Below are 56,697 nucleotides of genomic sequence, written 5' to 3'. Positions count from 1 at the left end.
TCATGTTAACACAAATTGTTATTTTTCAAGGAATTAACTAAATATTTTAAAATTATTTTAATTTGTAGTTGTAGAATTCAGAACACATTAAAATAGATAGAATTCACAAAATGGAAAGTACTGTTTAAATGTTTTCCATTTCTTTTGCTGTCCTGAGAACTGAACCCAGGACCTAGTGCATGCTAGAAACACACTCTACCACTGAACTACCACCTTAGCCCTTCAATTTTTCAAGATTGTGAAGGAGTCTACATCCTCTCCCGCCCTGTCTACAGCATCCTGTACTGAGGCTTCTGCAGCCAGCAGGACCCACCTGCACAGTCCTTGCTGCATGCCACTTACAGAGTCCCCACATGAACTTACACATACCTCCTGTGCACTCAAATAAGAGTGTGAAAACTTTTCCCCAGCACCAACAGATTACTAGGAAAATCATCTCTCCTGCAAACCTTTGGTGTCACATGTCTGAAAGAATATGGTTTAGTTCTGGGATCTGCACACCACCATTCCTGAATGAAGCTATTTTAAATTGAAATTACAATGAAGGCTTGGTCAAAACCACTGATTTCATAATCATCTGCACAAACTGAAGGGGCCCAAGACAGCTCCTGAGGTGGAACTTCTGAATTCTAGTTCATAGGATGGTCATCTCAAGATAAATCTTCAAGGCAGCAACTATAACTTTGGCAAATTAGTGGAATTTGGAATCAGCCATGCTGCCTAAAACCAACACTACTGCCCAAAGCCAGTGGACTTTAGTTGTTGAGAAGGGGACAAATTCACAACCCAGTCCAGACCACGAAAGAAAGCTTTTATTATTACAGAGGAAACCAGGGAATCCTGGAGACCCTGCACAGCAGCCAGGAGCTGTGTGATCAGGGAGGGGCAGCAGACTCCAGGGACCCCAGGGAGGCTGTCAATTACATCCAGGCAGTCTCCCAGACCACAGGTCTGCTAGGCTAGTGGGTTTGTGTGGCTCAGGGAAGTCAGCCTTGCCAAGCAGACTTCCTCCTGGACAAAGGACAGTCAGAACCAGGGACAACAGCTGCACAGACACCACCTTAAAATGAAATCAAATGAGGCTCATTGCATTAGAAGTACCTTCCACTCTGACCATGAAACCAGAGTGAAAAGGCGGCTCTAGGCTCTACTGGTAGCCTTTTGGACTAGCTTAGATTAAGATGCTTTTGAAAATTAAATATTGGCAGGGCCTTGCCCCTTGCGAACAGCAAGCAGCACACAATTTCCAAGTCAGGTTTTAAAGCTATTGTTATCTTTGTTATCTGTTATTATTTGGATTCTGAACAAAATTGATGGAGTAGGAGCCAGTAGAGGAATCTTGTTTGATCTGGAAATTTTCTGTGGAGAGCCCAAAAGGTCGGAGAACCAAGTTCCCAAGATCTTTTAGTTTACCTGAAATGGAAAAGCAAAAACTCAAATAAATACAGGAGCCAAGAGAAGTGGGACAATACCAATAGATCTTGCCTTCCTGACTGATTGTAAAATACATAGTACCTCTGTGCAGTTAAAGAAATGCCTGCTTTTAAATAAACTTCTAGGCCAGTTCTACTCTGAAGGCTGTGGCGCCCATCTGAGTGAGGCAGTCTTGCTGGTTTCCTCCTGGGAAATCAGCTGCTGCTCCCAGTGCAGTGGGGTGAAGGCACCCCAAGCCTTGCCTGCTTGGTGGTGAGCCCAGAGGTCCCTCCACATGTGGCCTCTCCAAGCAGAAGCAGACAATAAATTTAATGTAACTCAACAGATTTCTACTGAGCTTGCATTTGAACTCAAAACCCCCATTTTTCGAAGTACATCTTTAGCCTCTGCACAAGTACGGCATTTCTTGGGAAATGAGACCTTGTTCATCTGCCCAGTGCTCCAGGGTCTTCTTCCCACCTGGGTGATCTTGTGTCATGAAACCAAAACCGAGACACGCGATTCAACTAAGGATTCTTATGCTGTCTTATGATATAAAAAAAGGACCATGAGAAAAAGAAGAAAGGGGGCTATGTAGTTTGTATATCAGGACATTCCTAGAGATGGATAGGGATCTGTGGGGCAGTGGGAGGATTATTTAAAATTAGGAGTGTTCTTATAAAGTCCTGGTTGGGATGGTGAATAAAAAGTTGCAATTCTTCCTAAACTGTTGTAAATTTTTTTGCAGATCTGTTTTCAAAGGAGGTTAGAATGGGGGTAGATGAGGAGAGATGCCTCTAACCTTTAGAGGCACAGGCTCCTTGCAACTCTTTGGTTAGTAGCTTTCGTCACTCTTTGCGTACACCTCCCCACCCTTAGAGTAAAACCCAGGGAAATAATTTAAAGACGCAGGACCTTTATTTTTATTCTCACTCCCCGGCCCCTGCACTGGGGGGCTGAACCTCATGTGCATACTAGGCAACACTCTACCACTGAGCTAAATCTCATTTCTGGTCTTTAAATCTGAAAGGTCTTCCTAGTAACTCATCACAGAAGCGAACTGAGTTCAGAGAAAGATCAGTCATTATTGTAGAAAACTTCTGGAGCCTAGGAAGGCCATTTTCTAGCAGGCAGGCTTCCCAAACTTAATCATGTGGCACACATGGGCTGCTGGTTTAAGAGAATCCTCAGCAAAAGCCTGGGGTGGCCTATAGATAGGAGCAGCACAGAGGCCAGGAGCACAGCCTCAGGTAACGGGCAATGGATCACAACAAGCAAAGACAAGCCTGGCATCCTGAGGGAAACCTGTTAGCAATGCAATCCCAGAATTTGCCAGTTTGGCTGAGCCTGGTGGTGCACATCGGTAATCCCAGTGGTTCAGGAGGCTGAGGCAGGAGGACTGCAAGTTCAAAGCCAGCCTCAGCAACTTAGTGAGGTTCTAAGCAACTTAGCAAGAGGCTGGGGATGTGGCTCTATGGTTAAGCACCACTGGGTTCAATGGCACACACTTTATTTCCAGCTACTCAGTAGGCAAAGGCAGGAGGATCAAAAATTTAAGGCCAGGTTGGGCAATGTGGTGAGACTCTGTCTGAAAATGCTTGGGTACAGCACTTGCCTAACATGTGTGAGGCCCTGGGTTCAATCCCTAGTGCCAAAAAACCCAACAACAGTAAAATATCCCCACTGCAACAGCAACCACCCTTGGCTGTGACATGGAGCAAATGACGTGAGAGTGTCAAGAGTTACATCAGACTTCCCAGGAGGGGAAGCTCCATCTTGGAGAAACCTGTTCAAAGTCCACCTTGGACTGTCTGGACATGGGCCATTCCCTCGATGGAGGGACCACTGCAAGCTCATCTCCCATTCCAGAAAAACAATTTACATTATAAGCTGTGTATCTTTTTTGGCGTCTACTGTGTAAGGCACAAGTGTCTGAAGAATAAAAGTAATTCCTGGCTTCTGAGATGCCCAAAGTCTAGTGGGGAGAGAAACGAAAAACTGAGGGGTGCCCAAAGGAGACACTCACACAACCTGCTGCAAAGTGAGGAAGCCCTGCCAGGAGAGGCCACGAGCCACCGGGCTCTGAAGGCTGGCGACCAAGTCCAGGATAAAGGCTTGCTGCTATGTCCACAGTGCAGTGTCCCCTGGAAACAGTGGCTTGGCTCAGTTGGTCTACACTAAAGAAGTGTTCCCTTTGAGTACACTAGCTAAGAGTCCACGTGTTCAAACAGCAGGTGGAGGGCAAATCTTCTTTCCTAGTTCCTCACTTTGCCCACTAGCTGAAGGGCCTGTCTGCACGAGGAACCTTTCAACTTTCAGTATGGTTGATTCTATAGCCATGAAAACATGCTTCTCCAAATGCAGGGGTCACAGCGGCTACCCTAAAATCCATCAGCACCTCATGCTAAGGTTGTCCTCCCACAGGCTGCCCAGGCCTGGTAGGGACCAGGGACTCCTACGGACACAACGCTGGCTCCCTGATGGCCTTGCTGAAAGTGCCCTTCCCTCTCCAAGGGGTCTGGGGGCTCTCTCAGCCTCCTCCCACCGCAGCCCCATCTCCCTCACAGGTGTGTCACCAACAAAGCTCCTGTACTTCTGATTTTATCTTGACTTCTGTTTTTCGGAGGAGCCAGCCTAACACACAGCATCAGTCTTTCCCTTCTAGTCCAGTATTGCTGCTTCTTCACATCCCACAATTAGTCTCACCTACTCTCACTCCCAGAACAGAACGTGAAATGGGACATTTTGCTTGCTAAATGACACAAGGTATGCAAAGTACGTGGCAGACAGAGACACCTAAGAGACACAGGGTGACACAGTCTCCACAGAAGAGAAGACCTGAGTTCACTGGACTTGAATTAATCCATCCAGTGACACCACGTGTGCGCGTGGCTCTGTGCTGCGTGTTGTGGGGAGGTAAAGATGCCTGAGATGGCCTGCGCAGCCCAGCTTGATGGGGAGAAGACACAGACATACATGTAATGCAAGTTCGTCCATGGTTCGGCTATTAAGTGCTAGGAGACTTGAGAAGAGGAAGATGCCTTCCAGCTTAGGCAGGGAAAGAGGGAGACAATGGAAGTCTTGTCCCATCTTTGTGTGAGAGTTTGATGGTAACCAGGCGCCAAAGGGCAGGCGAGATGCAACCATCTGAGAGGGAGGGACTGATGGGCAGGCAGGAGGGAGGACCATCCTGCCAGGCTCTCCTGAGCCAGGCCTGGTGGCCTAGAGTTCTCACACCCCACGAGGCCAATGACAGCTTGAAAATGGAGTTTTCAAAGTTAATAATCCTATGGTGAAATGAAGAACAGGCCAGAAAGGGAGGGCCTGGGGTGGTTCTAGCCGTCACAAAGTTAGGGCAGCGTCACGGAAAAGAAGGCATTTATTTACAGATAAACATTTCTACCATGCTGGATGGAAAGATTCTGAAACCAGAGTGTGGCCAGTGGAACAAATGGACAGAGCAAAACTGTACAGCAGAATCAACAAAGTGCTGATGTCTGAAAAACTCACGGATGCCTTGATGAAAGAAGGGAAGCAGCAGCCGTGGAAGCAACGCTCACACCATCATGCACAAAATTTCCTGCCTGCTGTTCAGAAACAGGCTAACTGCTCAGAGACAAGAGCAGTTGCCATGTACCCCCAATAGGATAATTTATGACAGCAGCCTGTCTGCATAATTCTCACTGGCTATCAAATTCTGTGCCTCCCCTCTGGACAGCAATGAGTTAGGTGTCTTTGTTACGACTTGTAGCAATTCTGACACCTTTACTCAGCCACAGTGTGTCAGCATGTGCCTATGGGCAAAGTGAAGAGTCCATAACTGTTTGTGCTCACAAGATTGTTTAGGACCAGAGACCACTGCTTGCCACTGGTTCTGATCAGTACGAAATTTCTCTCCCTCCAAACACCATTATATGAAAACTGATTCATTATGTGTCATCTCTTTTTGGAGACACTGTGCAAGAGGCAGTTTACCCTGAGGGTATGCCATTTATTTTCATCTCCTTAAGACTACTGGGTTTGGGTATAATGGAATAGTTCCTGTGCAACTTTCTCCTTTTAAAAAGAACATACCTGCATACAAATGAATGCTCACACTGCACTTCCTTTGATAAGGCAGGAAACTGTGCCATGCAGCTAACTCCTGCTTTCCTCGAGCCAAAGGCAAATCAGGAGAACACAGCACAAAGATAGAACTCCCACCCAATTCAAATTCTTTTATTAGCTTGGCTCTAGGGTATAAGTGGAGGCTGACACCAGCCTTACCAAGAACCGTCAAGGAAGCAGGAGCTTCTCTCTTGAGAAGAGAAACCCACAGCAACTAGGAAATGGAAAAAAAAACAAAAAAAAAACCCAAAAAAAACCCCAGGGCACTGAAAATCGACTGATTATTTCCTACTGGGGAACAAAGACAGCAACTACAAGAAACTGGGAGAGATTCATGTGGCCACAGTGCAAAATACTTACAGTAGATATAGAGTCCGTAACGAAGAACACTAAGCAGAGTACCCTGAGGAGAAACAGGAAAGGGGAAAAAAAGCCCAGCCTTCCATCCCACACCTACGGCTCTAGCAGCTTCAAGATAGACTAACAATTCAGTTTGCTTTGTGATCCTTAGGGAGCTGATTCTAGGACCTTTTACTACTTGAGGAGAGACATGTAAAGCACTAGGATACCCAGAAAAAGGTCTTGTATCCATGCAATGATAATGAACAATTATTTCAATCTCTATATGTAGTTCTCAAGTGTGGCACTCATACAAGATGGTATTTTTCCCAGTGCTGGGGACTGAATTCAGGGACTCGCACATGCCGGGCAAGACATGGATACTCATAAAGGCTCTGCCTGTCGTCCCAAGCCCTCTCCCTTCAAATCCTTTTGTTTTTCAAATTCACCTAATTGTAAATGCTACACAGGATCCCCCCTTATCTGCAGGGGATACTTTTAAGACCCTCAGTGGATGCCTGAAATCTCAGATTCCTACATGAATTTCTTGTACATATATACCTGCGATAAAGTTTAATTTACAAATTATACATAATAAGAAATTAACAAAAAAATGACAAAATCATAGAATTTGGAGGGAAATGGATGGCATTAGAGCAGATTATGCTAAGTGAAGCTAGCCAATCCCTAAAAAACAAATGCCAAATGTCTTCTTTGATATAAGGAGAGTAACTAAGAACAGAGTAGGGACGAAGAGCATGAGAAGAAGATTAACATTAAACAGGGATGAGAGGTGGGAGGGAAAGGGAGAGAGAAGGGAAATTGCATGGAAATGGAAGGAGACCCTCAGGGTTATACAAAATTACATACAAGAGGAAGTGTGGGGTAAGGGAAAAATAATACAAGGGGGGAAATGAATTACAGTAGAGGGGGTAGAGAGAGAAGAGGGGAGGGGAGGGGAGGGGAGGGGGGATAGTAGAGGATAGGAAAGGCAGCAGAATACAACAGACACTAGTATGGCAATATGTAAATCAATGGAAGTGTAACTGATGTGATTCTGCAATCTGTATACGGGGTAAAAATGGGAGTTCATAACCCACTCGAATCAAAGTGTGAAATATGATATATCAAGAACTATGTAATGTTTTGAACAACCAACAATAAAAATAAAAAAAGAAATTAACAGCATAAAACAATCCTAATAATACACTGTAATAAATGTTATATGAAAGTACTCTCTATTTCTGAAATTATCAATTAATATTTTTAGACCAGGGAAACAAAAACTGAGGAAAGCAAAACCTTGGATAAGACAGGACTACTGCACATTTGGATCTAAACATTCATGCAAATAAAATGCCATCTTTCTACATTGTACTTTCACATAAGCTTTTCTTTCTCTCCCTTTTTTTACTTTTATTTTTTGGTGCTGTGACTGAACCCAGGGGCATTTAACAACTGAGCCATTTCCCCAGGTCTTGCTAAATTGCCCAGCACAACTTTGAACTGGGGATCTTCCTGCCTTATCCTCCTTAGCAGCTGAGATTACATGTGTGCACCTATGGGCCCGGCCTTGCTCAGAATGTCTCAGAATGTCTAAGCAAGTGATATTAATTTGTGCTCAGACAGTCTAACCTCCAGGAATTTCACAGCACATGAATCAGTCATCTCTTTTATCACAAGAAGAAAGAACACCAAAAAGATTCTGTGGGTTGAAATTCCATAATAAAATAATTTCTCTCTTCCAGGTTATCTTTGGTGGGTTAACAAAGTGGAAGCAACCCTTTATCTACAATCCTTACATTTACTAACAAGGGAGTCTAGTCATTCAAACTACTGATGTGTAACAACACATTATTTATCAACCAAGTTATGCTGCTTAAGTCTTCATTAGAGAAGAAACGAGTACAGAATTAAATTTGAGCACCTGTTTTATTTGCAGAACTGGGGATTGAACCCAGGGCTACACATGCTAGGCAAGCAGTTTATCACTGAAGAACACTCCTAACCCAATTAGAGTACTTCACAGAGGTAATGATACAAGAAAAAGCCAAAGTCATGAGGATAGGAAACTTTTGCTAATTAGAATTTACAGTGACAATGGCAGATGGGAGTTTTGATTCCATCTGGGACTAACAATGGGCAGTAAGATTCAGTTTGTATAGTCCCTTTATGGTTTTGGATTGGCTCAGAAAAATGGACCTAAGGCATTTCTGTTTTGCTTAACAGAAATGTCTATTTCAAGTCCACTACTGCCATTTAAAAAGTCATCTTTCAGCCCAAGATTCAGTTCGGCTAAACACATTTTTTTCTGATTAAAATAGAGCATCATTGTTAAGTAGACTAGGCGAGAAAATATTCTTTTCCTCCTTTGAAAAAAGTACCTCTAAAATAATTTTTTATGCTCAAAGATGGTGTCAAGTTTAATAAAATATGTAAATTAGGTAAACAGCCTTTTTTGGAAAACCTGGGGATGGCTCCAGAAATACCCTGAATCTGAAGGAGCTTTCCTTGGGAGTCTTGAATCTACCTGGCAGGGGCCAGAAAGCTCTGGATGGACTAGGTTAAAAGCTTCCTCTAAATCAATTCTGCTGTTAGAGTGGTCCTTTGGGAAATCTGTGCTCATTCTCTGGATATTGATGCCAAGTCATAAATGGCCAGGCTCAGTGTATTTTAAATTATTTTTCCTCTAGGCCCATGTGACTGCAATATATTATATATCTTCATGAAAGAGATTTAGAACATATTTATATAAGAACATACAGCAGGTCTTGCACAGGGAAATATTAGATAGGTTTAACAAATGTAAGGTCTTGGTTTAGGAAGCCCCAATCCTCTTAGTCAAGCCGGAGAGGTTCTCTGATTCCAACTGTAAATGCTTTGACAAATAAGGGAAGTAACTAAATAACAGGTCAAATGTGTCCATTCATCCGACTCTCAACACCACTCTTTTTTCCTTTACTATTTACGCACAATTCCTGCCCTCTCATGTCTTCTCAAACATTAAAGCTGTCTTTTTTTTTTTTTTTTGCACTGCTGGGGATTGAACTCACGGCCTCACACATGCTAAGCAAGCCACTTCCCCAGCCCCTTCACTGCTGTTTTTGAAACAAAAATGCCCTTGATTCTGACATTATTGACTATTCCAATGAAGGGGTGATTACTCAATGAAGAAACTTAATTGTTTTTATGAAATTGATATGGGAAACAGAGGCTGGTGGTGTTCCATGTTGGGAACTAGATTATGTTTGCATTCTTGAGGGAAGAAAATTTTTCAAGAAAAACAAAATGGAAATTTGGTTTCTGAAAATGCTGGTATCCTTTCTAAACCATGATGCTCTTTTTTGGAGTAAAAAATGGCTAAGAAGTCAAGAGAGAGTAAGAGTAAGAAAGCAAACTCACCTAACATCTCTTCTTTTAGTCTTTCATTACGTTCTTCAATTTGCTTAGGTAATCTCTGAGGAAAAAAAAGAAACAAGGGTTGGTGAAAATCCTTTGGCTTTATTTTGAATTTGGAAACACTTAAAATCCTAATATGAAAATGAGATCAGGTTAAATACATATATATGATTCTATTAAGTAAAGGAAAATAAAACAAAACCTAAATGTTTGTTTGTGGGTGAGCTATACACAGTTTTACCTGTTTCACTGTTATATTCCTTAACAGAGTGCCTAGACCAAACAAGGACCGCAATTACAATTTGGTGATTAAATATATATAGCAAATAACTTACTGGAACACATTCGATGTCTATGGTGGTATAGTCAGTGATTGGATTATGGGTGATAGCTATATCCCCTTACCCAGTATTGGGGACTGCTTGATCATTCACTAATCCCTTTTTATTTTGAGACAGAGTCTTGCTAAGTTGCCCAGCACAGCTTGAAACCTGTGATCCTCTTGCCTTAATCTCCCAAATAGCTAGGATTATAGGTGTGTACTACACTTGGTTTGTAACTTTCAAATTTTATTTTTTTTTCTGATTTGTATCTTCTAATTTGAAGTTCCTTTTTTATACAATCACAATCTAATTTCTTAAAAAAAGGATTAAATCAATCTTAAATATCCTTAAATATCACTTAGCTCAGGGTTTCTCAATCCTGGCACTATTAATATTTTAAACTGAACAATTCTTCATTATGGAGGAACATTCTGATAATTGTGGGATGTTTAACATCATCTGGGCCTCTTCCCACTAGATGCCTCCAAGTCATGAAATCAGAATGTCTCCAGAATAGACAAACATCCCCTGAAACCAAAAACTGCCCTAGCTGAGGCCCACTGATCTAGATTAGAATTTTTTTTTTTTTTTTGTGGGGGTACTGGGGCTGAACCCAGGGTACTTTACCACGAAGCCACATCCTTATCCCTTTATGTTTTTTATTTTGAGACAGAGTCTCCCTCCCTAAGTTGTTTAGGGCATTGCTAAGTTGCTGAAGTTGGCCTTGAATTTGAAATCCTCCTGCCACCCTGATCAGCTAGATTAGAATCTTTCATTGCCAATTTAGTCCTGTAATTGGTCCCAAGTATTTTTCGGGCTATAACTCATTTACAAAAAATTCAGAATAAATTCTTTCCCCATATAAATCTACCATAAGACTTAAAACTAACTTGACAAATAAAAAGGCTACCAAGAAGTTAGCTAAGATTTTAAGAACTTTTTCCCTTTTCATTTCACATTTAAAATAATCCTATCGTCATTCAGAGATTTATTAACAAGTCTGACAAAGTTAGATTAAAATTAGTTCCAAACTGCTTATGTATCCAAACCAGTCCATCTCCTGACAGCCACCTTTACACAAATATTTGTTATTATAGAAATAATTCACCTCAAATTTTAAAAAACGAAAAATTACCTAACAGATCAATGCAGGGTTATTAGTGAACATTTCTCAGGTTTGCTCTGTGGAAGAAAGTGGGAAATACTGTGCAGCAAGGGTTCAAATGCCCTTAAGGGAGAGGGGCAGAGAGAAAATGTAAATGAAAAGACAGGCAGTTCACAGCAAGAGGGCAGTGGGAGGCCAGCAGGGGAACCAAAAAGCTCCAGCGGAGAGTCAATGTGTAGGAGTTCAGGAGTACAGATATCCACATCTTCTAATTTTTAAGGAGTCAGACCTAGATTTTTATATAGTAAAATCTGTCCAAGTTTACATGTTGGCAAGTGGCTTCAATTGAAAAAGTTTTGTGGGTTGTTTTAAATAAAACACACCTTTGGGGCTGGGATTGTAGCTCAGTGATAGAGAGCTTGCCTAGCATGTGTGAGGCACTGGGTTTGATACTCAGCACCACATAAAAATAAATAAATAAAATAAAGATACTGCATCCATCTACAACTAAAAAAAATTAAACAAACAAACAAACAAAACACCCCCCCTCCCCTGTCCACTATCTTCAATTTCTACTGCACAGTGTCGACTCAGGATTCATCCAAATGGTTCTCTGAAAAGCCTGGCACTGATGATACTGTTTAATTTCTTAAAGTCAGTGTTTCTCAATCTTATTTGAACATCCATTATTTCTTGAGTAATGACACAAACATCTAATTCTGTGGCACATACTCTGAAATTTAAGGATTAGAAGCAGAAGGATGGTCAGTGCCAAGGACAGAAATAACAGCCATTTCAAGAAAGATTAGGAGGTTTGTTTAGAATATATTCACCTGGAAACGTCCTGGGCGTATGATGACAGAACAGAAACTTGGTGACTGAATTAAGAAAAGTATGGGTAGGAAACCAGAAGTGTATCACCTCCAATACTAAGAATCACTTTGGCCTACTCTGTATAAATACAGTGGACAAGAAGAGTTCCCTAATGCAACAATGAAATGCATTTCTTGTCAACCCTAGAGATTAAAGGTTTACATGTGCCACTGTTATAATGGAGATTAAATGGCATAGGGTCACAGTGGGTAAATGGCCATCACTTCACAGATCTATGTCTCAGATATTTTAATAAGCACAGAAATGGAATTTAGTCATGTCAGAAAGGATTAAGACTCGCTGAGCGCCAAACAAAAGGACTAGAAGAAAAAGCATATTTAAAAATTTAGGTTTTACCATACAAGCTTCTCTTGCTTGATGTATTGATGGATCTTTTTCCAATATAGATTTATAGTCTTCCAGGGCTTCATCTAGCTTGTCTGTCTTCTCATACAACTCCGCTCTCCTCAAAATTGCCCTGATGTAGCTGGGGTTCAGCTTAATTGCTATAAAACAAGACAAAACAAAAAACTTAATTGTTAGCACAAAGAAAAAGGGGCCTGGATATATTTGGCTGCATGAAATTCATTTACCAGGCATCCTCCAAGGAATTAAAGTCATTTGTTAAAGTCCATACATACCTAAGGTTTGTAAATTTGTTCTATAAAGGACAAAATCGTAAAAATCTTAGGTTTTGTGGACCAGACAATTGTAGTTTTAACTACTTAACTACTTACAAAAGTACAGGCAATATGTAAACAGATAAAGGTGGCTGTGTTCCAATAAAACTTTACTTACAGACACTGAAATCTGAGTTTCACATATGAAATAATATTTTTTTTATTTAATTAGCAATTATTTTAAAATGTAGAAATCTTTCTTAACTTGTGCGCTGTACAGGCTGGACTGGCTTATGGCTTTAGTTTGCCAAACCTAGGTCTATAATCCAAGTCCTATTATGTGCCTACGTCTTCCACACAGCCCAGAAGAGGCCAGAACACAGAACTTAAGTACACAGTGGATGAGTACAAGAGATCCAAAGGGGAGCTGAAGGAAAGCAGTCTGGTGGCAGACTATCCTTTTATTTTTTCTAGGCCTTGACTATTAAATCCTCACTGTTCTTTCATACTACTTCTCCAGTACCTTTGGGTCATGAGTGCACAATCTTGTCCTCTATGCACGAACAAATGCCCCAATAACCCTTTGCTGTTTTGGTTCAAGCACACTGCATTTCTCCTATTCCCTTCTGAGTTGTTTCTTCTTTCAGAAAGCAATGTCTTATCTCTAAAACTTTTCCTCTTCATAAAATGTGGACTTCATTTTCATTCATTTGTGCTTTTAGCAAATATTTATACAGTACCTAAATCTTTTGTGTCTAATTTAGTAAAACTTGGGCTACCACAGTAAACAAGACAAAGGCCTTGTTCTTATGAAGCTTTATGCTATTCTTGTACAGCAAGAGCAGGCCGTCACACACAGGAATGACTTCATGCAGTCATAGTGCTATAATGAAGGAAAAACAAGGTAACAGAGACACAAGTGAGGAGGTAACTTCAGAGAATGGTCAGAATGCGAAGAGGGACTTTCTGAGGAGGGCCAACTATTTGAAAAAAGAGGAGGAATGTACCATAGAGGGAGTAACATGAATGAAATTCCTTAAACAAGAATAATACTGGCATGTCAGTGAACAGTGTGGAGGCTGGAGGAGAGATAAGGGTGAACACACCTTGGAGGGCCTCTGGGCCAGGGAAGAGTTTGGACTTTTTTCTCTAGGTGTGATAAGAAGTCATTAGAAGGGTTTCTAATAAGTGTAAGCCATAATCTAATTTTATATATATATATATATACATATATATATATATATATAATATATATATATATATATATTTTTTTTTTAATTTTATTTCATTTTTTGGTGACACAGGGAATTGAACCCAGGGAGCACTGTACCAATGAGCCACGCTTCCAGCCCTTTTAAATTAATTTATTTTTGAGACAGTGTCTCAGTAAATTGCCTGGCCTGGTGTCAAACTTGTGATCCCATTGCCTCAGCCTCCTGAGTGGCCTGAATTTCAGGTGTGCACCCCCATACTTAGGCTGATATACATTTTTTTCAAGGACTGCTTCAGCTGTAGACTGGGGGACAAGGGTGAAAGCAGTGTAACTAGATGGGAGGCTACTATAGTGACCCAGATGAGACACGTTGTTGGCTTGGTCTAAGGCGGAACAGTGGAGCTTGAAAGAGATGGCCAGGTTAAGTATATGGTTTGAATTTCAGCCCACAGGACTCATGGAATGGAATCAAAGAGAACATACAGGGATGACTCCACAAAAGTTTCAGCTTAAGTAAATAAATGTATGACAATGTCATTTATTAGAATAGAAAACAACTAACTGAAAATCTTGAAGAGTAAGAGTGAATGGGCATCTTCAATCTGAAATGCCTACCAGACATCCAGGAAGAAACAGTAGCTTTGCAATGGGACACAGGTCTCCAGATCACAGAGAAAAGTCAGAGCTAAAGGTATAAACTTTAGCATACAGAGAGTAGGTATTCATTAGTTTCATAGTTTTAATTTATTAATTCTGCTTTATTCTTTATTAAGACATTCCTTTGGTTCCCTTAATTCTACTTTTTTGCTCTAATTTCTTGAGTTGGATAATTTATATATTTTAACCATTTTAATTTTATTTTTAAGTTGACAAAATTACATACATTTAGGTGTGCATGATGTTTTGAAGTACGTATACATTATGGAATGGAATCATTGAGTTAATTTACACAGACCATTTAAAGCTTCAGAATTAGATAAGTTCAAATAGGGAAAAATATATATGCAGAAAAAGCTAAATAAGGCTTCCAAAATGTTGAGGTAACAGAGAAAGCAGCATGCAGAGAAGAGTAAGAATGAAGAACCAAAGAAGCAGGAGAAAAAAAAAAAAAAAAAAAGGACAGAGAATGAATACAGTGTGTGTGGTATCACTGGATTTAGGGGGAAATTTCCTTAAAAAAGACAGGAAGGTATGAAAAATAGTACTAAATGCTTCTGGGATGGAGTAATACTGGAGAGGATAGAGAAGTGATCACTGGAGTGAGCGAGATGCAACTGTTGCTGACCTTCACAGGAGACATGCCTTCAGGGGCATGGACAAAGAAGAAGCCCTGTGGAAGTGAGAGGAGGGGAGAACAAACAGGAGGAGACATGTGGAGCCAGGGAGTACAGATGGTTCTTTTAATGAGGAAGATCAGAGAAATATACAGAAGCTAGAGAGGGAGATGGGATCGGCAAAAGGTTTTCAGGAAGAACCCAATCTCTTAACATTTCAGCTCTACAGGCTGTCCTGCCAGCTTCCTCTTAGGCCAGTACACTATACCCTTTTATAACATTCCTAGTCACGATTATCACACTATGCACAGGAAAAACACTCCAATGGTCCTCTACTCCACCTTTCATAGAATGGAATTCTTCAATTTACACATTAGGTCAGATACCTCAAGCTATGCAACTGGTAGACCGCTTCCGATTATGTATACGTGCAATGAAGAGAAGGAATTTTTCCCATTGCCACTGTATATCTCTAAAACTAGTATCAGTATAATGTGATTTTCCTTGTTAATCTATACAGAGAATAACCTTAAACCTCATTTATGCTAACATTGAAAAACCTTAGGGTGACTAGCACTATAAACTGTTCCTTATGTAGTACAGAGCTCTAAAATGACCTCAGAAATAAGCTGTTAATGGGCTGGGGATGTGGCTCAAGTGGTAGCGTGGTCACCTGGCATGCGCAGGGCACTGGGTTCGATCCTCAGCACTACATACAAATAAAATAAAGATGTTGTGTCTACTGAAACTACAAAATAAATATTAAAAAAAAGAAATAAACTGTTAAATTCTTACCAAGGTGTATGAATGAGAGCAAGGGTGTATATGTGTTGGAGGTGTGGAAGGGACTTGAACTCAGCTACCATTAACCCACTTTGCCTATGAATGCATTCATAATGGCTGTCTAGGCACACGAATAAGAATGTACATAGATCTGAAAGGAAATCTGGAAAACACTTTCCTCCCTTTTCCAAAATGTTGAGGTTAACAGAGAAGGGGGCCTACACAGAGGAATATAGCTGGAAATTAACTGTCTTCTATGGTATACCTGCTGGTCAAGCTTACAAAGGCTTTTTTTTTTTTTTGGACTACCTGGTTTCAGAGAAAGGAACTCTGAAGATCAACAGCTTGTTCCTGAACTTTCCAAATTCAAACACCTCATACAGAGGAAACAGATTAAATACCCTTTTTCCCAACAAAATAGTACATTCAGAGTTAGTTCCAGTTCAAGACAGTAACAGATCAGAAGTAGCTTGCTAGATTTTACTGTAGTAATAATTTCATTTAGATAATACAAAACAATTGAAAAGCTAAGAAGTGAATAGAGATTGCTTAATTAAAAACAAACAAACAAAAACCAGACAAGGGAATTCATGCTCTGTGTGGAAGGGGAACCAGATAACATAAAAGCTTCTTTCCAATTGTAATTCTCTCAGAAAATATTTTTTTAAAAATTAGTAGAAAAGCTGAAAAATATACTATTTGGAAAAATAAAAAAACCAACCAACCAAACCCCATATACACAAACAAAACTCCCCCCAAAACAGCAGTGATCCTATATCTAAAGGTTTCTTTATAAAAGTTGGTGGGAAGTAAAGACCTTAATGGAACTCAGATATACAGCAAAGGCTTGATTCATTTTAGACTCTAAAAGAACAACTGCCAAGTTCTCCTAATCTGTGATCCCTGTGGGGTTTTTAAGGACCCCACACATACTAGATAGGTGCTCTAAGATTGAGTTCCATCCACAGCCCTGGAGAAGTCAGTTTGGAAGGATGATTATATCAAAAGTCACTGCCTGCTACAATCATGGGGGTGCATATCTGTAATCCCAGTGGCCCCGGAGGTTGAGACAGATTTCAAGTTCAAGGCTAGCTTCAACAACTTACTGAGGTTCTAAGCAACTTAGTGAGACCCATCTCAGTTCTCAAACTAAAAAATAAAAAGGACTGGGGCTGGGGGCTGGGGTTGTGGCTCAGAGGTAGAGTGCTTGCCTAGCAGTGCAAGGCCCTGGGTTCGATCCTCAGCACCACATAAAAATAAATAAAATAAAGGTATTGTGTCCAACAACTTAAAAAAAAAAAAAAAAAAAGGACTGGGGATGTAGCTCAATGGATAATCCTTGGTATTAGGGTTGAAGGGGGTAGTGGGAAGAAAGCACCCTCACCGTGCTTTGCGTTCCCTCCACAAACACACAGATCCAAATGCCCTAATAACAGCTAAGACCTCCAGTTTGAACTTCTAAGGAAAACAATTCAGAGATCACACAAAGTAAATTGTTTCACAAATGAGTTCCATTGCCAAGGTAGCTTTTAATTTTTCATCATATAGTTTCTAACACAGAAGAAATGGACTAAATTATCTACTTGAAAGTGTGCTTACTCTCTGATGACTACTATTATATAGCACCTCTGAAAATGTAAACTATAAAGCTGCTTCTTTAAAAGCCCCAGCAGCAAAGTACATAGGTACAAGTGTACAACTGCCCCAAAGCCCCTGTACTTGTGGGTCTAGCTGAGGTAACACTCTTGTGTACTAGTAGGTAGTAAGACAAAAGATGTACCTTTGCTGCAGTCATCGATGGCCATGTCCTTCTTGTCCTAAAAGGAAATACAACATTAATATGCATTACTCTAGTTTTATCTTAAGGGTTCAAAGTCCTTTGCTATGATCTGATCATAATAACTGCTATGGAGAAACAGAATGTTTTTCAAAGCAATCACGTGAAAACAGCTATGCTACGTTCACTGGGATTACAGGGGTCTGCCACTGTGCCCAGGTTCCAGCTGTGTTTAAAAACTGTTAGATGTAGGTTTTGACACATGGTATATGTTAATGAACACTGTTTTAAACTTTAAATAATTTTTTTGGCTGGGGATGTAGTTCTGTAGTAGAGCACTTCCCTAATATTTGTGAGGCTCTGGTTTAATCCCCAATACTGCACCCCCCCCCAAAGTCTTATTTTTTGTTTTCTTAATACAAATTGTTGGTTTGTATATTCTGTAAAATGTCTTCTCCCATGCCACATAAGCCACATGAAACACTTCAAAAGTACTTCACCTTGGAGATGGAATTCATCTATAATCATGTGCAGGCTTAAAAAACAAACAACTTTCTGCAGGTCTAAGCATTTAAGTGTACTCTCTTCCCTACCCCAAGGCCTTTCAAAACAAAATACCAAAAAACCTGGTTAATCAAATTGACTTTGGTGGAGACACTAGAAAATTTCAGGCCATATCAAAGAGAAAGTGACAGTAAATACCTGATCTAAAGGAAGAAACAAACAAAAAGCCACTTTACCCAATCCTGAGCCAGCTTTATGAGTTGTATAAAGTATGTTAAATAGCGTATCCAATCCGCTGTGGATATAAGTAGCCACAGTTAAACAAGCAGAATTTAAAAAAAATTCTCACCATTTTCAACCTAGCCATACTAAATATGCTGACTAAATAGGAAAACTAGACAAAATCATCAATAAATCTCATTATTTGTACCAACACAATATAAAACAAATATATTTTCACTCTCATTTATTCCACACTCACCCTATTATACCAGGTTCTCAATTCTTTTGAAATAAAAAAACTTTATGAAACTTTCTGACACATACTTTGAATTTTTTAAAAATATTTTTTAGTTATAGATGGACACAATATCTTTATTTTGTTTATTTATTTTTATGTGGTGCTGAGGATCGAACTCAGTGCCTCACATGTACAAGACAGGCGCTCTGCCACTGAGCCACAACTCCAGCTCCATACTTTGGATTTAAGGATAACTTTCATCCCAACTGTTGGACACTTCTCCCAGTGTCCATTATTTGAATAGAAAAATCAGTCTCAGGAATAAGCATCTTTATATCTAGAGGTTTAACCAGTGTTCCCCTGTGCCTTTAAATCTTTATCTAGAATTCCAGAGGCCTAAAATAAGTAGCTGTAGCTATTCTGGGAAATGCACTACTTGGCTCCTTGCTTCATTAACCTGCCCTAGTTTAGTGGAAACTTTGTCAGCCTTTCTTCCATGAAAGTATTCACTCAGCTACTTTAATATGGAATGTTAATGGTAGTGTGACGCAAGTTCTCCCAAAATATTTTTCTATCTTCTCTGTGCCCTTTACATAAGGGAAATACATGGGCAGGAAAAGAGAAATAGCAACTTTAAGCCCTTATGTTTTTTTTGTTTTTTTTTTTTAGATAAACTGCCTTTCAAAATACTGTAAGACCATGTGCTTCTTAAAAAGAAAAGGTCAAAGATCCATACCTGCTTCATCCTTGCAGCAGCTCTATTTGAAAATAGAATTGATCTGTCTTTCTGGAAGCAGGATGGGCACATCTGAAGGGCTCGACTATAAGAACTTTCAGCTTCTATATAATCTGAGAATTAAAGAGAGGTCATTATGATTTTATTCATGATACTATTGCATTCTGTAGGACCTCAAAATGCATAGCTTTCCATTTATAAGACAAAGGTTTTAAATAAAAAGATAGTCTCAGTCTATTAAGTTTTGGGCAGTAAATTTCATTCCCCCCTTTCTTCTCTCTGTAAAGAAATAGTGCTTCTTTGTGCCAATCTCACAAGGCATGAGCTTGGTGAACTGACAGCTGAACATGCTGTCAGTAAAGAGCACTCAATGCTCAAGAGTAGTAGCATACCTTAGATGTTCACTTTCATTTGGTTCAGCAATTTAGAAAGGAATGTTCAAAGGCGGTTAAGGAACTGGACAGATCAAAGAGATTAAAGTCTGGGATCCATGATTTGGGATGAAAAAGTTTTACAGCTAGGGTACAGCTCAGTGGTAGAATGCTTGTCTGGCATGTGCAAGGGCCTGAGTTTCATTCCCAGCCCAGCACCACACCCCTACCCCTCCACAACCAAAAGTATAAAATTTTTTCAAGAAAGCTATTGTGCTTTTATGAAGATAATTTGGCTAAAACTAAATGCATGAAATGTTGGGTTTTTTTGTTTGTTTGTTTTGATACTGGGGATTGAACCTGGAGTGCTTAATCACTGAGTCACTTCCCCGGACTTTTTTTTTTTTTTTTAATTTTGAGACACAGTCTCTCTAAGTTGCTTAGGGCCTTGCTAAGTTGCTGAGGCTGGCTTTAAACTTGCTATCCTCCTGCCATAGCCTCCTGAGTTTCTGCTCTATCACACTCTGCTGCATAAAATGTTTGGATATTTTTTTTTTTTTTTTTTTTGCAGTGCTGGGGACCCAACTCAGCCTTGCACATGCGAGATAAGCACTCTCTGAGCTACATCTTCAGCCTGTGAAGAGACATTTTATAAAGACCTAAAACTATAAAAAAACATTATTTAACTTTAAAAGAGAAAATTTAATTAAATGTATATGTTCATTGTTACATGCAGAATTATGGTAAAGATACTAAGAATAAGTTGTCTATTCATTCCTGTCCCAGGTTTGAAATATTTAATACTAACATACAACCCAGGAGTGATGGTACACGCCTGTAATTGCAGCTACTTGGCAAGGTGAGGCAGGAGGATCACGGATTTGAGGCCAGTCTCTATAAGGTAGCAAGATCCTGTCTCAAAATAAAATAAAAAGGGCTGGAGATATAGCTCAGTGGTAGAGAACTTGTCTGGTATGCACTAGGGCCTCTTTTCAAGCCCCAGGACTGCTCCCCCGCCAAAAGAAACCACACAAAAAGCTATGTTTTCAAAATTAGAACCATTACTTCTATTAGAAAAAAAAGGTCATGACTGCTAAAACCAAGATATAAGAAAATAATTAAACCTAAAAATAACTAGGGGAAAATTATGTTAACACTACTAGACTTCTAAAGTATATATACTTTGACATGGCACAGAAAGTTATTATAAGATTGAATTCACCAAATTATCAGAATGAACCCTAACTTTATTCCTAAGCAAATGGAGAAAATGCATAAGGACATGAAGAACCTCTCTCTACTTAAGGCATCTATTAAGGTTTGAATATAGTTTGTTCTTTAACAGTTTCATGTGTTGGGAGCTCAGTTTTCAATGTGGTGAAGTTGGGGACCTTTAAGAGGCAGGGTTTACTGCAAGGTCCTCAGATCACTGGAGGCACTGCCCTGGGAGGGGAATACTGGTCATCTGGATAGTATGCTCAAGAGAGCCAATTGTTATAACAGTTTGAGATTTTCCCCAGTCTCTCTCTGGCTTCCTTTTGAGATGTAATCCTTTCCTCTTGCATGTGTTCCTACCATTTGCAATAGGGCCTTTAACTAAGCAGGCAATACATTTGTTGGGCTTTGTGGTGAGAGAGAATTGGGGACTCTGATTTTACAGCAATGCATTAAGGTAGTGAGGTAATGTTCTCTAAAGCAGTAGCGGAGCTTCACCCTTGACTTTAGAATTAATACATTATATTAGACTACAGAAAAGAAAAACTGCTCATGCCAAAAGATACACAGTAACTGATCACTGCCAAATGAGAATGACTTGGAGCTCGTTAAAACAAAACAAAACAAAACAAAACAAAACTAGGTGCTGGGAAGTAACACCACATCCTGAGCAACTAAAACATGCTAGTTGTTTCTAAATGTTCTTTGGTTTATCTTCATGAACTCTGAAACAGGATGAGTCAAGATGGCCAGACATCAGTGTTAGAACAGTTATCTTACCTCCTTTCTTAAACTGCTCATTTCCCTCCTCCTTTAGTCTAGTGCTCTCCTCTCTCCTTTTCTGGAAAAGATCATAGAATTACACAATTTCTTACAATATTATAATGAATAAAAAGGGTTTCTATATATACAAGTATATTTAATGGGTAGCAAGTTGACTTTTGAGAACTGGGTCAGTTTTACCCAAATCCCAAACAGTGACAAGAGAAAAACACATGACTAATCATCAACTGCAATTTAATGTTTGAAATAAAAGGTAGGTATTGTTGGCCTGTCCTTTGCTTTCTATGCTTCTGTCTTTTGCAAGGAATGGCAGTTCAAGTATCAGCTAATTTTTATTCACTCAAAAATGAAACTAAACAACCTGCACCCTGATTTGCATACTAGTATAAATTCAAATTCTGGCTCTATACTTAAGTTGCACAACCAGTTTCAGAATCTTTCTGAGCTTTAGTTTCTTCATTTAAAACAATAAAACTTTAATAGTGGGGGCTGGGGATGTGGCTCAAGCGGTAGCGTGCTCGCCTGGCATGCGTGCGGCCCAGGTTCGATCCTCAGCACCACATACCAACAAAGATGTTGTGTCCGCCGAGAACTAAAAAATAAATATTAAAAAAAAATACCTGCTGTGCTCACTTTAAAAAAAAAAACAAAAACAAAAAAAACTTTAATAGTGTTGACTTAATGTTTAGTGGGTTTAAGTGATTATGTATGGAAAGCTGCCAACACAGTGGCAATAAGTATAAATTACTATTTTTCTGTAAAATAAGCAATTTATTACTCATTTAGCAAGAATTGTGGGCTATGTCATGAAGGAAACAGAGTATCCTGAAAGAGTACATTACAGAGGACAAGTCATACCCACAGGGTTGGGCTTTATGCTGTTAGCAGCTGATATAGGAAAATTTAAAGAAACCTAGATAAGTAACTCTCTCTTTTCTTAGCTTGTTTTAACAACTCAGAAACTCATACAGATGGCCAACCACACATCAAACATAAAGCAGAGCCAATGTCACCCTGTGGAACAAAGTAACACATCTGAGCTGGTATGTACTTCTTCCAGGATCACCTTAATGTGGCTGGCACAAGCCAAACTGGCAGAAGCACCTGTAGGCCTGCTGCCCACCTTGGACAATGCTTTTTCTTTTTCTATATATATATATAAGTTGTAGGTGAACACAATACCTTTATTTTATTTTTATGCAGTGCCGAGAACCAAACCTAGTGCCTCATGCATGCTAGGCAAGCATTCTACCACTGAGCCACAACCCCAGCCCCTTTTCTTTGATTTTAAAGAGAAAGTCCCCTAAAATCTCTTCCTTCATTCCTAAAGCTTCTGGTTAAATAAAAACTCCAAAGGGAAGAAATATAGTTAGCAGGCTACTTAACACCCAGAAGCCTAAAACCTAAATAATGGTACTCAAGATTAGAAACCAAATGAAAAATATTTCTTCTCTGGAGACCTTGTTAATGATTTTTTTTGTGTGTTTTGGAATTGGAGATTAAGCCCAGGGGCACATTACCACTGAGCTACATTGCTCATCCTGTTTTATGTTGAGACAGGGTATTGCTAAGTTGCTGAGACTGGCCTTGACTTTGTGATTCTCCTGCCTCTGTCTCCCGAGTCACAGGAACATAGACCTGTGTCACCATGCCTGGTTTGTTAATAGGTTATTGATGAGACCAGGGTGCTTCTCAAATTTCTTATTATAACCTGGGTAAAACAGAAGACTTCATGAATCTAGTAAAGAAACTAAAAAGTAGGTATAACTGAATCTACTTCTTTTGGTATCTACCATATGTCTCACACAGCAAATATAATAATCTATTTTAAGATATATCTAAAGGGCTATTCTAAGGGGATATAGAAAAAATAAAATGGGTGGTAGTAGTGATAAAAAATACAACAGTATAGCCATATTTACCTAGTACTATCCATAAGAGAGGTACCTGGACTAAAATGTTCTCTATTGCATTGGTTAGGGGTTTTGCATGCACGTAAAAGATAATTTTAAACAAAAAAATTAAGAGGCAATTTTACTGAAAAGTTATCTGGGGCTCACAGAACCAATGGGAAGCTTAAAGAATAGGCTTAAGAAGGCAGGGAGAACTCAAGGAAGCTCTGCTCAGACAAGAAAAAGAAAGCATGTCCTTTTGTGAGTCTGGACAGGTCAGTGCTGTCATAGTAGCAAATAAATTATGACTATTCCCTTTACTTTGCCTTATTTGATCCAGATTCAAGATTTCAGTCAGAAGCATACAATAAACCTCACTCAGGTCACCTGGCTTGGCTGTCAGAAGATGGAGCAACTGCCCTGGGCTACTGCCACCCGACAAGATTACACAGAAGTATTTCTCCAAATTGGAAGTAGGGGGTTGAATGCTGAAGAACCAAGAAAACCCCATAAGAAATGAATTAAAAGTTATTTTAAAGCAGAAATTCTTTAGAGAAGGGCAATTCACCAAGTTACTATAGCTTAATGTACATTGTTAAAAACTTTCAATTTCCTATGCTTTAATTCTAATCTCAAACTCTTCTCTGTTCTATTATGTTCTTCAAAGCTCATCAAGATCCTGTCTCTCAATAAAAAAGGGCTAGGGAAGTAGCTCAGTGGTAGAGTAGTTGCCTAGCATATGTGAGCCCCTGGGTTTATCCCCAGCACCACACAAACACAGAGAGACAGACCAATCATTTGGTAAATTTATAACATTAGGTTTCCAACTGACAAAGATGAAATGAAGGTACACCCAGAAAGGGCCAGCCTGAGCAAAGCTCACATTTCCTTATAATTTTAGGAGAACTGAAAGTTGGAAGACCAAAGAGAAGTGTTTTAGAACATAATTTTGAGGTCAATTATTCTAAGGAAGGCATCTTATTGTTTTGGCTGATAAATCACAACCCAAAGGCCTAGTAAGCAGTACACAAAGGAAAAGAGTTTCTGCTTCCCCCTCCACAGACTGTGTAAACTGAGGATTAATGCAATTATCAATAACATGCTGAGTATCTCCTTGGAAACAGCTAAAAATAGCACTTTGGAGGAGAAGGAACTATCTCCCAGCTGTGCCAAGAGACTGACTTGATCCCAATACAAAGACTGAGGTTTACTCTGCTGCCTGAACACACATTCTCCAACGGATAGCACATACATTGTGTAATGTTACTGAAATCCAATGACAGATTTTATAGTGTACACAGGTTTTAGCAGGCTAAGTGCCAGAATCTTCACTCACACGTTAGCTGGTAGTGCTGATATTCTGCAGCGCTAGGAGGTACAAATCTTTCTAGATTCTGTTCAATGAACAGAAGCTTCTAATGTGGTTAGGAGCCCTCTCACACGCCTCCATAATGCCTTTTAACGTGCTTCAAAGAGGCCTCATGGGAAACATCTGCTCTTGAATTATATTTCCATAGAAATGGGAACCAAAGAAAATGTACAAGGCTCTTTACTCAGTATTCCTCCCCTTCCCTGAAAACTTGGTGGGAAACAGTAACATTATTCTATATTGTAATATCATCACAAGAACTGCAAGGAAAACTAGACACATACAGTGTGTTCAATGAAGGAAGTTTATTTCAACAGTTCAAACTACAAACTTTCCACCTTGGTAGTAGAAATTCAGCACAATCTACACCACTAGATACTTAACCACTTATAATCTGCCGTCACATACTTTAGCTCATTTGCTTTTTCAAGACAATTCTGAGAGGTAAACACTGAGATCCTTTTATAATGAGAAAAATAAAGATTCAAAAATCTCTTGTTCTTCATACATCAAACTTCTATTTTCTCCTTCCACATCTCCAAACCAAATTTTACTAGTTTTCAAAGTCTAGCACAAATCACATCTGCTCCTCAGGGTTACTATCCCCACATGATCTTTCTTTAAATGAAGAATGCACATATGATCTCTGAATCTGGAATTTAATTCTGCTTAATAGGTTATTTAAAATGCTTTCCCCCAAAAAAGTCTCAAATGTTAACTTGAATGCATAAATTATTTCATAAAGTATAGGATGTTGTACAGGACTTTGATGGGGGTGAAGGAGGCTTTTGTGATGGCCCTCTTTCTGCCCCACCCATTTCATATGGGCCCTTTTAGATAACACTCCAAGTACTCAAACCCCCATGGTTTCCTGTCCAAGCTTCTCCCAATCCACTTCTAGGCCCTCCATGGGCCTTTTACCTGGTCTGTCCCACTAAAAATGAATTTTGCTGCAGGTGGATGTACTATTCCAGGTGTCATGTTCTCTTACGACACCTGCCTTAGAGTAGGAATTGGTCATCACTCCAAGGAATCCTGGATTCTTTTAGTGTGAAACGATATTTAGAAACTGGGACGTGGGTACAAGGGTGCTGTTAATAGCACTTACTGTTACTACTTTTAGGCCTTAACAGTAAAGAAACCTGGCAGGGTGTGTGTGTGTGGGGGGGGGGGAGTAATAGAGCTACACACACGCACACATACACACACACACAAATTTTACTAGTACAACATCCTATACTTTATGAAAATACACACACACACATTTTAATTTTTTTAAGTTGTAGATGGACATAATACCTTTATTTTATTTATTTTTTTATTTGGTGCTAAGGATTAAACCCAGTGCCTCACACATGCTAGGCAAGCACTCTACCACTGAGCCACTTCCCCAGTCCTGGAAACACATCTTAAAAAAAGAAAAAGAAGAAGAAAAAAACAAAAACAAAAACCATGACTCCAAAGAATATATATATAAAAGTGAAATCCAATAATAAAGGATTTTTCTTCATCTTCCCCAACAGCGAAAATTCTGTTCTCCAGACTAACAATACACATGCTCTCCAACTTATAAAGAGGTTGTGTTTGGATAAATCCACTGTAAACTGAAAATACCCTAATTGAAAATGCATTTAATACACCTAACCTACCAGATATAATAGCCTAGCAGCACAGTGTTCTGTACTGTTGGTTTACTCCTGTAATGGTGGTGCTCACTGGGAGCTGCAGTTGGCTGCCACTGTCCAGCATCAAACTGCACATTTCTAGCCCAGGAAAAGGTCAAAATTCAAAATTTGAACTACTATATGGTTTCTACTGAATGTATATCACTTTTCCATCATTGTAAGCTACAAAAACAGTAGTTGGAACATAAGTAGGAGACTGTACATTTACTCATCTGCTCTGTCCTAAATTTCTATACAAATACCAGTACCAACAATAAACCTACAATGAAGAGTGCAATATTTCTCTACATTTTTCTACTACTAAGGGCGCATGGTCAAAAGGGTATACTATGTCCCCTTACTGAGTTTGTTACCGTTGTGCTAATTTGTTTTGACTGATTTTCTATGTGTGTGGGGGTACTAGGGTTTGAATTCAGGGACTTGCACATGCCAGGTAAGTGCTCTACCAGCTAAGCTACAATCTCAGCCCTGGAATTGATCTTTTTTTTTTTTTTTTAATATTTATTTTTTTTTTAGTTGTAGTTGGACACAATATCTTTAATTAATTAACTTATTTTTATGTGGTGCTGAGGATCAAACTCAGGCCCTTGCCCATGCTAGGCGAGTGCTCTACTGCTAAGCCACAACCCCAGCCCCCTGGAATTGATCTTAAGTCTTCATTTTTTTCTCATCCTTTCTAATTTTTTGAATATGTAAAATATTTACAAATTTCAAAATTCAATGTGAGGGGAACTTCAGATGTGCTAAACTGAGGAGTTTGCCAAATCCTCTTCCCTAAAAGTAACTAAAAAGGTGGCCAAAAAAAAAAAAAAAAAATCAACCATTTCAGTCCCCCAGATATTGACATAAGGCTTATAGCAAAGTAATAGTTATGCATGAAAAACTAGTAATTTCCAGGAAAGAACCGTGGAAATTTGTGGTATACTTGCCTCATCATTCAATATGGTATCTCTAACAGAGTAAGGTTGGCTATAAATAACTATCAATTTCCCTGCTGGAGGAAGATGACTTGATCCAGAGCAGGAGAAATAATCCATTTCCGATGGTGATGTCTGTCTTAAAGAGCAACCTGAGTGGCAAGTAAATGGGGAGCTTTACAGCTTTTATTAGTGTGAGGTTGCAGTCCTGGCTGAAGCAAGCAATGGATCCCCAGGCCCTAGCTAGCAATTTAAGAGGGAGATACAGAAGAGATATTCAAGAGACACTTGACAGGTTCTCTAAATACACCTGATTGACTGGAGATGGAGTGTGTAGTTGGGAAGACTAGAGAGTGTCAATGCTACTCACATATTCTTAGGAGCCTGTATATGTACAATAATCCAGCTAGGACAGCCAAGCAGAAGCTAGGGCACACTTGAAGACTTTCTGAACCTTGAGTGAGCCTCTGATTCCATACACAGATTTGCTAACAGTGGGTGGAAGCCTTATTGATTTAGGGCATTGAACATGATCTCTGGCCAGAAATTGGCTGACCACTGGAACAACCCCAAGAAAGTCAGACGTAAAATCAAACTAACAAAAACAAAAACAAAATCCAACTGAGCAAAGTCTTCAGTGGGGCCACATAACACAGGGGAAATTATTAAACAAATAAACAAAATAGCAATAAAAATAACTGGGGGCCAGAGAAGAAAGTCAATCCAGACTTGCTGTAATATTACCTAAAATGTTTTGTTGCAACAAAGAATTATAAAAGATGCCAAGAGACAGGAAAGCTTACACCCAAATTAGAAAAAAAAAAAAAGTCATTAAAAACTGTCCCATTATGGGGATATAGTTCAGTGGTAGAGAGTTTGCCTAGTGTGTGTGTGTGTGTGTGTGTGCGCGCGCGTGTGTATGACCGTGGGTTTGATTCCCACTACTGAGGGGAGGAAAAAAAGCCAAACCAACCTATTCCTCAGGGGCAGCCAGAGTAGCTCCGTCTGTGGCCAGAGTGCGTGCTTACCATGCACAATGTCCCAGGTTTCACTCTCAGTACTAACCAACACAAAAAAGGACTTAGTACCCTCAGATGTTAGATATAGCAAAGACTTGAAGATAGCTGTAAATGAAAATATTTAAAGGATTAAAGAAAACTGTCTAAAGACTTACAGTCCTAAAGACTTAGTTAATATAATAATGATTAATAAAGAAATAAATTATTATCTTTAATTTTAATTTTTATGGTGCTAGGGATCAAACCCAAGGCCTCGCACATGCTAAGCATGCACTCTACTACTGAGCTTTGGCTCCAGGGTGGCAATTATTTAAAAAGAAAAAGAAAACAAAAAGTTAAAAAAAATTCAATAACTGAAATGGAAAATTCACAGAGGGACTCAGTAGAGATCTGGACTTGTAAATGGAAGAATAAGTAAATCTGAATTTAGATCAATAGAAATTTTATAAGCTGAAGAACAGAAAAAAAAGATTGAGGAAAAATGAACAGAGTCCTCACAATATGAGGTGGAAGTCCTGAAGGACAGAAACTCTGAAATACTTAAAGAAATAAACTTCGAAATTCTAATGAAACACTCTAAAGATCCAAGAAGCTTAGCAAACCCCAAGGAGGATAAAGAGCCAAATCTAGAAACACCAGAGCCGAACTACTGAAAGGTAAAAGACAAAACGTGAAAGCAGCAAGAAAAAAATGGTATAAGGAAACAATGAAATTGCTAATTTCTAATTTACCATCCGAAACAACAGTGGCTAAGGCAGTGCAACAACATATTTAAAATGGTAAAAGAAAAAACTTACCAAATCCAAATTGTATTTTAGCAAAATTATATCTCAAAATGAAGGCAAAAATAAATGTATTCACATGTAAATCAATTTTGAAACAATTACTGCTACCAAGCCTGCCTCCCAAGGCATATTAAATGATGTCCTTCAGGATGAATGGAAATGACACCACATGGTAACTCAAAAACCACAGGAAGAGTACCAGAAATAGTTAAGGTTTTTCTTTTCTCTTAATTGTTTAAAAGACAAAAGATATATGCAAATAGTAATTGAGTTCATAACATACATTACTATAATGCATATAACAATGGTAGTATAAGGCAGGGAGAAGGAAATGAAGCTATAATAAAGCAAAGTTTCTATATTTTACTATAATCAGGTAGCATTAAACTAAATTACACTGTAAAAAGATACACAAAAGACTGAAAAGAGGGTGCTATACCACTGAGTTACATCCCCAGCCCCTTTTATTTTTTGACACAGAGTCTCACTAAGTTGCTGAGATTGGCCTTGAACTTGTGATCCTCCTGCCTCAGCCTCCAGAGTTGCTGGCTTTACAGGTCTGCAACACTTTGTTCTGCTGTAAGATACACATCATAATTACTACTGTAAGATACATATTATAATTGCTAGCCTTGCAAAAATAGCTAAGAAGTAAACAAAGTTAGGGCTGGGGTTTGTAGCTATATGGTGAAGCACTTGCCTCCCATGTGAAAGAACTTAGGTTCAATCCATGGCACAAAAACAAAAACAGATCAAGGCCCTAAGCCTAAGATCTGTAAGAAATACACTTTAATATAGGCTTTTGGCACCTTTGTTAGGATTAGATGACTGTATCTGTATAGGTTGGTCTCTATCTTCTATTCCATTAGTCTTCATGTCTGCTTTTATGCCAATATCATGCATTTTTGTTACTATAGCTCTGTAGTAAAATTTGAGATTTGGTATTGAAATTTCATCTCACCTAAGAGTAGCAAGTAAGAGAAATGTAAGTAACAATAAATGCCAGAAAGGTATGGGAGAAAGAAATACTTAAATGTTGTTGGTGAGACTACAATGCAAATTACACAACCACTATGGAAATTGGCATGGAGATTCTGTAAAGACTAGAAATGGAACCATCCTACGATCCAGCTATTTCACTTACATGTATAAATAAAGCACAGTGAATCCCACTTTTATGTATAATGTACCAATTAAAAAACAGAAAGGAGACCAGCAGAGTAAAAAAAGGTGGTTTGGGGAAGGAAGGCGGAAAGAAAGGGGAAGTACTGGGGAATTAAATAGAGTTATTTATGTGCATGTGTGAATGTCACAATGAACCCCAACCTTATGTACAATTTCAATATACTATTAAAAAACAAAAATAAATACACTTCAGACTCAAAAATAAATATATTTAAAGCAAAAGGATGGAAAAAATATATTCCTTAAAAGTAGAGACAAAAAGAAAAAAAAAAGACATTTCATAAAGGTAAAAAGTCAAATCAGGAAAATATGAGTTAAAAATGTAAGCCAGGCATGGTAATGCATGCCTACAATCGCAGTGGCTTATTAGGCTGAGGCAGGAGAATCACAAGTTCAAAGCTAGCCTTAGCAACTCAGCAAGGCCCTAAGCAACTTAGTGAGACACTATCTCAAAATAAAATATATATTAAAAAAAAAAAATTAAAAAGGGCTGTGCATCTGGCTCAGTGGTCAAGCGCCCCTCAGTTCAATTCCTGATATTAAAAAAAAGTCATAAATGTATACATAGAGTCATAAAATATATAAAGGAAAAACTAACGATTTAAAGAAGAAACAGACAATTCAACATTAATTGCTGGAGATTTCATACCCTATGCATAGCATAACATATTGTTTGAAAATGTACAACCACATAAATAATATTCAGATTAAATGAGAAAGAGAACAGTGCCAGGATATCAGAAGCTTCCCTCATGCCCCTTTCACATCATCCTGTCCCAGCAGCCCTGTCAATCACAGAATTTTTTCTCATAAATTAACTTGAAGGATAGTGACTGAGGTTGTCACACTTCTAAAAAAACTGCAGAATTCACATACACTTGCAACCTTGAGGGAAACATGCATTTAATGATGACTTTTAAGATTTTAGAAGTCCCAAATCCTACTGTATTTTATGGCCCATGCTCACATTTAATTTTGATTTAGTACCGATAGTTAACATTTTTGTGTGTAGTCACTTTATACTTACAACTTTTTAGACAGGACCTATTATCATCCTGCTTAACACCAAGTTAAATGGTGGAGCTAGGACAGACCTAACATTTTAAAGTTCATGTTCTTAAGCATAAGACCATAACAGTCTTTCACAGGTGTGGAAATATAGAATTATTTGCAGGAAGTAGAAACTGAAAAACTGCTTGCAGAAATTGACATGGAACTTACATGTTTCATAGTCCTAAAGAAAAAGTCACTTCTAATCTTTCTATGAAGAATTAGGTTACTTCTCTCTTCTACTAAATAAGTAAAATGGATTCCCTTTTTACATTTTGCAGATGGACCAATTCATTTTGAAAGTGTTTAAAATCTATTCTTTGCCTCACAAATTTAGGGATGTTCAATATTTATTTAATGCTATATTCCAGGGAATGATTTTCTTAGGTCAGCCAAAGGGTAAGAGGATTTTATGTTATGTAGGAAGCCATACTTTCCTCCTTCCCACCCTCACTGGAGAAAGAACCAGAGTTGGGGCTGGGTTCTATCACTGAGCTACATCCTCAGTCCTTTTGATTTTGAGACAGGGTCTGGCTAAGTTGCCTAAACTGGCCTCAAACTTACAACTCTCCTGCCTCAGGCCCCCAAATAGCTGGGATTACAGGTGTATAAGCCACCCAGCCTGTTGCAAATAACATTTTTTTTTCCTTTTGGTATTCAGGGTTAAATCCAGAGGTACTTTCCTACTGAGCCACATCCCTACCCCTTTTTATTTTTTATTTCGAGACAGAATCTCACTGAGTTACTGAAGGCCTTGCTAGATTGCTGAGGCTGGCCTCGAGTCTGCAATCTTCCTGTCAGCCTCCCAAGATGTAGAGATTACAGATGTGTGCCACTACCCAACTGCAAAAAACATTTTTAAAAATTTTTTATTTGTTTAAAAAACATCTTAACAGCATGTTTCTACACTTTTAAACTAAGCAAATTCTTCGATTATTTAAAAAGTCTATTACCACTCAAATCTCTGAATGGTGACATAATCTAAATGAAGTTCTTTGTTTTGATAAATGATGTCATTTTAAACTAAATTCTAAATGAAAGTCTAACAAACATTAGAAGGTAAACATTTGGAAAAGGATACAAATTTCATCTTAGCTGCTATTAAAATTTACCTACATCACTGAGGCAAAGATAGACTTTTAAAAATGGTGCTAAAACAATGGTAGCCATTTGGAAAAAGATAAAATGAGACCAACGGGCCATAGCACATATAAGAATAAACTCCAAATGGATTGGAGATATAAATGTAAAAAGTGAAGCCATAAAAGAAGAAATGGATGATCCCTCTTTAACTTCAGCATGACGGCTTTCTAACAAAGTTCAAAGGCAACACAAGAAAAGATTAATAAATCTGATTACAGAAAAACTAAAACAATGTATTTGACTAACAAAGCAAAACGAGGCAATACATTCACTATAATTAAAGCCCAAGACAAATGACACTAAACAAGTATTTGTATATCAATACTTATGGCACAATGGACAAAAGGCAGAAGCAACTCAGAGTCCATGGATAAAAAAATGGAATATTATTCAACCTTAAAAAGTAATGAAACTTATACTGCTGTAACACAAACAAACCTTGAAAACATCACACTTAGTACAACAGGAGAGACACAAAAGGTCAGTGGATGATTCCACTTAAATGAGGGACTTAGAGCAGTCAAAGTCATAGAAATAATATAGGAAAGTGGTTACAGGAAGGGTGTACAGAAAGGGTGTAATTGGGAGTTACTGTTTAATTGACATGGGGTTTTGCTTCAGAAAAATGAAACAGTTCTGGAGCTGGAGATTGGTGATGGTTATGATGATGATGAGAATGTACTTAACGCCACTGAACCCTACACTTAAAAAAATGCTTTACCTCACTATAATTAAAAAACACAAATTAATACTAATATAATTTCTTTATCAGAATGGCAAAAATTAAAGGTGTGACAAGGACTGGGGCTGTAGCTCAGTGGTAGAGCAGTTGTCTAGCAAGTGTAAGGTACTGGGTTCGATCCTCAGCACCACATAAAAATAAATAAATAAAATAAACGTAATGTGTCCATCTACAACTAAAAATTAAAAAAAAAAAAGGTATGACTACACATACCATTGGAGAGGCTGTGAAGCTGCGGGGGAAGCAGGTTGCCTCACACACTACTAGTAGGGATATAAACTGGCACAACCCTTCTGGATGGGGATGTGACACTTCCTAAAAAAAAAAAAAAAAAAATCACACATGCATTTATCTTTTGACCCCGCAATCTCATTTCTTTAGGAATCTGCCCTGATGCTATATCTCCAACAATATGAAACTATATATGCAAGGTTATTTGCTGCAGTAATCTTTACAATTGTAAAATACTAGAAATAATCTAAATTCTCATGCACAGGAGTGGTGGAATTCCTGATGCTATGGCCATAGAATGAAATATTATTCAGCTGGAAAAAAAATGCAGATTTCTATGAACTGATATGATCATTTCTAGAATATATTCCTAAGTAAAAAAATGTGAAATACAATATCTAAAATATGCTAACCTTTAAATATAAAAGGAAATATAAGAAAATATACATGTATTTGCCCATTTGCAAAGAAGAATTAAAGGAATGATAGATCAAAAATTAACAAGACTGCTACCTAAAGGAAGTGAATGAAAAGGGGTGGGGAATAGGCATAAGCCAGCAGTGATGAAGGACAGAAACTTCTTTGAGGATATTTTTTTGTAAATTCTGATTAGAAGAATCACAGTTGTTTCATATACTCAAAAATTAATAGTTAAATCAGTAAGGGTACTAAAATAGAACACAAACAGTAACAAATGAATCTAACTATATTATACTGATGTGAGTGTGGACTGCAGACGTGCGCTACCCTGCCCAGCAATGTTAGATTTGCACATCATTACCTTATATAATAGCCAGCATGCACAGAGTACTTGCTATATGTCACACATTGTGTTAAAAGCTCTATATGGATTAATTCATTAAAACATTAGAAGCAACATGAAGTTTAGTTAATAGGAAACACACACACACAGAGAGAGAGAGAGAGAGAGAGAGAGAAAGAGAGAGAGAAAACCAAGGTAGAGAACTTCAACTTCAACTGATTTTAAATTCTTGGTGTAACCTGGCAAAAATCTGAGATAGTTTTTTTTCCTACCTGCTTCTCAAGAAAAAACCACTGCCCAACAGGGACTCTCCATAATGCAGTATTGGCTCGACGCGAATTTAATTTAGGTCAGTATTCACAAGATTAACTTGTATTAGGGAGACCTGGAGCTTACAAATATACAAGCCATTTATCATTATTACATAAAAATTTGCATTAAATGCATTTAAAATAATTTCTGAATTAAGTAATCCCATAGTAAGCACATGTTTAACAGACAAATGGAGGGCCTCATATCACCATGTATGAGGTGGTAGGCCTCATACCACCAAGTTCATTTCTGTACTATACATTTATTGGTAGCTCTCTGCTTCCCCCTGCAGCTTTCTAAAGTAATTGCTACAAAAAAAAAAAAAACAAAAACAAAAAAACAAACAAAAAAAAAAAACAGCCAAGCACCAACCCAAGAGATCAATCACATCTGGGTAAAAGGAAGAGTAAAAAAAGTTACATACTTGCTCAAGTGCTGGAAAGTGGAAGCAAATGCAACAGAACTTTCTGCTAGTCCCATCCAGGTGAAATGACAAAGCCACCATGTGGAATGCAAGCACTGAAAGGGCTTAGGGGCACTGGTGTACAAATTATTCTGAAGGGAATTCTTTACCATAAAAAAAGCAAGAGCTATCATTTTTGTTTTCTTCGAAAGTGGACATTATGTGCTTTACACATAGAGATCCATTTGTCTTTCCGCAAGTCAATTTTACAGGTCCTCTAGGGAGTCACAAGGAGGATCTTTGACTCTAGTAAGCTATGGATAGAACCTTACACTCATTAAGTCTTATCCTTCTGGGAAAGCAAAACAAAAAACAAATGACTGCTCTATGAGGAATTAATCTTGGAAATATTTCTGTTTCTTCACACACAATATTGTATTTTCCAAAACGCAGTTTAATAGAAATAAATTACCTACTTCAGTACTCCTTAAATTCTGCCCAAGAAATCATTTTTAGACCACGAGGGGGTAAAAGGAAAACCAATTTGGAAAGCCATTCTTCTGATGTTAAGTGCAGTCAATGTGCTGGTTAAGTAGCTCACTTATCTGGCTCTATGTGGCTCTCTGCTTTCTGAAGAACTTGGACACAGTCCTCCCAATATCAAAATTACCTGGGATACTTGCTAACAAAGCATATGTCTGGCTGCTACCTCAGAGGTCTGCAGTGTCAAATACTTCTCAGGGCTTTGCAGAGTTATAAGTTTCCTGTGATTCTTCAGCACCATAAACTTTGAGAACCACTGACCTACACAAAGTAATCTTTTTGTTTTGTTTTAATTAGTTACACATGACAGTACAATAATCTTGATATATCATACATTTGAATCAGATGGGATATAATCTTTCTTAGTAAACAAAGCAAATACTGACTGCCACTCAACATATTTATTTATTTTTGCACAGTGCAGGGATTGAAGCTAGGGGTGCTCCACCACTGAGCTTTATCCCCAACCCTTTTTATTCTTCACTGTGGGTTAGGGTCTCACTAAGTTGCTTGTAATCCTCCTGCTCCTGAGTTGCTGACATTACAGGTAAGCTTCACTTTAAACTTTCTACCAGCAAATGATGTAAATATATCCCATTAACTTCCAAATAGTTTAGAACAAGCACCACTTGTGTTTTAAATTCATGTCCAAAAAAGTTTCTTATAGTTCTTAAGTTCTAGATCTTTGTGGTTGATGTTGTTTTGGAGTGGTACTAGATATTGAACCCAGAGGTTTTCTACCACTGAACCACATCCCCAGCCCTTTTTAATTCTATATTTTGAGACAGGGCTTCAAACTGTTGATCCTCCTCCCTCAGTTTCCCGAGGGGCTGGGATTATAGATGTGTACCACCACACCTGGCTAAATTTTAGGATTTGATTCAATCACTTGCTGAGGGCACTTATCAAACCCAATAGTGGTTATTTTAAGAAATTAATTAAAATAAAAACTTTAGTTCAAAAGGAAGCCCATTGGAAATGAAAGAGAAGGGAAACATCAAAATCATAAAGGGCTTGCTCATGAAGTTACTACCAGGAATATGCAGGCCACTGTGGAAAAAGTTACTGGAAAATATTCTGGAAGCAAGAGTATTCACTGAAGACATGTCCCACAGTTCCAACAACATTGGTAAGATTATGAAAATGATATAATAATGTGAAAAAAACATGGGTATCAAATGAGTAAGTAAAGCTGTGCATGCCTATAATCCCCGTTGCTTGAGAGGCTGATGTTGGGAGGAACTTCAGTTTGAAGCCCAGCCTTGCAAGACCCTGTCTTAAAAAAAAAAAAAAAAAAAAAAGATTAAGTAATGTGGAATCTAAGAAAAATGAGTGGAACAGGAGAAAAGACTGAAATGTAATGGTTCTGAGTTAAAGACAAAGTATAATCCTTTAAATACATTTCTGAGCCTAATGAAAATGTTTTAAGATCCCAGATATGCATTGAGTGCACAACCAATCAACAGATTCTTTGATCCCTTACTTAAATAGATCAAAATATATACATATGTGTAAATGAATACCAGATACAAACAAATCCATTAAAATAACTAGAGATACAATTTGGCTTGAAAATAAAACCTTTGGGTGAAGATAGTTTAGTTCAGTAGTAGAGCACTTGCCTAGCATCTGCACAGCCCTGGGTTTGATTCCCCAGCACTGCAAAATACAAAAAGTTTTCTGTCTTTACAGGGAAAAATCAGGTCTCCTAACTCCAATGTCCCTTCATTTTCCAACTTAATACAGGCCACAGCAACCCTACAGTTACCGAAGCTAAGGAACCATCCATATTTTTCACTTCATTCAACTGAATCCCATAATATGTCAACTCTACATCCAAAATACATGCTGAAATTATTAACTTCTTTTCAGGTCCACAGTTCAAGCTACTATTATCTTGGCCTGGGGTACTGCATTAGGCCTAATTGGTTCCAAATGCTCACTCATAACCTTCTTCAATCCCTCCATTCTCTGAAGAAGAACCACAATGTTCTTAAGTTGGGCACGCTGGTGGGGGCCTGTAGTCCCAGCTACTTGAGTAGCTGCCTTTTCTCTGGCTTTAAAATCACCCACGTTTCCTACTGCCCTTGGAATAAACTTCATATTTCTTACCATGACGTAAGCATGAAGTGCTCCACAGTCAGACCCTTGCTTACTTCATTAACCCACTCTCTTCCTTAAATCACTATAATCCAGCCATTGGTCCTTTCTTTCCTTGAACATGCCAAGAGCACACCTAGCTGGTTGCTACTTTATAGCCTTTATACTAACTGCTACATTTGTCTGGAAGATCCCTCAGATTATCACACACTGACTCCCTGCCACCCCCCAAGTCTCTGCTGAAATGCCACCTTCCCAGAGGATAACCTGACCAGCCAATGTAAAGCAGTCTTTTTTTTTTTTAATATTTATTTTTTAATTTTCAGCGGACACAACATCTTTGTTGGTATGTGGTGCTGAGGATCGAACCCGGGCCGCATGCATGCCAGGCAAGCGCGCTACCGCTTGAGCCACATCCCCAGCCTGTAAAGCAGTCTTAATCCATTCAAGCTATAATAGCAAAATACCACAGACTAGGTAATTGATAAATAATAGAAGTTTATTTTTCACAGTTTTAAAGGCTGTGAATTCCAAGATCCAGGCATAAGATGCCTTCTTGACAAGTTCTCACATGGATAAAGGGATGAACCACAATAGCCTCGCATGGCAAAAGGAGACAGGAAAGGTCAAATGAGCTCCTTGAAGCCCTTCTATAAGGATACTAATCCCATTTATGTATGCAGCCCTCATAATCTAATCATGATCTAACAGGCCCATCTCTTTTTTTCTTTTCCTTTTTTGAGGTACTGGGGATTGAACCCAGGGGTGTTATACCACTGAGTTACATCTTCAGCCCTTTTTATCATTTTTATTTTGAGGCAGGGTCTTGCTAATCACTCAGGCTGGCCTAGAACTTGTGGTCCTCCTGCTTGAGTCTCCCAAGTAGCTGGGATTACAGACATGCTCACCACATCTAGCCGAGGCCCCAAAACTCAATATTAGGATCAAGGGTCAACAGAATTTTGGAAGGGCAGAAACATTCAGACCACAGTCCCATCCTTTCAATTCCCACCCCTGTATCACTTCATCTTAACTTCACTCCTGGCTTTGGTAATTCCCAGCTGGAATAAACCTAAGAAAGAACTGAAACTACTGCATCCCTAGGACCTAAAACAATGCCTGGCATGTGGAAGAAGTGCAAGTCTTTCTTGAATAAATGAGTGAAATAAAAATCTCTAACTTATAAGGCCAATTATCAGTCCTCACAGGGAAGAAAATGATAGTATTTGTTCAATAGCCATTTAATGAAGGCTCCAATGACAGTGGTCCTCAAACTTCATGTGAATTACCCAGGAAATTTATACACGAAGCCTAAGAAACTATATTATGACAAATACCCCATAAAAGGTGATTTTCTTTGATCAATACCACAACACTGCAGTATGCTACAGGCCTTTCTTAATACTGTAAGCATCTGTTATAGTCTGAATGTGTCCCCCCAAAAGTCATGTTGAGACCTAATCCCCACTACAGTGATATTCAGAGGTGGGGCCATTGAGAAGTGATAAGTGATAGTTCTACCTTCATGAGTGGGATTCGTGCCCTTAAAAGAACTGCCTTGTCCCTTTTGTCATGGGAAAACAAAGAAGGCACCATCTATGAGAAACAGATCTCACCAGACACAGAATCTGCTGCATCTTGAACTTGGACCTCCCAGCCGTCAACTGTGTGCAGTAAATTTCTATGGTTTATAAAGTAGTTGGTCTGAAGACTTTGTTATGGCAGTCCAAACAGACTGAGACATCATCTTTATGTCATATTATAATTATTATAGCAATAGTTTTCATCTGCTGCCTAATCTGTTCTTCACCTCAGCCAATCCTTTCACTATCACTACTTTGCTTATCTAGTACATTTAAAAATGTTAGCTAAAATCCCATTTCGGTGGGCAGTCATGCCTACATTTAGGTTTTCACAAACAGTTAAGATGTGCTGCAGTACTGTGTGTACTGTTCTCTCTTAATAAAAAATTTTGCCTGTTTTTTTTTTTTTAAACCAAATCTTAACTGCCTTCCTCTTCCATTACTCTTTGATTCTGCTGAGAAGTCACACTCCACTGAAGCAGAAATTATCTTCTTAACCACAGGACAAGTTAGCTTGATTAACAGACCATGTTTACTGATACTTGACTATATCCAAAGAGAAACTTTGTATGACGAGTATCACTTATCAAAAATGTTTTAATCACTTTCTATCAGATTTTGGAATATTTGCATAGACTTTACTGGTTGAACATCCCTAATCTGAAAATGCAGAATTTTTTGAGCATTGACATGACACTCAGTTTCAGATTTAAGTCTGACCCTCAGGGTGCATGCCTATAATCCTATCATTTGAGGTCTTATGGCTGAGGTATGAGGATTGCCAAGTTTGAGGCCGGACCCTGCCTCAAAAATAAAAAATTTTAAAAATGAGCTTAGGATATAGCTCATGGTAAAATATTTCAGGTTCAATCCTCAGTACTGCAAATAAATACATAAATTAATTAAATAACCTAAAATAAATAAAAAGGACTAGGGATGTAACTCAGTGGTAGAGCCTCCTTAGGTTAGTCCCCTCACCAAAAAAAGAAAAAAAAAGAAAAAAAGAAAGCTTCAGAGTGTGGATTTTCAGATCAAGGATATACAACCTGCAGAGAGAGAGAGAGAGAGAGAGAGAGAGAGAGAGAGAGAGAGAGAGAGAGAGAGAGAGAGAGAGTGTGTGTGTGTGTGTGTGTGTGTGTGTGTTTGTATGTATTCCATACAGGGCAGCATTTATTTCCTAAGGGACCAAAGAGGTTATTTCACATGGTTTTGGTAGAACATACACTTTGGTTGTAAAAAATCAATTATTATTTCTTTATATTCTCAAAATAAAATAGCATTTTTGTTGTTAATGATTATATGTGTAATTTGTACTTACTTTAAAAAAGCAAATATTACAAAATTACGTTAAATACAAGTGAAAATCTGCTAATCATCAAATCCCTCAAAACTACTTCCTCCTAGAGCAGGAAGAAAAGATTAACTTTAAACAGAGACATGAGATGGGAGGGAAAGGGAGAGAAAAGGGAAATTGCATGGAAATGAAGGGAGACCCTCATTGCTATACAAAATTACATATAAGAGGTTGTGAGGGGAATGGGAAAACAAACAAGGAGAGAAATGAATTACAGTAGATGGGGTAGAGAGAGAAGATGTGAGGGAAGGGGAGGGGGGATAGTAGGGGATAGGAAAGGTAGCAGAATACAACAATTACTAATAGGGCATTATGTAAAATTGTGGATGTGTAACCGACGAGATTCTGCAATCTGCATTTGGGGTAAAATTGGGAGTTCATAACCCACTTCAATCTAATAATGTATGAAATATGATATGTCAAGAGCTTTGTAATGTTGTGAAAAACCAATTAAAAAAAACACTACTTCCTCCTTATACTTTAGTGTATATCCTTTAATACTTTCATATATAAACATATTTTCATATAGGTTTTTAACTTAGGATGTATCAGCACTGTTGTATGACCTGCTCAATGCATTTAGCATTACAAGTATCCTTCCATGTCAATAAATATTATTTAGTTTTCTCCCTCCACCACCTTTTTTTCCAGTGCAAAGATCAAACCCAGTGCCTCAGGCACAATAGGCAAATACACTACTTTGAGCTACATCTCCTATTCCTTATATTTTTTAACAACCAAATTCTATAAACATGAAAAAAAAATTTTAAATGATACTCTGAGAAAAACAGTTTCTCTCCTACTATATATTCTTATGATACTTCTGACCCCAAATGTGAGGATTCTTCCACACCAAGCAGTTTTCTAGCAGACCACAAGGGGGTGTCCTATAATTTCTATAATTTAATTCAGAGTCCACAGGCTAAAAACTTGATTTACTAGACTGTCTTAGTTCAGACACCAAACAGAAGTCTTAAGTTGTATCCTGTGCTTCTAATGACCAGTTCATACTACCCACCACCTAGTTTTTGATTATTTACTAAGATGGTTCACAAAACTCAGAAACACTTTACTTCCATTTACCAGTTTTTTATAAAAAAAAATATTATAAAGGATACATATAAACAGTCAGGTGCATATGGTATGTCTGAAATGCATATGGTAAAGTCTGGGAGGAGAGGGGCTGAACGTCTATGTCCTCTGTAAGCACCATGTTCGTAGTACCTATGGGGTCAGCAACCTGGACGCTTATCAAATCTCATTCAAGAATTTTTATAGAGCTTAATCTCCAGCACCTGCCTCTTCTCCTTTTCTGGAGTTTGGTTGATGGGGCTAAAAAAGGTCCATTCCTCTAATCCCTCTGTCTTTTGGGTGACTAACCCCATCTTGAGCCAATCATCTAGATGTTCATCCTAAATTACCTAATTAGCATAAAATCATGTGTTATCAAAAGGCACTCATCATAAACAACCATTAGGAAATTCCAAGGGTTTTAGGGGTCAGTGATGGGAACCAGAGACAAAGACCAAATACAACTACAAATACCCTCTATTCAACATTTTCTAGCTTTCCAAGTTATATATGATGCTGCAATACATCTTTATATCTGTACATACATTTCTACACATCTCTAATGACTTCCTTAAAATAAATGTCTAGAAGAGAATCAGGGATTTAAAGGTGTGCTGTCCAAAATGGTATATACGAACCACATGACTATGTAAACAAATGTAAAGTAAAGTTAAATTTAATGTCGCATCTGAATCAGTGACACTGTGATAAGCAGCCAGATGTAGCCAGTGGCTACCATATTGGAGAGTACAATTATAAAACACTGCTATCATTTCATAAAGTTCTATTGACAGCCCTGGTCTAAAGAAGTGTTCATATTAATAAATAAATAAATATATGTAGTTTTTCGGTACTAGGAATTGAACTTGATTGCTTTTAACCACTGAGCTACATCCCCAGCCCTTTTTAATTTTGACAGAGGGTCTCACTAGGTTGCCTCGGATGGCATTGAACTTATGATCTTCTTGCCTCAGAACCACTGTGCCTATGTTTATATTAAAAATTTGATATCTGTATCTCATAGAATTTATGTTGCAACTTAAATTCCCAATATTAGTACATGAATTTGTGTCATCTTCTCAACATCAGATCAATGTTTGATGTGAGAGATGAGACACAGTGTTTTAATTTGCATTCTTAAATTATTAGTGAGGCTGAAAGTCCACTTTTTTTTGGCCATTTGTGTTTCATTTGCTGTTGAACTACATAAGCTCTGTAAAATCAAGTGTAATATACTCCTATTCTAATAGGAGCATATAAATGCAAAAACCAAACCGTATATGAAATGAAGATATTTCTTCATCTGTTTTGCTGATTGATGATGACATTTCACAGAGATATTTAACAAACTAGTATAAAAATAGCGCACGGAGTATACCACAATTAGTTAAAGGCAGACTTCTGTCTCATAGGTTGTTTCCTTAGAGTTAATGGATTAAATTTCTAAAAATAACAGGACTCTCATTGCTGTATGTTATTGCTAAGATCTTCTTACAAATAGGTTATAAAAGCATTTAAGTTTATATAAAAAATGTAAAACACAAAATGTTCAAATTAAAAAAATGAATACATACATACATATTTCACACACCCAAATGAAAGTATAGAATAGGAAAAAAAATCACCTATGTGATAAGAATCAGAACAATGGTTCCCGAGTTGGTAGGAGAGGATTGACTAAAAAGTATACATAGGGAGTTTCAGATACGATGGAACTATTCTACATCTTGACAGAGCTATGAACTACAGAAGTGTACACATTTGTCAAAATGCATTAAATTTTTCATATCAGAACTAATATACTTTCCCACTCCATTTAAATTAAATGCTAATTTTTAATAAGAAGAAAAACAGTTACAACTATTATGGAAATCAGCATGGAGGTTCTTCAAAAGCCTAGGAATGAATACCACTCCTTGGTATTCATCCTGAAGAATAGTCATAATACTATAATGATACAAACATATTCATGTTTATAGCAGCATAATAGCCAAACTATGGAACCAGCCTAGGTGTCCATCAATGGATGAATGGATAAAGAAAATGTGATATAAATACACAATGGAGTTGTAGTCAGTCATAAAGAAAATCAAATTTTGCGGGAAAATGTCTTTGCAGAAAATGGATGGAACTTGAGAGCATTAGGTTAAGCAAAATAAATCAAATTTAGAAGGTCAAGGGTCACATTTTCTCGCATATGGAAGCTAGAGAGGAAAAAGGAAAAAGAGAGATGGGGAGGGGACTCATGAAAATTGAAGGGTGATCCATCAAGTAAAGGAACTGGGGGGAGGGAGGAGGGAAAGGAAAGGGAAAATACTGGAGAATGACACTGGCCAAATTATACTGCTATATATTGTGGGCATGTATGAATATGTGACAACAGATCCCATCATTATGTACAAATACAAGGTACCAATTTAAAAAAGTGGGGAGAAAAAAGCAACAAAAAAGAGGAAACAAAGTGAAAAGCTGTATACTATTTAAAATATTAAGTTTATAAATAATTTATAAACAATTATCTTAAAAATATGTATAAAGCTCGGTTTGGGGGTCTGTGGCTGTGGCTCAACAGTAGTGCACTTGCCTGGCAAGTGTGAGGCACTGGGTTCAATTCTCAGCACCACATATAAATAAATAAAATAAAGGTCTATCAACAACTAAAAAAAAACACTACAAAACTAGTAAAACTTTCCATTTGGAAGAATTCATTAAAAAAAAAAGCTGGGTGGGGTGGCTTACACCTACAATCCCAAATAAGAAGGCTAAGTCAGGAGGATCACAAGTTAAAAGCTAGCCTCAGCAACTTAGCAAAACCCTGTCTCAAAACAAAAAACAAAAAGGGCTAGAGATGGTAGTGCAGTAGTAAAGAGTCCCTGTGTTAAATCTCTAGTACCAGTAAACAAACAAACAAATAAATAAAATTGTAGAACCTTAAGAGTATGAGATGATGGGAGCCAAATCACTCAACTGTCAAATCTAGATGGCACTAGAAAATTCACTATAATGCCAGGGCAACATATATTAAAGTGTCAAAATAGCATTGCTAACTTCAGAAGAAAAAAAATTAATCAATGCTTCTACAAAGCCTATATCAATGCTTTCTGGAAAATCTACTTTCTGGGAAAGCATTTCTCTAATGCTGGGCTTAATTTTATTTTCTGAGACATATTTGTTGAGGTAGTTGTTGAACTTGGTTTATTTTTGCATTATACGCCTCCTCTTTTGGTTGTACACATTTGCTCAAAAGCTAACACTTTCACATTAAAACCAACTGATTTGATAATGGAAAGTGTCTAAGGAAAGAAACAGAGAAGAATGCTTCTCCCCATCCGGCGCTGCCCACCCACCCCCTATGTTACAATGCACATTTATTATCTCTACCCATTTCCAACCTATCAATTTACTCAAACCTGTTCAGTGAGCAAGCTCTGGAACAGCATAAACTACAATCTCATTCAAGTTCTTTGTAGACATGCTCAGATATTACGGTAACTTTTCAGACAAGTTTGCCTGTGAGATCAGAGAGGAGGATATGTGGAGGACACACCAAGACTTTTGTTCCCAAAAGATCAAGTTTACTCAGTAAAGAATATGGCCCAGGGAAGGAAAGAAGCAGAACCATGTACATTTAGCTAATGTATCTACTTTAAAGGAAAATCATTATTTTTTGTTATTAAATTTATATTATACTTTGGAATTTGAATCAAACAGATCTGGGTTTGAGAATCAGTTCTGCCACTTATTAAATGTATGATCCTGGGGAAGTTATTTTACCACTGTTGGGGAATAGTAGTATTTCAAAGGTATGTGGTACAGATTAAATTAAAACACAAGTGGCCAGGCATGGGAATGCAAACCTGTAATCCAAGGGACTGAGAAAGCTAAGGTAGGAGGATCACAAGTTTGAGGTCAGCCTCAGGAACTTAGCAAGACACTGCTTCAAAATAAAAAAATAAAAAGGAGTAGGGATAGAGCTCACTGATAAAGCAGCCCTGGGCTCAATCCCCAGTACCAAAACGAAACAAACAAACAAAAAAACCCCCTGAGAAACATTTTCAGTACAATGGCTGGCACACTGAAGGTGTTCAACAAATGATAGCTACTACCATAACAATGCTGTTCCCTGAGATCCAGTCACTGTCCTCTAGAATCAAAATACAACCAAGATTTTCAGGCAGTCGTATTTTGCTAGAGAAGAGGAGAATGATCAACAGAAGGATATCATAAACAAAAAATATTCACTACAGAAATGTCAGCAGCCAACCTTAGAAGAGAACATAAAAAAGCTAAAATATGTGCATACATGGTAGAAAATAATACTGGAAAACAGAATCCTGAAGTAAGACATAAGGAACTGCAAGTTTGTAGGGGGGAAAAAAAGGAATTTTCTTTGCTAAGTAGACACACACGATGCATCTTTACTATGCTACTGATTTATTTCATATCTATTAGTACTGAAGTAATAAGGACACAAAAGGGCAAGTCATCCTTTACACACATGGAGTGGTCTATTTTACAGTAACAATCACATTTACTCTTTTTATTCTGGTACTGGGATTGAATCCAGAAATACTCTCCTGCTGAGCTACATCCTCAGATCTTTAATTTATTTTGAGATAGAATTTTGCTATGTTGCTGAGGCTGGCCTTGGACTTGCTATCCTCCTGCTTCAGACTCCCAAGTTGCTAGGATTAAAGGTTGTTACTATCATGCCCAGCTACATTTACTCATTTTTAAAAAGCAGTTTGAGCCAAGTGTGTACAATCAACAAATATTTACCTGTTTCTCTTCATCTGGCATGTTTTTTTCCAGTTCTATTAGGTATTCTTCATCTAGTTCAGAGGAATTCACACCATCATCAGCTTTGCTCTCAACCTTATCCATTACTGGTTCCTCCTCCTCAAATGAGGCACTGCAGTCATGAAAATACTCCTCTTCTCCCTGGTCATCCTGGGGATGGGCCTTGTCATCCTTTGGCAGCTTGCTCTGGGAATGCTCATCTTTGGGATCAGGAACTGCAGGGCTCACACTCTCTGCTTCTTGGGGATCTGTAACCTTCAAACCATTGAATAGATCCTCTGGAACCTTACAATTCTCTGACTTCTCCTCCATGCTGAATTCAGAGAGGGAGGGAGGCTGAATGAAACTCTGGGAAAGAAAATGCTTCTGTTATATAATGATGTTTATATTCTAAAATATAATAATTCTGCTTTTCACACTTAAACAAACCTTTGCAACAAACCCCAAAACACATTCTATCTTCCTTTCATTATTCCTTTCACATTATTCAAAAGTAGATTATGGTGGCCTATCTGTAATCCCACCAACTTGGGAGGCAGAGGCAGGTGGATGGAAAGTTCAAGACCAGCCTCAGCAATTTAGTAAGACCCTCTGCAACTTAGCAAGACCTTATCTCAAAATAAAAAAAAAAAAAAAATAGAAAGAACTGGGGCTAGAGCTCAGTGGTAACTCTCCCCCCTACAAAAAAGTCAACATGAACTTAAATAATGCCAAATATTTTTTTAACTGAATTACTTTTCCTTGTCAAATTTGGTATCAGAATTACTTATAAGCACCAAGAGACCAAACTCCCCACTCCCACCCTGGCAACACCCCTGCAAGTTGGGAATCCAACCCTAAGGCCTCACTGCTAATGAGGACATGCTCAGCTCCTAACAAGAGATGGATATTAAGGTGACTCTCCCACGTTTCCCGCTGGCATTTTGCAGGTGCAGTTAAAAAAAAAAGAAGTAGCTATAACATTGGCAAGAAAAAGGAAGGCCCAGGGCCTGGCTTGCTACCACTGAACTACATTCCCATCCCTCTTATTGAGACAGGGTTTCATTAAGTTGCTGAGGCTAGCCTAGAACTTACGATCTTCTGCATCAGCATCCCAAGTGTAAGGCCTTCATTTTTATTCAGCGAATGACGAAAGACACGAATAAGAAACCACGGTCTGTCTTTGCCAGCAACACTACCAGAATCCCAAGAATAAGCGTCTGGTGGAGCTAAAATGGAATCCGTGCCCAAACCACGATCAGTAACCAAAATGCACGTGATAAGCACACCTAGCTAACAGTAGGAAGCGAGACTAGGAGTAGCGGGTCCTTAAGAGGATCCTCGTAGGCATCAAAATCAGGCTCTTAGAGGGGTAGTTCTCAATCCTCGCTGCGTAATGACACTCGGAATGGTTTAGAAGTCTTTTCTCCAGACCCTGCTTAGATTCTGATTTCTTGGTATGGAGTCGCGCCGGGGTGTCTATCTGAGTTAAAAAATGTTAAAACTATACTAGGTGCAGCCACTGAAGAACCACTGCTCTAGAAGCTGAGTCAGACCGTCAGGAGTCCCGCCCTCTGGTCGCAGCAAAATCACGCCAATGATCCTTGTGTCGCGACAAAGAGTCCGAATTCACCCCAGCTCGGTCCACGAAAACTTAATTAAAGCACCAAGATAAGTAATAGGGAGATTTCGCCTCCAGAGCCAAATCCTGTTTCTCCCCGCTCCCAGGTCAAGCAGAAGAACGCAGACTGCAAGGTTATGAAAGTGCCACCCTGCCCTGCCCAGCAGAGTATCCCCTAGCCCCGTTCCTCACCGTCACGCCGCCAGACCCACCGGCTACTCACAGCCTCACAGATCCTCCGCACTCTACCTAGCCAGTCTCCGAGACCTTCTACTTCCGCTCAGTCAGGTGCACTTCCGTCGGCGCCGACCAATGGCGTCGCCGTTGGCAAAGTATTCTGGGAAATGTAGTGGCAGCTTCTTGGGGGAAAGGTGTTAAGTCACTGCGTGACTTCATTGTACGGTATGAAAGGCGGATGCCATCTTGGGTTACGGCAAAACTCCAAGTTATTCTTAGCAGGAAAGAGGAAAAAATTTTAAAAAGAAAAAATCTGACCAGGCCTGGTGGCTAACGCTTGTACTTACAGCGGCTTGGGAGGCTGAAGCAGTTCAAAGCTAGCCTCAGCAAAAAGCGAGGCGCTAAGCAACTCAGACCCTGTCTCTAAATAAAATACAAAATAAGGCTGGGGGTGTGGCTCAGTGGTACAGCACTCCTTAGTTCAATCCCCTCTACCTGCCCCACCCAAGAAAAAAAATCTGTCCGCCATTCAAACCAGCCTCAGCAATTTAGAAAGGCCCTGTGCAACTTGGGAGACCTTGTCTCAAAACAGATAAAAAAAAAAAGGGCTTGGGATTCTATCCCTAGTACCAAAAAAAAAAAAAAAAAAAAAAAAAAAGTCCTTGTTTATTTTACTCTTTCAATGTTTAGAAGAATCTGGAAACAAACCTTATAGGAAGTTTTCTCTCTGATGCCTTTCAAAGGGTCCATTGCGAGGTAACAGTTTTCATGATGATGCTAGGTTGTAATTTTCGTTTTCACATTAATTTTCTTTTAAATGTACAGTGTAGCTTTCCAGAGGCTGTGGGTCATGTGATAGTACAACAGATCAAATGCAAAGGAGACGTGAGATTCTAGTTGTCCTCTATTAGCCAAAGATTTCTCAGAATTTAAAACAATGCTACTCTTCTCACTGGATTTTTTTTAAAGTCATTATTTAAAAATATAAACATTACCTATAAAATATTATTTATGTTAGCATATAATGGGTGTATTCTTACCATAAATGAATAAATAAATAAATAAACATTTAAAATTTTCAAATATAGGGCTGGGTATGTGGCTCAAGCGGTAGCATGCTCGCCTGGCATGCGTCCCAACGGGGTTCGATCCTCAGCACCACATACAAACAAGGATGTTGTGTCCGCCAAGAACTAAAAAATAAATATTAAAATTCTCTCTCTCTCTCTCTCTCTCTCTCTCTCTCTCTCTCTCTCTCTCTCTCTGAAGCCAGATTAGCCAGATTTAAAGTTAGGTAGTCAGTGTAGTTAGGTAAATCGGGTCTAATACCGAGTGAAATCTAAAATGGAGGCCATGCTGGGAATGACTCAGGGAAAACAGGACAACTCATGGAATGTTAATGAAGTTCCGAAAAGGCCCTAGGCCAAAGTCCACCTGGAAGAAGTATTAATGAATAGCCCCCAGCAGATTTGGAGATAGCCCATCACCAAGAAGTGATAATGAAGTCCTTCCTGCTCCTACTACTCCTTTGGCCCACTTGTGTCCCACCCCTCGGGCCTTCCAACCTACATTCCATCACTGAAAGAACTATAAAAAGGGGAGACAACTGCACTTCCACGGATTCCACCTTCTGGGTCCCCTTCTTCCTCCGGGAGAAGTCTTTTCTTCTGTCCTTTAATAAATTTCTAATTTCTACTCTGACCTTGCCTCGGCGTGCTTCTTTGGTGTTATTCTTCAACATCGGGGAGCAAGAACTCGTCACCGGTCAAAAGCGGTAACATCTCTCTCTCTCTCCCACTCTTTAAAAAATAAAAAATAAAAAATAATAAAATTTTCAAATATAATTTTAATATGGTAAATATTAATAGGTATAACCTGCCTGGCGAGGTGGTGCAATTCTAGGGACTCGGGAGTCTGAGGCCGGAGGATGGCGAGTTTACAGCCAGCCCCAGCAAAAGCCAGGTGCCAAGCAACTCAGTATCTTAAAGAAAACACAAAAAGGGCTGAGGATGTGGTTCAGTGGTCAAGTGCGCCTGGATTTGATCCCCAGTACCACCCACCCGCTCCCCCCCCCAAAAAAAAAAAAAAAAAACCCAAAGAGAAGAAGATACTCAAGAAAGGTCAAAAAAAGAAAGTCTTTCATGTCCACTATTATGGGTGGACATGTTTTAAGTACTTTTTGTCATCCTGGTATACTTAAAATTTCATCGTATGTAGGTCCCCCCGACTCTGGAATTCATTAATTGTTTGCTTTGGACATTTGGAAAGATCTTTAATAAAATTGATTTTACTTTTGAAAAAAAATACTATTACTTTTGATTTTTCCCAGTTCCGATCTTCGAATTGAAATTTGAGAATTGGAGACACAATCAAGAGTTAATATTCTACAAATTTAAATTTCTAATTTTCTGTTTTCCCTTAGATTAGCATGACCAATAGAAAATAACACGAGCCACATATGTAATTTAAAAACTTCTAGTAGCAGCATTAAAAATAAGTAAAAGAAGTGAAATTAATTTAATAACATTATTAAATAAAATTAGTAACATTTTATTTAAACACGTGTAAATAATATAAAATTATTATTATCATCATTATTTTTTAGTATTAGGGATTCAACCCAGGGCTACTTTACCGCTGAGCTATAGTCTTTCTTATGTTCTTTCTTAAGACAGTGTCTCTCTAAATTGCTGAGGCTGGCCTTGAACTTGCAATCCTCTTGCTTCAGTCACACAAGTAGTTGGGATTACAGGCATATGTCACCATGCCTGGGATTATTACAAAAATTATTAACAAGTTATTTTATGTTTTTTAATTTATACTAAGTCCTTGAGATAATATATTTTATTGTTATGGTATATCTCAATTTGAACATAAAATTTTCATAAAAATACTTGAGTTTGTATTTGTATTTAATGAAATTTGCAGTTAAAAAAGTAGATTCATGGAAACAAAATTTTTTCAACTATACTTCCCAATAACTTAAACTTTAGATTTTAAATTTAATGAATAAAAATTACATAAAATGAGAAACTCAACACCTTGGTTGAATTAAGTAAATTTCGAATGTGCAGTTGTCCCAAATGGCTATTGGCTGCTCCTGACTCATTCATGAGAGGTTTAGACTTTCCAGAACAACAAATATTCATAGACAATTTGTGTATGTGTTGGGGGGCAGTACTGGAGACTGAACCCAGGAGTTTTTTTTTTTTAACTCTATTTTATTTTGACACAAGTTCTTGGTAAATTACCAAGGTTGGCCAAGAACTTACGATCCTCTTTATAATGCCTCCTGGGTGGCTGGAATTATAGGCATGCACCACCATGATTGGCTCATACAGAACCTACATGTGGCAGGGGCTGTGCTCATTATTTTACATTAAATTTTTTTTCTTTTGGTTGGACAGCATGACTTTATTTTATTTGTTTATTTTTATGTGGTGCTGAGGATCAAACAGGTGCAAGGCAAGTGCTCTGCCACTTAGCTATACCCCCTACCCTATTTTACATTTTTAATTGTAGGTAATCCTTAAAATAACTTTAGTCTCCTTATTTATTTATGAATGTATTTATTTAGTACTGGGGATTGAACCTAGGGGTGCTTTACCACTGAGTTATAGCCATAGTTGTTTTTCTTTTTCTTTTTAAATTTTGAGACAGGGTTTAAGTTGCTGAAGGCCTTGCTAAATAGCTGAGGCTGGCTTTGAACTTGTGAACCTCCTGCCTCAGTGTTGAGGGCTACAGCCAAATCGGGATGAGGCATGGCATTTTTGCCAGAAGTAGTGGTTGAGAGGTGACGCCAGCGAGCCATTAAGGGATGATGACTTTTGCGTTCTTGCGGAGTTCCCGTGAGTTCTGATTGAGCTCTCGTGGGGATTCCTGAAGAGTTCCCATTGGTTGGGGAAGTGCCAGAGGAGGGATTTCCCGTTGGTGGTTCCTGGAGGAGCCGTGTGGCGTTCCGGAGAGTTCCCAGGGAGCGTGTGTGGAATGTGCTGGTGGAGTTCAGAAATAAAGTTTGTTCCTGCTTGAGTGGCTCGTGATTTGTGCCCAGCCAAACTGCGGCACCTCAGCCTCCTGAGTTGCTGAGATTACAGGGACACACCACTGCACCTGGCATGATTCATGTTTTTGAAGTTTGGTTATGGTGTGGTGAATGGATTATAAAAAAACAAGGGTGAGGGCTGGGGCTGTAGCTCAGTGGTAGAGCACTTGGCTAGCATGTGTGAGGCACTGGGTTGGATTCTCAGCACCACATAAAAATAAATAAATAAAATAAAGTTATTATGTCCATCTACAACTAAAAATTTTTTAAAAATTAATATTAAAAAAAAAGAAAAGGGTGAAAGTAAAGAAGCTAAAACTGGGCACGGTGGTTCATGTCTGAGAGCCCAGTACTCAGGAGGCTTAATAGGAAAAGGCCCAGGTCAAGGCCAGCCTGAGCAATTTATGGAGACTATGTCTCAAATAAAAATAAAAAGGGCTGGGGCTGTAGCTTAGCAGTAAAGTAAAGGTCCATGTGGTAGAAGTTTGCTCCCCAGGTAGTGCTATTGGGAGGTGGTGGAGCCTTTAAGAGGTGGAACCTAGTGTACCAGGGTCTCCTGGTTAGGGGGGCGTTCCTTGAAGGGGATAGTGGGACCTCAACCCCTCCCTCTTTGTTTCACTTCCTTTCTACCAGGTGAGTGCTTTATTCCACTGTGCACTCCCCATCTTGTGCTGCCCTGCCACAGGCCCCAAAGAAATGGCCATGTGATCAAAGACTGAGACCTCTAAAGCGATGATCCAAAATAAACCTTTCCTCTTTATAAGTTGATTATCTCAGGTATTCTTTATAGCAATGAGAAACTGACTAACACATGTACTTATGGTACATTTTGCCCTTTATTCTTTCTTTCTTTCTTTCTCTTCTTGTGGTGCTGGGGATTGAACCCAGGGCCTTGTGCTCGCAAGGCAAACACTCTACCAACTGAGCTATATCCCCAGCCTCCATTTTGCCCTTTACTATTGAATTTTACACTAGTTTGTTTCCAATGTGGCACTAGAAAACATATGGTTGGAGCAGGACCACTTATGTGGAAGTGATAGAAAATCCTCAGCATCTCTGGGAAACACATCTAGATGCTGAGAGCCACAGCCGAGTCTGTATGGCCCCTGGCATTTTGCCAACAGTATTGATTGACAGGCAAGGCGTTAATATCCGGCTCTGCCGCTACTTTTGAGTTCTAGCGCTATTTTAAAGATTGTTCCTGCTTCAGTGGCTCGTGATTTGTGCCCAGCCAGACTGCGGCATCTAGAGTTGAATCAGTTAATAAGACTCAGTCTTGTCTTAGTGCTGCTGGGGCTGACCCTATGTAAAGAATATGCATCAGCTCTGCACCTGCATGTGTTTACATGTGGATGACTTTGGTTCTCCTTTCAGCCCCATGCCAGAAAAAGCAAGTATTATTGCCATAGTACCTAGGAAAAGACTGAGGAACTCAAGAGCTGAAGTGACTTGTTCCAGATGATAGCTAGTGGGAGAGTTTCATTAATATCGAGAGGGACAAAGAGACATCAATCCAAGAATTCTTCCTCTCATTTGCTCCATGCCATGGACTCCTTTGGTGGAATGCTGAAATGTATGGACCCCCCTCTCAGAAAAATGCTTTTAAATGCATTCAACACAATACATAGGGTTATGAAGGAGATAAGTTATATTGAGGTACAATTACTGAAATCTTAACAAAATTTGGAACATACACATTTTTTACTAATACATTAAATATAACCTTGTCCAATGACTGCAATACTTTTGAAGTTGATACATGTAAATGATGTCTGATTCAACTGCAATATGCTGTAAAATGCCTATGATTCTTTTGCTGAAGAAGTCACAGGCTCTGCTAAAATTACTGTGGTCTGCTCCCCACAGTCAGAGTACAAAGAAATGCTAAATTTCAATTAGAGGTGATTGAAAATAAGCAAAATGTTTTCCTATCCAAATTCATGACCGTCCTTCCTGGATTTTATCCGAGATCCCTATGGGTCTGGAGAACACAAGTTAAGAACACTTTATGGAGTCCAGTCCCTTGTAAAACAGATGGGAAAATGAGGGCTAGAGAGGAATGGGATTGGCTTAGACCCCTCAGCTATGTAATAGTGGGATTGAGCTAGAACCCAGGGGCTGGCAATACCTTCCCTGCAGGGATAGATGAAGAATGAATATGATCCTAACTGTAGATGCAGTGACACAGTAGCCATGACAGAAAATAGGACCATGTGACACGGCAGAAGCAAAGAGATGAGAGGTGCTAGAGTCTCCACGGAAGGGGAAGCCCCAGCTGAAAGTGCCTTCTGCCTGGACGCTTTCCTCTTCCTTCCTGGAGGAGGGACATTATGGCCACATTCTGAAGAAAGTACAGGCAAATACTAGAAGGGACATAGGCCCCTCCTGACAAGATGGATTAACCATTCCTATGGTTTGAATGTGGTGAAAACTGTTTCCAAACTCATATGTTAAATAGCATTTGGGGGGATGAGGCCTTGGGGAGGTAATTAGGATTAGATGAGGTCATGAAGCCGGGTGGGGGTGGGGTGGGGACCTATGATGGCATTAATTGAACTAGCACACTGAACAACACTCTTGCCCGGTCCTGCCATGTGATGCCCTCTGCCATGTTATATGCAGCATGAAGGCCTCACCAGATGTTGAACAGGTGCTGCTGTCAGTTCTTAGGCTTCTCAGCCTCCAGAGTCATAAGCCAAGTAAACTTCTATTCATAAATTACCCAATCTCAGGTATTTTATTCCTAGTAACACAAAACAAACCACACAGTCTATCCTGGACTGCCCGCCTTTAGAATTCCCATGTGTGAGAGGGAAAAACTCTCCTGACTTGTTCTCTGCACGGTGACTTGTGTTCTGTTCTTCTGTTCTGTGCAGCCAAACTCACTCCCTGACAGACCGCTCTTCCTAGCTGGGTGACCTCCCCTCTCTGAGCCATGGGTTCCTCATCTGTAAGAGCTCTGTTAAAGATTTTCTTGTGAAGATTAGAGGATACTGAAGACTTTTACTGCTTGGCACAGTAAAAGGCAGACGTTATTAATAAATAATTTATTTATTACTATTTTGCTGAATTGTAGTTCAGTGCTTTCCCTACCATATTGACTATAGCTTGAAATGCCATAGACAGACTCACAGTCCCATCAGCACCCTCCCCGAGCCAAGCTCAGCCCCTCTCACTTCACCTCTGGCTTGCAGGCCTCAAATTCAGCCTTGACAAAGTGCTTGTCATGTCCCACAGAAAACAAAAACAGTTTATGAAATGCTGACAGAGGCCAAACACCTAATAATTAGTGGCTAGCAACCACAGACATGGAGGCAATAGGAGGTTTGTAAAAATTCAGGGGACTAACGCAACTCCTCATTTATTCCTCAAATTTCTTGCATGAGCTCCAAAGACATTATTTGTGTCAGGAGTGCAGACTTTACAGGAAGAATGTGGGATAAGAAGTGACAAAGAGGCTGTGGGGGGCTGTGAGGAACCTTCGAACACCAAACCCCTTCCTGTTCCAGTGGCCACTCTGCTGGGCCTTCTACCATCAGAGCAGGATTCATATGGGTCATGTAGGGCGTCCAGAAGGCCATAGGCCTTAGTAGGGGGTCAAAGGACGTGTTGGTCAGCTTTTTGTTACTTCAACAAAACACTGGATATAATTAACTTAAAAAGAGAAAAGGTGTATTATGGCTCATAGTTTTGGAGTTTCAGTCAGTGGTTTGTTGGCTTCCTTGCTTTGGGCCTGTGGCAAGGCAAGACATCATGGCATCAACTCATAGTGAAGGCAAGTGCTCACTGCATGGCATTGGGAAGGAAAGAGAGAGAGAGAGAGAGAGAGAGAGAGAGAGAGAGAGAGAGAGAGAGGGAGAGAACCAATATGAGGCAGGGGTCCTAATGTCCCCTTCAAGGGTACGCCCCAATAACCTAACTTCCTTCCACAAGACCCCACCTACTAAAGGTTCCAGGAGCTGTGAACAGTCCTTTAGCATATGGGGGACACTTATCTAATCCAGAGTGAAGGGTAAAGGTGGCATGAGTTTTCCAAAGACACACCTGGCCTACAGTCATGTTCAAGGCTGATGCTGTTTCTCTACCTGGTCCTTTTCTTTCCTCGACACTACATCCTTTAGCATTGACCATTTGGGGACCATGTTAGGATGCTAATGTTGCCAAAGGATGCTTTCGTGGACAGGGGCCCTAGAAAAGTGGCACACAGCTCTCTATACTCAGGCCTGCTTGGGTCCCTGGTGACAATTTGACATCCCTGTAATTAAAATCCTTTTATCATCCTCCTTTTTTATTAAAATAATACCATTTTAAAAATTCAAGAACAGAATTATCTTGGAGCCCTAGTACCATATCAACAGGCATGGTACTAGTTAACAGGAACGGACTTGACAGGAATGAGACCAATAGACTTTTCCACTAATTGAGGCCAGGAATGTCTTATCTTACAGATCCTCTGTCTACCCGCACCCCACCCCAGGTATCTTAATCCAACTGTCGACATTAAGATTGGGGGGCTCTCAAGGACATCTGGTACATTTGGAAGACACTTGGAACATTCTCAAATTTTTATTTTCTTATCTGAGGTTTTTCCAAGGGCTATGACACAGGGAATTGCTTTTGTCATTTCAGCCCTTTA

General features: G+C 38.9%; 1 protein-coding gene and 1 non-coding gene across 6 annotated transcripts; both read right to left on the bottom strand.

The window, feature by feature from the left end:
- Nucleotides 1-790: 790 nt before the first annotated feature.
- Nucleotides 791-48,141, bottom strand: Ttc1 (tetratricopeptide repeat domain 1). 5 transcript variants are annotated; one of them, XM_026395382.2, is made up of 8 exons: nucleotides 48,066-48,141; nucleotides 46,222-46,590; nucleotides 21,293-21,353; nucleotides 18,927-19,039; nucleotides 17,230-17,266; nucleotides 11,917-12,065; nucleotides 9,262-9,316; nucleotides 791-1,413 (listed from the first exon to the last, which is right to left on the bottom strand). In XM_026395382.2, the coding sequence occupies exons 2-8, from the start codon at nucleotides 46,552-46,554 to the stop codon at nucleotides 1,280-1,282; spliced, it is 882 nt and encodes a 293-aa protein (XP_026251167.1). In that variant the 5' UTR covers nucleotides 46,555-46,590; nucleotides 48,066-48,141; the 3' UTR covers nucleotides 791-1,279. The 5 variants fall into 5 exon arrangements, with proteins under 5 accessions (XP_026251167.1, XP_026251166.1, XP_026251165.1 ...); XM_026395381.2 differs by having other exon boundaries at nucleotides 48,055-48,120; XM_026395380.2 differs by having other exon boundaries at nucleotides 48,035-48,119.
- A 4,783-nt stretch (nucleotides 48,142-52,924) lies between these two features.
- Nucleotides 52,925-52,998, bottom strand: Trnaa-ugc (transfer RNA alanine (anticodon UGC)). The gene has a single exon. It is a non-coding gene; the product is annotated as a tRNA-Ala (tRNA).
- Between the last annotated feature and the right edge of the window lie 3,699 nt (nucleotides 52,999-56,697).

Source organism: Urocitellus parryii, chromosome 1 (assembly GCF_045843805.1).
Source record: "Urocitellus parryii isolate mUroPar1 chromosome 1, mUroPar1.hap1, whole genome shotgun sequence".
NCBI classification, from domain to species: Eukaryota; Metazoa; Chordata; class Mammalia; order Rodentia; family Sciuridae; genus Urocitellus; species Urocitellus parryii.
Note: the sequence above shows the minus strand (reverse complement) of the source record. Positions and strands in the feature narration are given on the sequence as shown.

What these genes read in the sequence shown, in the direction of transcription:
- Ttc1 (XM_026395379.2), bottom strand. An exon ending in TGAGCAGTTTAAGAAAGGAG is followed by an intron (nt 19,040 to 21,292) that starts GTAAGATAACTG and finishes TTTAATTCTCAG; the next exon opens with ATTATATAGAAGCTGAAAGT. An exon ending in AAGCAAGAGAAGCTTGTATG is followed by an intron (nt 9,317 to 11,916) that starts GTAAAACCTAAA and finishes TTTTTTCCTCAG; the next exon opens with AGATTACCTAAGCAAATTGA.